The following is a 72,089-nucleotide window of genomic DNA, read 5'->3' as shown; positions in this document are numbered from 1 at the left end:
TGATTAAACGTGGTAAAGATAGTTTACATAATGATCAGAGAACTAATGTTGTATATAAATTAGATTGCAAAAACTGTAATGCGTTATATATCGGCCAAACAAAAAGGCGCTTACTCGAGTGAAAGAGCATTTTAACATTATAAAATTGCATGAAACCAATCATTCCGTTATAAGTAAACATAAGTTGGAATTCGGACATGAATTTGATTTGGACAAAACCTAATATATTACATAATGAGAAATATGTGAGAAAGAGAGAAATCGCGGAAATGTTGTATATTAAAAAATTCAATAATACAATCAACCTACAAAAGGACACAGATAGCTTAAATAAAATTTATGACAAAATAATAAAAGTCGTTTAGCTTGGTTTCCTATTTTTATATTTCAGTCACTGACAAAGTTTCATACTGATACAATGTTTCTCTCTCTTTAAAATTCAACAAGATGTTAATGATTTGTTTTAACTCAAATTTGTGAAGTGTTTCAATAAGAACGTATGTACTCAAAATTTTATAGCAAATCCATTTATGTATATTACTGTTTTTTGTATTCAAACCGTTTTTTTATAAATTAATTATTATTTCAGTTTATACTTGAAAAGGACTACAACCATATGGTCGAAGCGTTGTAACTTCTATTAAATAAACAAATTTTGGCTAGTTTGGTCGATTAATTTACAACTACCCCTTTGATTATTGTACTAGCGATATAAAAACAACTTAAAAATTTTAAATTTTTATTAATTATTTTATTATTTTAATAATTTTTAAAATTGAAAAGAGATACTCACTAGACCCATAATTCCTCCCTGACAGGTTCGGGAGGATATGATTCCTCGCCGAACAATTTTCTGAGGCAGAAGACGTCATCTAACCAGTAATCCTGTGCCCATTCCACGATCCCCTCCGCGTCGTCCCATAGCTCGGCCAATTCCCGCCGATCGCACCACCGATAATTTCGTACTTGTTCCATATGCCGAAGATTAAGGTATCCACCGATTTGGACGGATTCCTCGGTTATCTTCTGAAAATCGACAAATTTAGTAGATAATATCAATAAATTTATTATATAATAATAAAAACTTACCGGCATTATGAATATAAGGAACAGAGTCCTCAATAAATTTTCTAGCAGGTGGGTCTTCCAAGATATTATGTCTATTATTTCATGAAGTCCTAAGGACATTCTTGTTAAAAAAAATTTGGGCCCAAAATGTCTCCCGATCCAAAAGGCATTTTGCACTGCACTTAATAACTTAGCTCGACGACACTTAGCGATACTTAGCTCGGCGACTGCTTTAAACTTTGTGATGAACATCGCAGAGACAGACCCTCTCTCCATAAGCTTCAGCCCCATCCCTTCAGATAAATCATAGTAATAAATATCTGTTTATAAATTCGAGCGGTTGGACATCAGCGCTCACCGTAATGCTATACGCCATACGCTGTTTTGTTTATACCTCCGGAAAGGACCAGAACGCTTAGAAGAGAGAGAGCGTGAAGCGTTTACGAGAGATAACGCGAGGCGTTCATGAGAGAGCGTGAGGTATACGAAAGAGAGAGAGATAGCGCGAGGCTAGGGACCGTGAGAGAGATAGCGCGAGAGATAGCGCGAGAGAGATGTCGCACAGTGGTGCCATATACGTGAATCACGGAAAAAATTATATAATTTATTAACTTTTAAAGATCGGGCTTTTTTGATGATTTTAATAGTTTTCAATTGCACACATCAATATTGTTATATTAGAAGAAATAAAACATCAATATAGATCTGATAAAAATTAGTTATATAATATATTTTTATTTAATTATAGTGATGACCAATCTAAAACGCGTGTTCAAAACAAAAAAAAATATATTTTATAACAAAAGGTATTTTATAATATCTTTGAACTGAGCCTACTAGCCCCGGGTCTCCTCTAGTCTTCTCGTTATGCATTTATATTCAAATAAAACAAATATAAACATTTTTCCATTTTTATTATAAATATATATATAATAGCACTAAATCGCAGTTGTAATTAATTGCATACGATAATATAATATGATTTTAAATTTATATAAATTTCTGATTGAAGGGAAATGTAGATAAATGGTGAGATTTATTCAATGATCAAGATTAGTAAGGGAATTTACGATTTTATAATATTATTCTTTGCATAAAAAAAATCCGATTTAAGAACGAAATAAATACGCTTTTATAAAGTTATTATGTCAAATTTGTGAATTCCGTACAATAATTTTCAATGTAAGATCTTTAAAAATTGTAGGAATATAAGCATAAGAATTTCATATTCGATGATACTTTAAAATTTTCTTCGGAATGACTCTAATGATGTCCACAGTTTTATAAGCGTTGGACCGCTAACAATGCGAGTTCATACGATTAACAACGTCAAACTCATAAGTCTCGAATCTTCAAATGTATGCATGATGATGATCGAATCGACGTTACACCGTATGTTTGATCTCGATCCATGCATTGATGTATCTTTTGATCGATTGGTTAAAATTACCGAGACAGTCAATGTTAAATTTACACAATTTTCAAATATCGCGTCTAATGTAACGGATAATAAAAAAGTACCAAATATAATACGCGCTAGCGACGCCTTCACTAAGCATCAGCTCATCGATTGCGAGCTGGTAGCTTTAGTTTTTACTCCATAATATGCATGAAAAAAAAAAATGTAAAAGAGAGAAGAATAAAGAGATTTTAAGTTTAAATTATGATGTAATTTCTTTGCACGCATTTTCAATCCGCACTCTCTCCCACCCGTAAACAGTTCCCTAGCTCTCATACGAAGCTTGTAGAGGTCCTTGCTGGGATAACGTCATGCGGGGAAGGGGAACATGATGCTAGGGGCCGCGAGAGAGATAGCGTGAGAGAGAAGAAAGATATAGCGCATGTGAAGGAGAGAGATGTCGCGGTGAGGTACACGAAAGAGAGAGATAGCGCGAGGCTAGGGACCGTGAGAGAGGTAGCGCGAGGAGAGAAAAAGATAGCGTGGGGTTAGGAAGCGCGAGAGAGATGGCATGGCGAAGAAAGAAAAGATAGCGCGAGGCTAGGGACTGCTAGAGAGATAGCGCTTAGGAGAGAAAGAGAGAGCGCGAGGTGAACGTGAGAGACACAGATAGCGAGAGGCGCACGCGAGAGATGATGCAGCGAAGGGAGCGCAAGGTGTTCGCAAGAGAGAGAATTTTTTTTAAATAATGTTTTTTTCCATTATTAATAATAATAATTCTTTTATAATAATATTCTTAATATAAATGGGGGGAAAGAGAGGAATTATTCTAAAGTAAAATATGTATTTTTATATTTAAAATAATTTTTTTTTTATTCATAAAATAGGTATGTGTAATATTTATAATTTTATATTATTAAAATTAAAAATTAAAAATATATGATTATTAATAATATGATATAAAATATAAAACAATAATACAATGAAATATAAAAAGAATATAATATTAAGAAGGCAATATATGAAATAAAACAAAATAAAAGATAAAATGTGAAATTGGTTGTGGTGGCCGAGTGCGACGGTGGGCGGTGGTCCTGGGGCCATGAGGCTGGAGTGCCTTGATTTAATCCGATTGGCATGAATGGCGGGCAGCAGCCGGATAAATGTGGGAATCTTTTATAACACAGAAGAAAAAAAACATTAATAATCTTTAAATTTTTTCAATTATTATAAGTTTAAAGAGATACTTACAATTCCTACACATCGGACACCTAAAGATTCCACGTACGCATATACTTCCAATACATTTTATCATGGAAGCGTCGCTTCTCCTCAGGACACGCTTGTGGATTCCGGTCCGGCAAACAGCATTTTTTACAAACGCACTCTCCTAGTGCAACACATTCATGATTTCGTAGATGATAATGCAGAATCGCAGTTCGAGGATTTTGTCGACAATTTCGCGATTTTTTACAAACTCCACAACCGAATTCACTGGCGCAAGGAAATTCCATGGTTCAACTTTATACCCCCATGCATCTTCTTTCTTTAAAACAGCCAATGTATATGTTCTATATGTTTCTAACATGATTGTAGTACTTTTAGAATTCACGTAAATTATTGATTCACTTACTTTCAGTCACCACACTTAGTTCGGTGATAGTTCGAGACTTTGTGATGAACATCGTGGATAACAGACCCGCTCTCCGTAAGCTTCAGCCCTATTCCTCTCAAAATTATCGCAAAGGAATATTATAGTAATAAAATCGAGCACTATCTGTTTATAAAAATTCGAGCAGCCGAACGTTGGCGCCAATACGTCGCATTCTTCCTTAAAAAATATTAAGAAAAATGTTTCACTCTCGTTTTTATGGGAGATTTTCCGCGAGGGTACAAAGCTGCCGAACGTCAACGCTTTTACATTTGCACCTATAAATAACGTTTGACATGTTCGTTGCAGCGTCGGCCCTAAAATCTTCATTCCTTTCCATAATATCCTAATGATTTTATGGACATTTAATGGATATTTTGTCCATAAAATGAAAAAAAACATAGTTTTATGGATTCTAGAACGCTCCGTTGACAAGTTCAAGCAGCCGGACATCGGCGCTTCCGTAATAAAATTATACTAACGAAGGTACAAAATTGTCAATCATCGGCGCTTGTTCCATACCTTTTTGGGAAAATGTCTGTGGCGTCACACGCAGGCGCCACGTGATAACGAGCGCCCCTGCGGCATATCAACGCCACATACATATACAAGCGCCTCGGAGAAAGCACCTGAGGCACGACAACCCTCCGGAGTTTCCCGAGAGCGCTTCCTCCCGACACGCGCACGTTCGCGGTGTCGCCGCTACGCGGCTACGCTCTCCCGATGGTGAAATACCTCCGATAGGGTATATAAGAGCTCGCGCCGCGCCGATCGAGAGCAGGTTCGCAGTTCTCGCTGCACAGGCGACTTTTGGAAACAGCCTTTTTTGAAGCAGTTGAGAGTCTCGCGAATTCAGTGGGTAATAAGCCACTGTACATTTACGAAAGTTCTTCGCGCTGCAAAGCGACGAGAACAATAATCGGGGCTATCCACGTCCATTGCCGTCGCCAGCATCACCTGGGCAATATCTGCGGCCAGACCGACCCTGGACACCGCCAAGGCCAACCAAGCGAGTCCAGTGGAGTCTCCGAGAGTGGAAGCCATACCCGCTGGAGCTATCACCGCCTAGACTTACCAGGCCGACACGGAGTCTACTGACTACGTGGGACATCCGGATAAGACGACACACGTCACCGAACGGGCCGTGGCAGATACCGCTGTTGCTGTCGCCTTTGCCGCCATCTCCTCCCGTACATCGGAGGGCACATGCCGCTACCCAGACCTCGCGGATCAGCAGGGTTCGCAGGGCTATCCAGTGTCAGCCTACACTAGTCGACCAGGCAACGCAGTCAAGCAGTCACGACACCGTAGAGCGAGCCACGCAGTGTGACTACCATCTCACCACCGATCAGTCAACGCAATCCGATCTCTCCGACTGGGAGTCGACGACGACCTACAGCAGCAGAACGGCACAGACATCAACGCCTCCCGACGAGCGGAGCTATACTCCCCCAGGAACTCCGCCGGCGTTACGAAAGTGGGGGCCTATTCGCTATACAACCACGGAGCCGAGGATCGAGTGGCGAGAGAAGAAAATAGCCAGATAACACCCGAAAACCGACCCTTTTAGGGCCACATAAAGCACTTACAATCGGTCCTTTTCAGTACCACCAAAAAAGGCGACCTGTATATAGTTGTACATAGAACACAGAATAAACCTGACGGAAATCTTCAAGTTACTGGCTACACCTCACCAGCGAACCGCCTTTCCTCTGCGAAGCCATTGTGCCGCCAAATAAACAAACACGCGCCAAAAATATAACACAAGCGCTACAATGTCTAAGAACCCTCATAAAAAAGTCGTAAAGATACCATCTACAAATATTGCACTCAGAAAACTCCCCCTCCTTTGCCGAAACATCCCCTCCCCCCGCATGACGTCAGCCCCCGCGCCTACGAGATCCCCCCCGCCCCGCATGACGTCAGCCCCCGCGCCCCGCACCCCCCTCAGAGGACCAGGGTTAGAATTGGCCTAGTATATCTACTTATATGCTTGCACTTAATGGTATGTCCGCAACGAGTGTTGCTGTGCAGCTTCTCTTGTAGGTGGTAAAGAAGCGAGATTAAATTTACTTTTTGTAATTGATCTTGTGAAATGTTGATAGCGAAGAAAGTCCAGCGTAGCATTTTCTTTGGAAACGCCGTGCAATTAAGAAATTTTCTCCTAACGTAGTAATTGTCAAAGTTCGTTAAACGCAAAATAGCTGCCTCATGTATTATGTTTAAGTATTATGTATTTATCTCGTAGTCTCTTCGGTTAATATAAAAGAAACCTAAACACTCGACGTCCACAATCAAGGTCGACGTGAATATCTATTTTTCTCCTGTTTGTTATCGCGAAATAAAGCGTTACCGTTAAACTGATTCGCTTGAAAACAGGAGGCTCGCGCCAATTCGAATAATCCCCTTCCCAATTCTAAGAACGTTCGAGATCTTAGGGAAAAATAATATAAAAGGTCAGACTCGACAGCACAAGCTCTCTTTACAAGAATTCAGTGAATAACTAGGATATCTCAAATGTGTGAAGCGAAATAATATCAACCGGACTTGTGCATCGACATTTACTGTTCGCGCAAACCGCTATATAGCGAATATAAATTGAAGCGTACGGCATACGTGCTAGATTTGACATAATAAACGTGTTTATTTCAAGTGCAACAGACTCGAAATCAATACATTATTTCCTTTAGTCAGATATCTCACGCTCTCTCATTCAATCCATCTATCTATCATCCTCTCTTGCGATCAGTTGACGCTCCATAACATAATCCTCGCTTTCCTTCTCTCTCTCTCTCGCTCTATACGATACTGTCGTCTCTCCCGCTTTGGATACCTCTCGCTCTCTCTGAGCGATATTGGCGATTCTCATTCGCACGTGCCTATTCCAGACACAAACGCGAACAGTAATGATTTCGGGATCTGCATTTGGCTCTTTAAATATTTGTAGAGTTTGGTTCAAGTCTTCGTTCTTTTTAAGTGTATTTATAAACTTCAGTTTTCCTTGATTGAAAATTGCAGACGTGGTGTCACAGCCACTGAATGCATGTAGAAAGAGTATGTTGGCTGCTACATCTTCGCCAAACTGAAAACTTTGAGGGGAGTATATTTTCTCAGTACTTTTTCCTTTGCTTGGTTTTTTAAAGTAAACATTTGAATGCTCTCTTAATATACATATGTATGTGTGTGTGTGTGTGTGTGTGTGTGTGTGTGTGTGTGTGTGTGTGTGTGTGTGTGTGTGTGTATATATGTATATATATAATATATTACACGTAATATGAATAATATATAATGGTATAATAGTAATATAATAACGATAATAATTAATAATCTTTCAAATTTCCATAAAAATCCAGCATTTCTTACAAATTGCAAAAAAGTTTTCCGCTTTCCTCGTAAATTATTTATCTAAGAAAAAAGTTTTGAATACAAAAGTTGTAGGAAATGTTGTGCTCTACAACTTTGCAAAGAATACTTTTTCTCTAAATTGCAGTGGAAAACGAGATATTCGCAAAAAACCGATTTTTGGCGCCATTTTTTCAAGATGGCGGCGCGAGCTGCAGCTTGCCGAGGTCGCAAACTTTGAATTTTTATTAGGACCCCAAAATGAACAAAATTGCTAAGTATAAACTTTCCTTGACGTTTTGCAACCTCAAACCTTTTTTTTGTCTATATTGACTGGGCTATAATTGTTTTTCCCGATTTTTAAAAAATTGTCTAACGCTCAAGAAATCGAGTATAAGAATGTTTGTTGCTTCCCTAATAGATCACTCATTTTGAACATAGAAGAAAGTCAAGTCACACGACACTGTGTTTTAGAGTTCCGCACAGATGCACCTCGATCCGACTCGAAGGACCAGTTTTATGTTCACTTGCGGGTCTGGATTTTGTCATACGTGAATTAGAATCGCCGGTATCGCTCAGAGAGAGCGAGAGGTCTCGAGAGCGTGCGAGGAGATAGAGTATGATTGACTTTGAACGAGAGAGTGAGTAGGAATGTTGTGTTGCTTTGTGGAGCGACAGCTGATTGAAAGCAGGGAAAGAGACAGATAGATTCGACAAGAGAGCGCATGAGATATCGGAATCGAGGAAGCGAAATATAGGTTTAAAGTCTTATTTCACTTTTAATAAAATGGATTTATTTTTAAAGCGTCCAATAAAAGAGATTTTTAATTCGATCTCCGATCGTTGCTTTAACCAGTAATTAAGCGCTCGTTCGACGTTGTACTAATTAAATTGTTCGTAACTGCAGTCGGCGTGGAAAGTACATTCGCGATTTCTTCGATATTTCGACCGCACTCCCGATGCTGCGATACAACAGCTGGATCGAAATTCTCTTCGTTGCTGTATTTACAATCGAATTATCTTAACATTACTCGCTCTTCGCTGTTTATTCGTAACAAGAAAGTCACGGTTTCGAGTTCGACCTTTTATAAGATTTTCAAAGATGATCTCGAACTTTCTTAGAAGCGGGAAGGGATGACTCGAGTTTGCGCGAGCTTCCTGTTTTCGAGCGTATCGGTTAAATGGTAACGCTTCGCCAAACAAAACAGAAGCGAATAAATACTCATATAGATAATGATTTATGATATTGAGTGTTTAGAATTTCCTTTTTTGTTACCAGAAGAAAGGAAGAGATAAACTAAACACTCAAACCTAATACGGATAAAACTTAATAATAATGTTTAAGAAAATATTTTTATTCGACTCTCTATATTAATAAATAAATAAGATGTTTTTATAATCGACCAATAGAGCCAAGCGCGAAAATTAATTTTAATTTTTCGCAACAGTATCTCTTGGTTTTGAGATAACTGAGTTCCATTGATTAATTAACCTCGAAACTTACAACGGAAAAATAGGCGAGAAAAATATTGGTCCGAAAAGTCGCTGAAGCAGGAATTGAATCCGCGTCTTTCGCTTGCCGGGCGACTGCTCTTACCACTAAGCTATTCAGACCCTTTCGATCCTATATTTTTCATTTGCCATTTAATAGATGTTAGTAAATAACGCCTTGATTAGGCCCAGGCGTGAATATATAACTTTAAGAAAATATTTTTATTCGGCTCTCTATATTAATAAATAAATAAGATGTTTTTATAATCGGCCAATTTTGGTTGTAAGTTTCGAGGTTAATTAATCAATGGAACTCAGTTATCTCAAAACCAAGAGATACTGTTGCGAAAAATTAAAATTAATTTTCGCGCTTGGCTCTATTGGCCGATTATAAAAACATCTTATTTATTTATTAATAATAATGCTTTGAATTTAAAGAACTTTGACACGTATTAATATTTGTCTTCAATATACTATTATCGTTTCAAATACAATATGTATATTCTATTACTTAAAAAGTTAGTATTAAAATTTGTATCCTAACTTATTTAAAAAATATATTTATCAGAATAGTAATTTATTTAAAAAATTTATATTTATCAAGAAAGTTATTTATTTTTGTTTGTCACATAATATGTGTGTATATTATATGTATACCGAGAATCTAGCGTGCGTTGTGTAATGTACAATAAAATAGTTTTAAAGAATGAAGATTACTTTTAAACTTTAAAAAAAGCGATTTTTTGAAAAGTTAAACTTTCTATAATATTTTTTTATACAATGCTTATATAAATATGATAGTAAAAATTTGAGACATTAAGCAAATTATAATATTTTATTACGTAAGAAATTTTAATTGTGTTAGTACTGTCTAAAACTAAAACTTTAATCGCATGTTTTCCGAAATGAAATTTATCGAATTGGTGTACAGCATATTCACTTTTAATCTAATTATCTTTAAACTTTTATCGATTTTTTAATAATATGCTCTATTGTCTTATATAGGTACGGAAAAAAGATATTAGTTACCATAGCTAAGGTGTGATAGCTAAATTTCAGATGTTTTATAGGACACCTAAAATTTTAATTGCAAGGTTTGTTTTAATTAGTTGAAAGTTTAGACTGTGACACACAAAGATTTAGGTACAGTCGACATGCACGTACATCTTGTGTAGAATTCTTGGCAATTTAACGCCGTCAATGTTCTTTTTTTTATATGGCGCATATATATGTACATATGTCAGTAAATGCAGAAACAAACGCTTATGTGTACTAAAATGTATAGTGTAAGGCCTATAACTTAGCCATCATGTATTACTTCTAAGTCACTCTGTATTAGCTATGCATGCTGTGTTCATGCGATAGGCCAGCGTGGTCCCTAGCAACGGGCATCTTTGCGATGGCGCTTGTTTTAAACAGTCTTTGAAAACGTCTCTGGCGGTGCAGACGTGCGCGTTATTAAAAGTATTTGTGATTCTTATTTCCATAATAAAACTCAACGATTTCCTTTGAGAACCGATTCCACGCTTATCCTTCTGCCTTCCTTATCCTGATCATTAAAATAACCATGCTCTTTCAGTTCAGAAGTGGGATGTTCTCTCGGTTCTCTCTGGTTTTCGGTCGTTGAATTTTTATCGGAGTTCGAGTCAGTGTACTTCAATCTATCCGTCTTGTGAGTCATACACGCGGTTAAATCGTCGTCGTTATTTCGCCGAATTGATTTTGTTGTGGTCGCGCTTACATTTTCGTCGTTTTTCGCTCTATCACGACTGTGTTTTCGGTATTGTGATTCGAGTTACGGAGTAATAATAATACCCCGGCACGTGGAGTATATGTGCACAAGGATAGCCATCTTGTTGGTCTCCTGTATAAAGAATTTAGCAGACATTTTATTGCGGCACGATATAGTGGTGTTCATCTGTTTTCAACACGAGCTTCATCTCGCCGTGGGAGTTAATTGTCTACATCCTAGCTGTCGTCAAGTCCTTACTGTGAGGATAATGGATCGCCAGCGGCTAGAGGTACTGTCGCTCCCCGAACTTCAAGAGGAAGCAATTAGTTATGGCCTCGTCCCACCATCAGATAGGAATCTATGTTTAGACATGATTATGTCACATCTAGAGAGGAATGGACCTCTCCGAGACCTGTTGGGGAATGCTGCTATACCTTCTAGTTGTCCAGTCACAACGGTATCTGACACGGCTTATACTGCTACGAGTTCTCAGGTAAATGCTACCTCTTCCAATAATGCATCTACGGTTTCTGCGGATTCGCTCTTGCAAATGTGCTCGCTGGTGATAGAACAGTCAAAACAGCAGCAATTATTCATGTAGCAGATGTTCGCGGCTATGAACTTAAATAATGCAAGGCCTTATACTTCAGCTACAGCTTCAGGTTCTCAAACCCTTTTTCCTGATTCATCCTTTCCTGGACAGAAGTCTTCTTTTTCGTCGACTGCATCCACGTCTCAAGCAGTAAAGCTTCTCTCAACACACCTTCCTGATTTTTCTGGCTCTGAAGATGAGGATGTTGAGTCTTGGGTTCATACCGTTGAGCGAGTTGCTCAAATACATGGAGTTACAAATGATGTTTTGCTCCTAGCGGCAACTGGAAAACTGAAGAAAACAGCTCGTAAGTGGTTAGATCTGAATATAACCAGTCTAATAGAGTCTTGGTCTTATTTTCGAGATGCAGTTATAAGGCGCTTTAGAAGAACAGTCCTGTTCCATGTGGCTATGCAGAAGGTAGAGGCACGTAAATCGGATTTTTATGAAGGAGTTTTTTCATGATTATGCCATGGACAAATTAGTTCTTATGAAGAATTTGGAACTACCAGACCGGGATTCCATTCATTTACTGATCAACGGAATTGGAAGCAGATCCTTGAGAGAGTTAGCTGTTGCTCTTCGGGTGTCTTCAATAGATGAGTTTCTTGAAGAGATGCATCGTATCACTATGGCTTCTGGTGATATTCAAAGGAAGTCTCCGACTTTTATTCCGAAGAATCAGGCGGCTAAGGCGGTTGCTACGCCATCTTCTAAGGAGGCGAATCAACTAAAGGACGTTTACTGTGTCTATTGTCGCTCTAAAGGACACACTCGGGATGAGTGTTACAAGCTGAAAAAGAAGGAAAAGTCCTTCTCCAGTCAATCCTCTACCAAGGTTTCATCTCCTGTGGCTGTTGTGGAGCAGCAAGAGGATGTCACATCTTTAACCTCATCACCGGTTATTGCTATGGTTTCGGAGTCCCATGAGCGTAAAATTGAAATCAATGACTCCAGATTAAAGGTTGTATCAATTAATGATAATGATTGTTGTATGTGGGCACTCCTGGATACGGGTTCGCCGATTTCTCTCATTCGTCCGTCTGTGTTTAAAAAGTTTTTTAATTCTAACTTTTCTTTTTCAAATGGTTCTTCTGATTGTTTCAATTTTTGTGTTTCTAATGATTCTATTTCTAAATTTCGTTTCAAAACAATTAATAATGTTCCAATTAAGATTTCTGGTTTGTTATCAACTACAATTGTCCTTCAGGATTTGCCTAACTTTACTGCTAATATTGATTTGCATGTTTTAAAAGATGACTCGTGTTCTTTAGATTTGATTATTGGACGTGATTTTATTAAAAATAATTCAATTTCAGTTTTATATAATCCTTCTGGTGAGAATCTTGAGAGTAGAGTTTTGCTTTTTCAAGAAATAGCTTCAATAGATGTTATTAAAGAACAGGCAAAAAACCTGAGGTCAATTTTGTCTAATATTGATACAGATTTTGATTTACATGTTAAGAATCAATTAATTTCAACTATTTTAGAGGTTGAGAATACTGAAGTACCTCCAATTAAAGATGAGTATTTAGTTAAAGTATCTCTAAAGGACGAGTCGGTTTTTGCTTATGCTCCTCGTCGTTTTGCATGGTCGGAACAGTTGCAAATGAGAGAAATTACGGACGATTTACTTAAAAGAGGTATCATTAAAGAAAGTTCCTCACCATATAGTGCGCGAGTAGTACCTGTTAGGAAGAAAAACGGTTTACTCCGTTTATGTGTGGATATGCGTCCACTTAATTCCAAAGTGATAAAACAAAAATATCCCTTTCCTCTCATTGAGGATTGTTTGGCTCGGTTGAGTAATAAGAGCATTTTTACTTTACTAGATTTGAAAGATGGATTCCATCAGATAAAGCTTCACCCTGATTTTACGAAATTTTTTGCTTTTTCTACTCCTGATGGGCATTTTGAATATAACCGTCTGCCTTTTGGGTTTTGCGAGACTCCCGCAGAATTCCAAAAGCGTTTAATTCAAATTTTGCAGCCCCTAATTAGAGAGGATAGGGTGTTAGTGTATATAGATGATATTCTAATTCCATCAGTTACAATTGAGGATAATTTGCCTGTTATTAAAGAAGTGCTCTTGTTACTCAAACAATTTAATTTCGAAATAAACTATAATAAATGTCTTTTCTTAAAAAAAGAGTTAGAGTACTTAGGGTATATTTTGTCCCCTTCAGGGATAACTTTTAGTAAACGACATACTGATGCGATTAATAGTTTTCCTAAACCTAAAAAATTGGTAGAGGTACAGCGATTTTTGGGTTTGACGAACTATTTTCGCAAATTTATAAAAGATTATGCAAAATTGGCTAAGCCTCTTCAGGATCTGTTGCGTAAATCTTCTGTTTATAAATTTGATCTGAATTGCTTAAATGCTTTCGAATCATTGAAAAGTGCTTTGACATCTTTTCCGGTACTTCGCTTGTATAATCCTCGTGCTGAAACTGAATTGCACACGGATGCAAGCTCGATTGCATTAGCTGCTATTCTTTTACAAAAACAAAATTCTGGTCAGTGGGCACCAATTTCATATTTCAGTCAGACGACTAATAAAGCAGAAGCTCAATATCACAGCTATGAGCTAGAAACGTTGGCTGTTGTTAAATCTGTGGAGAGATTTCATATTTATTTGTATGGTCTTCAATTTACTGTGGTAATAGATTGTCATGCACTTGTATACGCGGTAAAAAAAGCTCAATTTAACCCAAGAATCGCACGTTAGACTCTGCGTTTACAAAACTATTGTTTTAATGTAATTCATCGTGAGGGTAGGCGAATGTCACATGTAGATGCGTTAAGCAGGATAGTGGCTTATCATGAGCCTATGCCTCTCGAACAAGAATTGCAGTTTCGTCAGCTGCAAGATGATAGACTCAAAGGCATTGCCGAGGATCTTGAGTTTTCAAATAATGATAAATTTGATCTGATCGAAGGACTTGTGTATAAAAAGGGCCCTGACAAATCACGCTTTGTTGTGCCTGAGTCCATGGTTACCAACATCATCAGAGTTTATCATGATGAGATGGCTCATTGTGGCACTGAGAAAACGGTACAAGGCATAAATTCAAATTACTGATTTCCTTCCCTTCGTAAGAGAACTCAAGATTACATCGACAATTGCTTAACTTGTATTATAAATGTTTCTTTTAACGCGAGTGAAGGTGAACTTCAGTTGACGGATAAACCGACTGCTCCTTTCAGTGTCTTGCATACTGATCATTTCGGTCCTATTTCGGAATCAATTGAGGGTTTTAAGCACATTCTTTTAGTGGTAGACTCTTTTTCACGATTTACGTGGCTTTTTCCATGCAAATCAACCACATCGAAGGAGTCTATAAAACATTTTAATTGGCTTTTTCAAACCTTTGGTAATCCGGAAGTACTAGTTTCTGATCGGGGCACGTCGTTTACCTCTCAAAAGTTCTCTGATTTTGTTCGGTTTCGCGATATTAAACATGTTTTAGTTGCTGTTGCGGCCCCTTGGGCAAACGGGATAGTAGAGTGGATCAATCGTTTCCTTAAATCATCTTTAAGGAAATTGATTGAGGCTCCTTCTTCGTGGTGTTCATGGCTTGGTGCCACCCAATATTAAATAATACGTATCATTCGACTTTAAAGGTTTCGCCTTTGAAACTGTTTCTAGGATATGATCAACGTTGTAATTCAGATGTTAAACTAATTCGTTTTTTAAACAATCTAGCTAAAACTGAGTTAGATGCGGATATGGTACGCCTAGATGCGCAACGGTTAGCTTCAGAAACTATGGATAAAATTAAATCTTATAATAAAGATTATTATGATAAGCATCACAAGAAGCCTACCAAATATAACTCTGGGGATTATGTGATGATTCGGGATTCTAGCGCTAAACCGGGAGAGTGTAAAAAACTCAAGCCTAGTTATAAAGGTCCATTCATGGTCTCAAGGGTTTTGGATAAAAACCGTTATGTCATTCAAGACATACCTGGTTTCAATTTATCTGCCAAGCCTTATAATTCTATCTTGTCGCCAGATCGTTTAAAACCCTGGATAAATTGGCTAATCCGCCGATACCTATGTAAATAGTTATGTTATTTATATATATAATTTTAGATTATTTGCATCTTGCTAAACCCTGAGTCCAGCGCTGTTAAATCTTTTGTACATATTATATATATTTTTTCTTAGTTTTAAATTTTGCAGCAGGTATAAATCTAGGGTGCTCACCTACTTGGTCTGTTTATAAATAATGTAAAATTTTTAGAATTAAGCGTTTCTTGTGTAAATGTCTTATTATGTAGCGCAGTGTCTTTTAGGCATTTCTAAAATTTCTTTGGTTGATGTTTTCCTTTTACGTCTTATTTTGAAAGTGTTTTTCTTAAGGAATTTATAACTCTGTGATATGTATACTGCGAATTTTCTCTTACTGTAATTTGTATACTGCGTTATTTCACTTACTGTGTTTGTCTTTAATCTAATATTATTTAAGATTCTTAGTTTGTGGCGTAATTTTTATGTTTACTTTATATTCAATGTTCTGCTTTAAGTTCAATTTTTATTTCTTGATTAAGTTTTATGTTTCGATTAATTTAAATACAATTATTATTAATATTTCGTTTATACTTAACAGATTATTTTGTTATTGTTTTTATCATTCGAGACGAATGAAAGGTCAGAATGGCCGAACTGTAAGGCCTATAACTTAGCCATCATGTATTACTTCTAAGTCACTCTGTATTAGCTATGCATGCTGTGTTCATGCGATAGGCCAGCGTGGTCCCTAGCAACGGGGATCTTTGCGATGGCGCTTGTTTTAAACAGTCTTTGAAAACGTCTCTGGCGGTGCAGACGTGCGCGTTATTAAAAGTATTTGTGATTCTTATTTCCATAATAAAACTCAACGATTTCCTTTGAGAACCGATTCCACGCTTATCCTTCTGCCTTCCTTATCCTGATCATTAAAATAACCAGGCTCTTTCAATAGTAAGGTAGAAAATGGCTGCCGGAGTGGTGACAGGCAACTTTTGGTGCTCCGGTTTGGAGTAGTGAAAAAGGTGGTTTTAAGAGAGGTGTAGAGGAGGATTGCGGTATGGATAAAGGTTCAAAGGAGGAGGAGGGTGAAATGAAGGAGAGGCTGAGAGTGAAGTTATGAGGCGAAAATAAAAGGATAAAAATTGTGGAGCAGTCGGAAGGATGGAAGAGGAGACGTGGATGTGGCAGCAAAGATTCTTTCGGTGGAGTACATTTTTTCTACGTTATTAAAGTGAAACCACCAGTACGAACGGTTAACGCGACACTGATCGTATAAAGAAATTAATCGAGTATACATGACGCTTATTTTTAAATGTGGTGGGAGATTAATGCGCTATGAAATTTAGGAGAAGGGGAAACGGCGCTCGGATAAAAAGAATTCTTAGAAATGATTCGCGAGGAAAGGATTGGGGAAGGGGAATAAGAAATAAAACACATCAATGTTTAAATATTTTATTTTTCCAAATCTTGCAATTCTTTCTGACGTTGCGACCACCAGTTAAATATTTTGAATACATTTTGTAATGCATAATTCTTAACATGTTTTCCACATCGCATAGAGTGTTTTTACCATCTAGATTATTTAGAGACTCGATATCGTCGTAATCAGCATCCAAGGTCTCGATGATTAAGTTTTCTCTCGCATCGTCACCGAGCATATCAGCTAACCATTCATCTGTATAAAGGTAGCACCCCATTTTTGAAATTTTAAAATTCTAAAAGTTGTTCCAGGTTGTTCTAGACTTGTTCTAAATTGTTCCAGAAGATCAAATTTATATCATAAAAATTTTCGCGGAAAATTAAAAAAATCAATTTTTTGACCCGGCACCCCATTTTTCAAAAATCGAACTTTTTAAAGTTGCTCTAGGTTGTTCTAGTTGTTCTAAACATTGTTCCAAAGTATTAGTTTGATTGGTCAAAAATTTTAAGAGATATTTACAAAATACGAAAAATTAAAAAAAAGTTTTTAGCCATTTTTTATAAACAAAATAACTTACAACATTGTCGATTTAGATTATGTTTATAATCGTGTAGAACAACTCAGAACAAAATTTTTAAGACCGGAACAACAATATAAGGCCCACTTTACTCTTGATCGAAAACATTTTTTTCCATTTTTTGGAGGTAAAAGACTTGTTCCAGGCTTCCCGCTTTAAAACTATAGTATTCTCGACTAGAACAACTCAGTACAAAATTTTTAAGACCGGAACAACAGGGTAAGGCCCACTTTACTCTTGAGCTAGAAACTTTTTTCTATTTTCTTGGGGTAAAAAACTTGTTCCAGGCTTCCCGCTTTAAACCTATTGTATTCTCGACTAGAACAACTCAGAACAAAATTTTTAAGACCGGAACAACAGTGTAAGGCCCACTTTACTCTTGATCGAAAACACTTTTTTCTATTTTTTCGGAGTAGAAGACTTGTTCCAAGCGTCCCGCTTTTAAACTATTGTATTCTCGACTAGAACAACTGAGAACAAAATTTTTAAGACCGGAACAACAATATAAGGCCCACTTTACTCTTGATCGAAAAATTAATTTTTCGATTTTCTTGGGTAAAAAACTTGTTCCAGGCTTCTCGCTTTAAAACTGAAGTGTTCTCGACCAGAACAACTCAGAACAAAATTATTACGACGAGAACAACAATATAAGGCCCACTTTACTCTTGATCGGAAAATTTTATTTTTCTATTTTATTGGGTAAAAGACTTGTTCCAGGCTTCCCGCTCTAAAATTATAGTATTCTCGACTGGAACAACTCAGAACAAAAATTTGGAGATCAGAACACCAATATTAGACGTACTTTACTCTTGATTGAAAAATATTATTTTTCGATTTTAATGGGTTAAAGAGTTGTTCCAGGCTTTCCGCTCTAAAACTATAGCATTATCAACTAGAACAACTCAGAACAAAAATTTGGAGACCAGAACACCAATATTAGACGTACTTTACTCTTGATCAAAAAATATTATTTTTCGATTTTAATGGGTTAAAGAGTTGTTCCAGGCTTCCCGCTTTAAAACTATAGTATTCTCGATTGGAACAACTCAGAACAAAATTTATAAGATTAGAACAACAAGATAAGGCCCACTTTACTCTTGATCGGATAACTTATTTTGCATTGGTATTTTGTACTTTACTTATTGTTATAGCATTTGCATTTTTTTGTTCTTTTCTTGTTCTTTTGTTTTACGTAAAACATTTGTTTTTGGCAAATTTGATGCTTTAGAATCTCCAAAATCCATAATATTATCGGCTTCCTTACGTCACCATAATGATGATGATTTTAGTAAGTATATCACGAGAAATCTCGATGCGACGTTATCCTTTCAATTAATGATTTTTTTATACTTGATAGAATTATCAAAGTTTTCAAGGCAGCATTCCATGGGTACATCTTTTTGATGTAATGGCTTATTAATTATGCATTCTTTGAAAATGCAATTGCACTCTGTGCAATTGCCATGTAGAGTTAAAAAAACCAGTACCAGAGAAACTTCACAATTTTTGGAGACGGTAGTGGTGGAGATATGTGCGTGCGGCGCTTACGACTCGGCACACACTACACACACATTGGACGTATCCCCACTCCCCACCGTCTTCGACGATACTGCGCCGCCTGTCGGTGGATTCCTTTTTGTTCTGAGCATACTTATCGCGCTGTCCCGCTGTCGTATTCCAAACGAAACACGAAACGCGTAGCTATAGCTTTCGAATTGACGTATTCTTTTCTTCATTTTGCAGTTATATTGCTTGTACTTATCTCGTTAGAGATAATTCTAAAAGAATTTTATTTTCTATTTAATTCTATTATTATTTTTCCTAATTCCATTATTTCACCTGAGTGATTTTCATTAATTTTCCTTTTAAATTAATTTTTTCTGCACTTTTAATTATTCTTGCATACATTATATTTTTTTTAGATTAGTTTGTTTCTTGCGTATATTTCATAATTCTCGCGTATATTTTGTTCTTATGTAGATTTAATTCTTTTAGTCTATAATATTTTTTATGTATTAAGTTAAGCATTAAGTTAAGTAATAAGTTTTGTGTGTAGTTTTAGTTTTTTCTTCTTTACCTAATTTTAGTTTTTTTGATATATATAATATTTTTTTTCATTATTCCATTTTTTTCCATACATTTTTACTATTAATACTTTTTAATTAATATTATTTCTATCTATTAAAATGTCAAAGCACGTCAGTTATCTTTTAGACATTCTCTTGTCTAATAAATTTCGCGATATTATTGATGAATTTGGAAAGCCCGTTGTACCAAGTTTATCAATATATTCGACAATTAGTGAAATCACTAAAAATGATCCAGACAAAGCTCATTTAAAACCGAAGTACATTTATATTCTTTTAAAAAATAATCGATACAATTTATGGGATAAAATTTTAGAGTACCACAATGTTAAAGTCCAGTCGTCAATATCTGATGTTTCGTTAAATGACACCAAATTGTCAAGTGATATCATATCATTTAATATTAATTTATCTTATAAGACATATTTAAAAATATTACCAGAAGAGATATTTTATAAAGATAATTTACGTGTAAGAAGATACAATGTATTACTCAAAAAAGTCTGGACAGATGTCTTATATAAAAAAATTTATGACGAAATAAAATTGCCATGTGCCTTGGTATTCAAAAATTGTAAAGTTTCTGAGACTGGTTTTTTCTTAACTGTACATGGCAGTTGTAAAGAATGCAATTGCATTTTCAAGGGATGCATAATTAATAAGCCATTAAATCAAAAGAATGTACTCATGGAATGCTCCCTTGAAAATTTCGATGATTCCATAAAGCATAAAAAAAACGTCAATTAAAAGGACAACGTGGCATCGAAGTTTCTCGCGATATGCTTGACAAAAATATTTTACCATCGATATGGCGACGTAAGGAAGCCGATAATGTTATGGACTTTGGAGATCCTGAACCATATTTACCAAAAACAAATGTTTTACGCAAAGCGAAAGAACAAGAAAAGAACAAAAATCTCGGAATCAGCTTAATCGATCCGATCCAAAGCATAAGAAAAATGAAATATGAATGTCATGTTGGTCACATTCACAGTATTGGATTTGATCCATTTTTCGTCCATTACTGGACCCAAGAACAAATGACGATTTATTTTTAAAATCCTAATAACATATGCGTTGATGCTACGGGCTCATTAGTCAAAAAACTTCGAAAAGTAAATAATGAATTATCAGCGCATATTTATTTATATCAGATAGTTGCAGAAACACCTAATGCAAAAATGCCAGTATTTCAAATGCTAAGTGAAGTGCAAAATACCAATGCAATTTTATACTGGTTTAATGAAATTATAAGAATAGGAAGCATATACAAAACAAATTTTCCCATTCCTAAACAAATCGTAACAGATTTTGATAAGGCTCTGATGGGGGCTGTAGTACGATCTTTTGGAAACTGCAAAAATTTAAAAGATTACTTACAGCAATGTTTTAATTATGTCACAAATATGCCTTATTGTTTACCGTCATGTTGTTTACGACTGGATGTTGCACATTACATGCACTTAATAGCACGATGGAAAGAATTAAATCAACTGCATCCAAGAGTGAAAACATTTTATTTATTAATAATGGGTTATTTAACCAAAATAACTAATTTTAATGAATTTAAAAATACAATGCAAAACATCATTATTCTTTGTAATAGTGAAGGGTATGGTAAAGATGAAAATGGCCTGAATAGCCTAGGTCAGGACGCTTATGAATTTTTAAAACGAAGAATTCAAGATTCGAATTTATTAACTCTAACAGAAAATTTAACTGACAATAAATCCGAAAAAGAAATTAATATTGACGACGAGAATGATTTCATTAATGATGATACTAATATTGATACGTGGACAAAAGATTTTTTTCATGAAATCAGTCAAAAAATTTCTAAAACAGGCGATGACATTAATATCTATTACGTTCCTCTCTTGACCAAAAGAATTAAAAAATTAGTACCATACTTTCCATTGTACACTTCAGTAATGCTTGATGCATTTCAATGTTCCAAATTTAGTGCAACCTCTGCAGCTGTGGAAGGGGAATTTAATGATTTGAAAAACAGAGTTTTGAAAAATGATTGTAGACCTATGAGATTAGATAAATTTGTCAGTCTACATTTAAAATCATTTTCCGGGAAAGCAAAACTGGCTGCAGCAGTTTGTGAAAATGAATTCATGAAGGAAAATAAAAAAGAATCACAAGAACATAATAACTCTTCTTTGATTATGGAATGTACATTAAACACGGAAGAAAATTCTTCAAGGGATTTTCCAAGTTTCTCTCTTGAAAATGAAGAAGTACATGATCTATTGTTAGAACAAAATTTAAAAAATAAAAATATTCCGACAAAAATAAAAAGAACATATTTACAAGGAAGACCAGATTAGAATACAATTAGTATTGCAAAAAATGCAGTTGGAATCACGCTATTAAAAAATGATAATCTTTGTTCGGCGTTATCAGAAAAAAAATTGACATACATAGTTCAAAACACTTGCGGATTTAATAGTTTAGTTCATATATTTGCAAGTGCAACTATGTATCTTTCAACATTATTTTAAAAACACAAACCACCGAAATATTTTTATTTATTAAACAATATGTAGAAGAAGGACCGACGAAGAAAATTTACAAAAAAAGAGCAGAACTATTAAAAAATGTCGACATTTTTATTCGAAATGGAGCAACTCCAGATATAATAATTATTGATGCTCTTTCTAATATTAACAACTTATGTGAGCAAATATTTCATGAAAATCCTAGTTATAAAATTACCAGTACATGCAATAAATGTAAAAATACTAAATCTCGATCAGGAATTATTTTACCCATACAAATCAAAATAATAGAAGAATATGGATATGAGAAATTAGACATAGCCATTATAAAATATATGGAAGAAATATATAAAACTTGCAAAACGTGTAATGAAAACATTCAAACAGAAATAGAATACGGGTCACACTTATTCATTGAACACAGCATTAATCAACAAACATACAATTTGAATGATTTCATTGATAATATTACTCTTAATGACTCTGAATATAAATTATAGCAGGCATAGTTAATTTTTATGGTGGTACGTCATTAAGTTCAGTAGGACAGTATACAGCATTTATTAAATGTAATGAAAACTGGACACAATTTGACAATTTGAGTCGTAAGCCCAGTAAAATCAAAAGTAATGCTACAATAAATCCGCATTTAATAGTGTACATTAAAGTTTGAATAAGAAGTAAAAAAAAATCCAACACAAAAAATGACGGATAAAAGAAAATTATTATTTAAAACCAAAAAAACATTTTAAAAAATTAAGAAACATTTAAAAAAAATTATAAAATTAAAAAACTTTAAAAAAATTAAACAAAAAAAAATTAAGAAACAAAAATTAAAAAACAAAAAATACAAATATCAGATAAAAAGAAAAAAACATTCTAAACACATTGGCATAGAAAAAAAACTTATTTTACGAAAACAAAACTTTCTCTACAAAGAACCAAAAGTAGGTCCTCGTTGTTCTGGTCTTACAAATTTTACTCTCAATTGTTCCAGTAGAGAAAACGATAGTTTTAAAGCGGAAAACTTGGAACAAATCTTTTATCGAAAAAAATCAAAAAATAATATCATTCGATCAAGAGTAAAGTAGGCTTAATATTGGTGTTCTGGTCTCCAAATTTTTGTTCTGAGTTGTTCCAGTCGAGAATACTATAGTTTTAGAGTGGGAAGCCTGGAACAAGACTTTTACCCAATAGAATAGAAAAATAAAATTTTCCGATCAAGAGTAGTAGGAATAGTATGCCGGTTCTAACTCAGGTCCTCCGAGGGGGGCGCGGGGCGGGGGGGTTCTCCGGGGCGAGGGGGTATGACGTCACGCGGGGCGGGGGGGATCTTGTAGGCGGGGGGGATCTTGTAGGCGAGGGGGATGACGTCACGCGGGGCGGGGGCGCTTATCGCTGTGCGGGAGACGCTTATCGCGTATTGTTTTTCATAAACAAAACAGCGTATTGTATTACTTTGAATTATCTAACATGTTTTATTATAAACAAAACACCGCAAAGTGAGCGCCGATATTCGGCCGCCCTTGCGGTACTTCCTTCCCCCCTCCCCATAAGGGACGCGCTTTGGCGGTACTTCCGCCCTCCCACTCCCCTGCCCATATGCGACGTTTCTTCCTCATTGTTTAGGAAGAATTCTTTTGCGATAATTTTGCCGACATTCGGCCGCCCTCGCGGTACCTCCCCCTCCCCCTCCTCCAACTGAGGGGATCTTGGGAGGTCGCGCTTATCGCAATGAACACGTCGGGACACGTTTTTTTTTCGCGGTAAAAGACCGTGTTGCATTACGCGCCGATATTCGGCAGCCTTTGCGGAACCTTTCCCCTCCCCCTAAGCGGAATTTTTTCTCATTGTTTAGGGAGCGCCGATGTCCGGCCGCTTGAATTTTTATAAACAAAAATGAGCGCCGATGTCCGGCAGCTCTACTGTTTTGAACAGCTTACAAGAAAAACTAGAAAGTATTAGTATTACAAATAAGTTGACGGATTACCAGCCATTAGTTACAACCATGCAGGAAGGTTTAAATCAAAGGTAAATCAAATTTGTTAATCTATTTATAAATTAAAGACTAAAAAAATACATACAGTATTTACAATTTACATTGTATAAAAAACAATAAAAATATAAAAATTTTAGTATCTATATGTTATTTTAAATTTTAGATTTTGTACAACATTCGAAAAGAAGGAATTAATAATCGCAAGTTGTCTACATCCTAAATTTAAAACAAACTGGTTAAGTGGAGAAAAAAAAAGTAGCTGAAAGCTATTTAGAAGATTTGTTAGGCATTCGCTCAAGTGAAAATTCTCCAAATTTAAATAATGACGATTACGACGATTTTTTTATTTTTTATCGGCAATCAACAACTCCGGAGTCAAAAGAAGAACTGCAACGATTTTTAAAATCAAAAAGATCTGATGTTAAATTATTACAAGATTTTCCGACATTAAAAAAGTTATTTATTAAGTTTAATACGGCTTTACCAAGCAGTGTATCAGTTGAAAGATTATTTCGTATCGGTAATTCTGTATTGTCACCGTTTAGAGGTCGCCTAAATGATGATCTAATGGAATATCAACTTTTATTAAAGGTTAATAAAAAATATCGATAAAATTAACATAATTTTGTGAGTTAGATAATCCTATATCTTAATCCAAACAATTCTATAATCAAAATAATCCTTGTAGTTGCATTTTAAGAATAAATTTATTTTTTATTTAGTCTTATCTCGATTTAGCATTAAAAGTAACGGAAAGAGGAACGAATCGTTATTTTTTAAATAACGGTAACGGTAACTAGTTACTTTTTTTATTCGGTAACGAGTAACGGTAACTAGTTACTTTTTTTACTCTGTAACGAGTAACGGTAACTAGTTATTTTTAAAAAGTAACTTTCCTATCCTTGGTTTTTAATAATTTTTTTAATGATAAAGATATTTTAGTGATTAAGCTATTTTTAGTGATTAGGATATTTTAGTGATTAAACTATTTTAGTGATTAAGATATTTTTAAAACATGCCTTGAAATGTGTACAAATTGTACTTTTTATATCGGAAGTTCAATTAATTATGTCGACAATAATAATTTATTCGTTTTATGAAGGTTCACAATTAAACTTACAATGTTGTTTTTCAAACTATTCTTCCGTGTTCAAAACTTATTCAAAATTTAGAAAACATTTAGCTAAATGTAAGTTAAATATTGAAAAAGTCAATGCTATAGATAATTCAAATAATTCGACAGAGATTCTTCCTAATAATTGTATTTATAACATTGATAAAGATTTAAATACCAATAATAATATTGAGTCGAATATATAAACACTAATAAGGATTTTAATATAAATTATTGTGCAGATCATATAAATCTTTCTGATACTTCTGAAGATGAATTTAATAATAGTTTGTTGATTTTTATACAAAATTCATATTCTTTTAGGATACCTGATTCAACAATTGATAAAATATTGCAATGTATATCAGTATATCTCAACTTGTCAATCCTGTATTTTAAAAATTTGGATAATGTAGATGAGTCGAACGTTATTTGTTGGCACACAAACTATCAACATTTTTTAATTCTCACAATTAAGAATTTAAAACGGTTCCTTCAACTTGTACGTTCACTTATGTACCAATTATTGAAACATTAAAATTTTTATTTTAAAACAATTCTTTTGAAAAAATGTTTGACTTTAAAATTTATTAAACTGAGACATTTATATATTTCAGTGCAATAAATTCTAGATATGTATGATAAATTGTAATAAAATTAGATCATCAGAAGATTCATCAAAAAAAGATAATTTTATATACATTAAATTTTGGGAACAATTTTATGTCGTTTATTATTTTTCTTTCCTCTTTTTAAACATGTTACTTTTATAACTTAAATCTGTTCTCTGTCTGTAAAGTTTATAAACACCACATAATTTGCTATAAATATGATTGTGTATAAAACGGTTTCTTAAAAAAAATGTTTTAATATTCAGTTAAAACATGTAATCACACATATTTAAATACTAATTTCCACTTTGACGAGAACATAAATATTAAAACCAGATGCATGAAAATAAAAATGAAACCAACGTTCTTTTATAAAAGCCTTGAATATCAAAGCATCAATTTAACAGTTTGATCGCCTTATATACTCTCTTCACCTGTTTTCTTACTACGGAAAGACTATTCGCCGCGGAGCCATCTCGCGGTAATAGCAGTACTAACTGTGCCAGTGTAAAGCACTCGCGAGAAACTCATTCTAAATACTTGACAAATAATTGCCGTGGGTTCAGACAGATTTACTTAAATAGTAAGCTTTTTCAACAATTTTTAAGAAAGACAATCTAATATATTAAACATAAATTAAAATACAAAATAAATCTAATATTAAATTTTTAAACAAAATATTGAAGATTAACTTTAAAAAGGATTGATTAAATATTGAATTGAAAATAATTATTTATAACTCTAAACGAACTTATTAAAGTTATAAATTTTTCTAATAAAAATAAATAAAAAAAGACAAACTTAGAAGATTCAATAAATTCATTACACATTTAATTCCAAAATAGTTGGATGCTCTGCTCTAATGTATTTTACAAAGACACAAGACATTTTTAACATGCTTCAAATATTAAAATCATTAAGTCTATATTAAAAGTATACAAAAATAATATAAAAATAAAATGTTGAATTTGTTAAAATATTAGAAATATTAGAAATATTAGAATATATGAATTGCAATATAGCCTAAAGCTATTATTTTTGAATATTATTTTATTTTCGAAGATTCGAAGCTTTAAATATTTAAAAAGTTCAAGATGTTTTTAAAATTTTTTAAAATATATTTGTGTGAATGACAAGTGTGACAAATTGTTTGAGTGTGAATTCATTCAGAGAGTACTAAAAATTTGTAAATAAAAAGAATTAACTGATATATATATATATATATATATATATATATATATATATATGTATATTCATATACACTCGGCCAAAAAAAACGGTACATTTGCAAAGTAGTAAAAAATTGCAAAAGTTTAAGAATTTATAACTCAGCAAATAATTATGATATCGAGATGTTTAAAAAACGAAAATGAAGCTTGAAGTCTGTAGTTTGAGAAAATTTTAATGCCGATTACGTGGAATGATCAGTTTTGCAATGACAAATGATAGAATGTGAACCTGCAAAACTGATGAGCAGAAGGTCCACTTTCCTGAATTGCACGGCGTAAATCAGTTGACGTAGCTCAATGGGATAAAAAGCACGTGAAAATTTGAACTTTTCTCTTTAAAATGCACTTTGGCGGAACTCGATACGATAATTTTTCGGTTAATTATCGCAATTTGAAAAAAGTCGCTTTTTAAGGACAAATTGTGATTTAAAATGTGTATCTGCTATCTTTATCAATTCGAACCGTTGCAATTCTATTCAAGAATGTTGCATTGAATGCGGAAATGTCCCGAAGCAAGCAAATTGTGCCGGGCATCTCGCGCAAACAAAGTCCGAGTAGGACATTCGCGGGGTTTTCGCCGGTAAGAGTTCGGCACTACTTCCTCGTGGATTAAAGGGTATCCATAAGGATTTCCCCGCGTAGAAAAAAGAAACACGCGCCCATTTTACATTTTCCGGAAAAATGATTATTTCCGCGCAGACAATTTGTGCACAGCTTGCGTTTCCGTATTTCCGCGATTCGTTGAGTCACCGGCAATTTAATAAAGTCCTGACAATAATAAATGAGATGCCCTCCTTGACAATATCCGCACAAAGACAAAGAAGTAGTGGCAACGTGAGTTACCAGTCGTTTTCCGGCGGATTGAGCCACAGAATTTCCGCGATTCAATGATTCCAGCAAATGACATCTATGCTCCAAAAGTTCCACGATTTATTTTTAAACGTGGGCAACTCTGTCCCGGTTAACTATGCTTGCCATTCTCTGACAGTGATTGAATCGAATTTAGACGAAATCAAGTATAGTATCCCAATGTTCGGTAGGACAACACAGGGCATTCAGCGCTTGTATATGTTTTTAGCATTGTCCGCCACTCTACGCAACTCAATGGCATTCTCCTTCGCGATATTCGGCATCTCGAACAAAGCGCGTAGATGCGTTTGCACTATAGCGCGCTTATTATCGTATCGCTGTTTTAATAAATTCCAAGCTACTTGATAATTTTGATCCGACAATTCCAGCGATTGAATTATATTTGCTTCCTTGCCAGTTATAGATGCTCTCAAATATTGAAATTTTTGAAAGCCACTTAACGACTGATTATTATTTATTATAGAGTCGAACATTTCATAAAATGGGAACCATTCCTCGTATTTCCCTGCAAATTTTGGTAAATCTAATTTCGGCAATCGTACACCGCACGTGGAGGTGCCCACTCCGACCGGGGACGCGGCGGGTAATATCGCGCCGCGGTTAGCTGCAGGCGCGCGGTCAAAATCCGAAATCATGCAGCGCAGTGCAGCCGTCAATCCATAAAACATCTCCTCAAACGCGACGCGATCTTCTCCTTCATTGTCACAAAGAGCTTCTATCTCGAATTACAAACCATTATAGTCCGTCCAATAATTAGATAACTTTTCTTTTCTCTCTTCTAAATTCGCGATCAATTCCGGCGTCAGTTGCGATACTGATTCTACGTACGTTTTTATGAGGAAGCATGCCGCCTTTATCGACGCACGCTTTCTCCTTAGCGTTGAGATCTGAGCCGAATGAGCCATAACTTATGTAATATCTGCATGTACCGCGCACAATGTATGCGATAATATTCGATAATTCACGCAACAGTGAAATAGTAAATGAATAATTTTGATTGGCAAATGAGTGACCTTCCTACCTTGACCGCCGATTCGACCGCTCCATTGTTGCCTTCTTGCTCGTTCACGGTTGGTAGTCCGCCGCCTCCTCTTCTTCTGGGAGCGTCGGCTGACCTCCTTACGGCTGGCAGTCCTTTTCCTTGTCCGGTTCTGTGACCGTCAATTGACTGCTTCAAGGATACCTCCTCAACCGACGATAACCAGCAATTGTTGGTTCCCTCGCCTCAATCCAAATCAGCTCGCACCGTTAAAATGTTGATGCGGATCTGAGTAGCCTTTCACGATCCGGCTCGAAGGACCAAAATGTATTGTAATTCCTTGCGTGGAAGTCCCGGGTATTCCGCGGTCGACGCAAGCCGAAGCACAAGCCTCTAATTTTCTTGCTGCAGTACGGCTGAGATGGTAGGCGAATGAATCGAGACGTCTTGTTCACTTCTTAAATACTCGATACTTCATTTTTCAAGTGAAAATCTCGCGCCTTATAAGTTCGAGGCGGCGGCAGGATTAGCAGTGTTCGTTCATCCGTTTTCGCGAGAATTATATAAACCGGCTCTCAGGAGCGATCCCGAAGGCTCCGAGAAAACCCGAAATTTTACGATCGAAGTCATCGAGTCTCAACCAATTTGACTTTAGTAACGATCTACACGTCACGAACTAAGATAAATACAATACGTGACATTCAATAGAGCATGTATGTATATAAGAAAAATAAAAACAATATCGCTCGTCTCGAACAGTACCTTACAATATTAACTTGACAGGTCAAATAAATACATGACGAATAATATATATTAATAATGTAGAAGAAGTTAGTGTCAATACGAAACACCAAAGTTTGTTAATTTTTGCCATTTAGAGCTTTTACTTTCTCGGGTGGACTGTCTTTTATTGTAGAAATTTAATCCGAAGGTGTTTCTATTTGAGGAGTATAAAGTATTGTTTAGGAATGACCGTACTTCTTGCTTCTTGATTGTATAATTGTGTACTTATCAGCAACTCGTTTAGATGAAATTACTTTAGTAGCATTAATTCTTGCACTTTGAGATGTGCCTGAAACATGTACAATCTGATTCAACAAGTATGATAATTGCGCTGTTTCCAATGCTTACTTTCTTCCATTTTTTTTTCTTCATAGCCTGTAAATAAAATGATTATAAAGTTGTAATTATTTCTTGAACTTTAGTACTTACATTTGGCATATTTTCTTTATTCATGTCAATATGTACTTAAGATAGTGATGGGATTGTTGTAAGTTTTAGTTGATTATATTTTGATATCCAAAATTAGAAATTATATTGATACTTGAGAAATGCAAGTTACATATTTTGTTTGTTGCTAATGGTCTCCACGTTTTCCTTCTTCTACTAATATTTATACTGATACCCATAGCTGCACGTTGCTCATTCTTCAATGAAAATTTGTAAACATATGATATATTATAAATTATAGATTATTAGAAATAAATGATGTAATTATAATTTACGTACATATATGTATATGTATATATTGAATATAACTTTATTCTATAATTTAGTAATTGTGACACATAACTTAGCTAAAAAAAACTTATTCTGCATCATGCTTTCCACGTGCTTTTGTAATTTTTTACATAGCACAAAATTGACACGGGCGAGAGATGCTCCCTCGAAGATAGGAATCTCTACATGATAAAAGGAAATCAAGGAGGAAATGAAATAAAATATCGGATGTCAAAATGAGTCGTCTCCTTAAATCTATATCATTTTTCTATTTATGATGTTATATTTCAGTTTGTTCAAGTTTCTTAATGTGTTTTCATTGTTTCTTGTCAATTCTTAATAAAAGCAATATGTCGAAAAATGACTCTTTCATGTAGCTATTTTATATATAATTATTATATAATATATTAAGATATATAAAATCAATTATACTAAAAATCAAATAATCAATAAAGATGTCAAATGCCAATAACATTAATAATATAATAAATTTTAAGTTATTATTGTTAATTATTTTATTGCATTTTTGTTTTTAACAAAACAATAAAAAAAATATTAATTTTACATTTTATTGTACATTTGAATATCACAGCCATATATTTTTTCATCCCTGATGATTCGACGCGTTTGCTGTTTTGAACGTGACAAATATATGTGTTTGCAGTGATTTATGATATATACATTGTGATATAATACCGCCGTTGCTTTCTATAGTTGACTTCAGAATCTTTCTTATCCTCAATTTATTAGAAATGTATTTGTTCGCTTTAGTCTGTCGCAGTAGTCTTCTATGTTTAAATTCGTATACACATAATGTCTCCAGCTATGGCTAACCATTTTAGCAGATTGAAGAGATTTGTAGATAAGATTAGATTAGATTAGAAACGTTTATTGCTGCCCCACTTGAGGATTACAAGGCGCTTTTTCACTTAAGGAGCGGTCCCAAACCTTTACACCATCTTTACTTCCACTTATAATCTATCCTTAACCTATGACTTAGCCTATACAATATACAAAAAAAACAAAACGCCACGCAACTCCGCCATTACTCTCGCCCTATCTCTTCGCACAATTTACCTCTCTTTCATCTCTCTCTTTACGCTCTAACTACCCCTCCACACACACTCTCACCCTCCCCCTCCTATCTTACGCAATCTTATTACTAGCTTACTCTAATGTTGGACCTCCGCTTCCGGCTACTTCCGCCTTCCCTCCTCCACTTTCTCTCTCTCTCTCTCTCTCTCTCTCTCCCTCCCTCTCTCTCTCCCTCCCTCTCTCTCTCTCTCTCTCTCTCTCTCTCTCACTCTCTCCCTCTCCCCCTCTCCCCCTCTCCCCTCACCGCCTTCCCCGCCCCCTCTCGCTTCCTCCAACAGTCTTACCCACACTTCCCCTTCCCCTTCCTCCCCCAGTACCTCCCTCACCATTTCCTGCCAGCTTTCCCCCCTTCCCCATTCCATACATTCCTCCCATACATGTTCCCATGTCTCCACCCCTCCCCCACATATCCTACACCTCCTTTCCTCCTCCTTCTCCCAATATCTGTTTCCCCTCATCCCATTCCCCAATCTGTACTTCGCCATCTTCTGCCACCTTCCTTCCGTCCATCCTTTCCTCAGATACTTCGGTACTCCCTCCCCCTTTACCTGCTTGTACCATTTATTATATACCGAATTCTCTATCTTTTCCCCTCTCTCCTCCCTCTGTCCTTTCTTTTCCCATTCCTCAACCTCCTCCCATCTAAATTCCCCTCTTTCCCTTCTTTCCTCCACCTCCCTTAAATTCATCCCTTTACCCTCAAAAAACTCCTTTCTTTCTTTCTCCCACTCTGACATTTCCCCTCCCTTTTTAGCCCTCTCCTTAATTTCCTCTAAACATATTCTCGCCAACCCCCCTCCCTTACCCTCCTCCAACCTCTTCTCATATCCCCACGCTCTTCTTCCCATCCTTGATCTTAACTTTTCCCTTTGGAACTCCTCCCTTATCATATACCCCGGCGTTCCCCAATCCGCTCCTAACAACCATCTCATATATCTTTCCTGCACCCTTTCCAATCCCTCTCTCTCCTTCCACCCCCATATCTCAACCCCATACCCTAAAACCGTCCACACTAACGCATCGAAAAGCCATATTCTCCTCCCCCAATTACCCCCAAATCTCCTCTTTCCTATCCCCCATACTTGCCCCAATACTGCTGCCCCCCTCCTCCTCCTCTCCCTCACCTGTCCATCCTGCCCCCCATTCCTTTGTACTACATAGCCTAAATACTTGTACTCCTTTACCTCCTCCAACTTCTTTCTCTTCCAATACCAACTAGCTTTCTTCAGCCTCCCTCCCCCCTTCCTGCACCTCATCACCTTCGACTTGCTCTCATTCAACTCCAACCCCTTCCCCTCCAAATATCTACCTAATCTTTCCATCATACACCTCATTCCCCCCTCATCCTCTGCCATCATCACCACATCATCCGCGTACGCTAGCGTGTATATCCTATCCTCTCCCAACCTCACTCCTCCCCATCTTCCTTTCCTCATCTCCTCCTCCAAGTCCGCCATCATCATATTAAACAGCAGCGGACTCAGAGGACACCCCTGTCTCACTCCCCTCCCTGTCCAGAACTTTTCTCCCCTCTCTTCCCCTATTCTAACCCTGAATCCTATCTCCCCTACTAACTCCTCACATCTCCTTACCATCCCTTCCTTCACCCCCCTCCCTCTCAACGCCGCTATTAATTTCACCCTGTCCACCGAATCAAACGCCGCCCTCAGGTCCACAAAAAATAGTACCATTTGTCTTCCTTTCCTGCTTATCTGTCTATTTATCAAATAGTTTAAAACGTAAATATTATCTACTGTCCCCATCCCTCTCCTGAACCCCGTTTGATTCGGTGGCACCATCCCTCCTTCCTCCACTTCGCCCCTCAGCCTCTCTGCTAACACCGTCGCATACACTTTGTATAACGACGGCGCCAGTGTTACTCCCCTGTAATCTGAGACCTCCCTTCCATCTCCTCTTTTCAAAATTGGTATCACCAACCCCTCACACCATTCTCTAATCCACCCTTCCCCCTTCCATATCCTATTACATAATTCCCACACCCACTCTTCTAGCCCCTCTCCGCCATATTTCCACACTTCTCCTGGTATTCCATCCACCCCCACCGCCTTCCCATCTTTTATCCTTCCTATCGCCCTCCTAATTTCTCCCCTCTCTATCTGATCTTCCTGATCTTCCACCTTCTCCCTTATCCTCCTGCTTCCTCCCAACACCACTCTTGACTCCACCCCCCCTAATAAATCCCTAAAATAACTGTTCCATTCTTCCATCTCAATCCCTTCTCCCCCCCCTCCTTACCCCCTTCTCCTCTCTTTCCTAATTACCTCCCATACCTGCCCCTCCGTCCTCGCTTCCACTGCCCTCCTAGTCCATTCTTCATTCTCCTCCTCTTTCTTCTTCCTACATAATCCCTTGTACTCCTTCTTTCTTCTCTTATATTCCTTTCCCTCCCCCCTTTTCTCTTCCATCTTTTCAACTCCTTTGCCACCTCCCTTATCTTTTCTGCACTCCTCATCAAACCACCCTCCCCTTTTTCTTCTCTCCTCCCTACTTTCCCCCCCATTTCCCTTACTTAGCACTTCCTGTATTTTTCTTTCCATCCTCCCCCACTCCACCTCTACCCCACTCTCTTCTTGTTCATCTCCCTGCCTCTCCCCTATCACTCCTAACCTCTCCCTGAATTCCTTCTTCCCCTCTCCCGACCAGTTCCACCTCTTTTCCCTCTTTTTTACCTTCTTCTCCAATCCTCCTCTTTCCCCTCTGATCCTTACCACTACCGGCATGTGGTCCGAGTCTATCCTATCTCCTATCTCTACCCTCTTAATTTCCTCCCTCACCTCCTCCTTCACAATCACATAATCAATGACTGATCTCCCATTCGGCCCCATGTACGTCCAGCTCCCCTCCTCATCTCCTGCTACCCCTCCATTCACAATTGCCCACCCTATCTCCTCTAATCTTCTCACTAACAATTTCCCTTCCCCATTCACCTTTGCATCCTTCGACCTTCTTTCCTTTCCCTCCTCTTCTCTCTCCTCCCCTAACCTTACCCTTCCCCCCAATTCTCCTGTTCTAGCATTAAAATCCCCCCCTATTATCGTTCTAATCCCACCTCCCTCCTCCTCCGTCCACTCACTCATCTCTCCTAATTTCTCTTCTAAATCCCCATTTACGTACACACCCACCAATCTCCATCTCTCCCCCTTTTTCCTTATCATCACCTCCATCATTCCTTCCTTATCCGCCCCACCCTTTTCTTCTATTCCTAACCCTTTTCTTTCCCCTACTACTATTCCCCCCATTGCCCTTCCTTTCCTATTTTTCTTCCTCGCATATTGCACCTCCCACTTAAATCCCACAGGTAACCTCCCTCTTATCTTCTCCCACCCTTTTTCATCTACCCATGTTTCTAACAAGAACATTACGTCCCATTCCCTTGTCGCTTCCCAGAATTCCGCATCCTTATTCTTTAGCCCCGCTACATTCCAGAATGCCACTTTCCATCCTTCCTCCCTTCCCTCTTCTTCGCTCTTACTTTCTTCCCCTACTCTCCCCACCTCTCCATCTCTCCCTACCCCTCTCTCTCTACCTTTTCCCCTTTCCATCTTCCTTCTCCTACTCATTCTTTCCCTTCCTTTTTTGCCTCCTGCCCTATTTCAACCTCCCTTTCCCCCATGTCCCCTCCCCTCCTTTCTACCCCCTTCCCTTCTTCTCCCCCTTCCTCCTTCAGCTCCTCTCTCACCTCATTCCACCTCCACCACTTACCCCTCATCCATATTCTTCCATATCGTACCCACGCCCTCCCTCCCTCTCTTTCTTCCCCCCTAGCGATCTCTCCTAATCTCCACATCATCCTTCTTTCCTTCCACGTAAGATCTTCCTCAATCCTCTCCTCTCTCCCCCTCAATCTTCTTTTCTTCTCCATTATTTCCCTCTTAACCTCCATATTTCCTACCCTTACCAACGCCATACTAGTCCCATCTCTTCTTCCTTCCCCTATTTTCCTCACCTCCCCCACCGGCCCCTCTACCCCTATCTCTTTTAATATTCTCTCCACTTCCCCTTTTACTCCTCCTTCCCCACCCTTTATACCTTTTACTATAATGTTCCCTCTCCTTTCCTCCCTTTCCTTCCTCTCCCACCTCCATTCCATCATATTAATCCTACCTTTCATCTCACCCATCTCCTCTCCATTTCCCTCCCCCCTCCTCTCCCCCTCTTCCTCAGCTCCAATTCCTCCACTTTCATCCCTAATTCTAAAATCCTCCCCTCCAACCCCTCCTTCTCTCTCCCCCACCTTCTCTCCTTCTCCTCCATTTCTTTCTTCAGCTCCCTTATCTCCTCTCTTATTTCTTCCTGTCCTCTTATTCCCTCCTTAATCTCCTCTTTAATTTCTCTTCTTATCTCTCCCATCTCTCTGATTATTTCCTCCTTCCATTCCCTCCCCATCACTCTTATGCTCTCCCCCATCACTCCTGCCTCCTCTCTCCTTCCTGTCTCTGGCGATCTTATCACCTTTTTACTTTTCCTAAATAACCACTGTATGTCCCCTTTCTCCTCCATCTCTTTTCTCAATCCTATATCCTCTAATTCATCCCTTTTCCTTTTTAAAACCTCTTCCGGCGTCCCCGTGCTACCCCTTCTCTCCCTCTTCTCAACATTCTTTATTCTTTGCACCTCATCCATTTCCCTTCTATACTTCTCTTACTCTATGTCTAGTGCCTTTTCTAGTGACTTTTCTCGCGCCACCTACCTTTTTCTCTTTCCCTATACCTACTACACCTGCTCCAATCTCTCTACACCTGTTCTCACCTATCTCCCTAATTGCTGACTCACTCCACCTGCACCACTTTACTCTCTTCTCACCGCTCTTTTCCCTTCTCTACCAACTCGCCTGCAATCCCCCTGCATGCACTCACTCCAGACTCTCACTGACTCACTCTCTCTCACCTCTTCTCCTCCTCCTACCTCTAATAACCACTCAAAAAACACACTCTCTGACAGCACTCCAACCTTCTATCACGCAACCGGAAACGGAAGTCAAGAGATTTGTAGTCTAACATAGCCATTATCATGCTTGATATTTCGAGAGGCAATTCCCTTATAAAATCGGTTTTACTTTCGTTGTATAAACCGATATAGTTCAACAGTTTCTTCAACGTCTCCATTGTTAATAATATAATCGAAGCGGTTTGCTTGCTTTATATAAAACAAGAAAGTGGTTTTTCACTATCGGATAAGTTTGTCGCTATGGAGCCATCTAGCGGCGCGGTTGCGTATTAGTCGAATGAATACATGTTTACTGCGTGTACTTATAGATGGATAGAAATATGCCTCTTGTTCTTGCTGCTCCTATTTAAGTATTTAAATAAATATGATTTAGTGTGTATTACTGAGACTTATTTAAAAAATAGAGATAAGTTTAATGTTGCAGTATATGATAATAATATGTGTATATTACAATTGTGCTTAGTTAATTATAAAAAATAACTCTATTTTAATTATATTAACTATATACCCTACTTTAATTATATTATAATTTATAATAATAATAAAGATTTTATAACATAAATTTATATTTATTTGACGCAATTTTTTTATATCATTATTTTGTTTAGAAATATTTAATTATTTTGTACAATTAAATTATATTGTATAAAATTAAAATGACATTATTTTTTAGAGCAGTTTTTTTTACAGTAATTAAAAACGCTGTTTTTTGTATAACACTTTTTCATATGGCGCGTAAACTTGACGCCCTTTTTTTACTTTTTTTTTAAAAAAAGGTAAGTTTTTTTATGGTAAAAAGAGATAGCGGAGCAACTGCGAGGTATACGAAATAAAAACTTTTTTTTCTAAACTGCATTGTTTATGAGATATTCGACACACACATATGTATATATATAATTTGAATATTTTGTTTTCAGATTAATGTGCTGTGTACTACAACTCCGGCTATTGTACGTATCGGTGAGTGAGAAATTGTTTATTTTAAAACATTCCTATAGCGGTAATGGGGGTGTATATAATATGTTTGAAAATATTAAAATATTAATATGTTTTATATAATATGTTATAATATCTTATTCGCGATTATAATATTTTTTGACAAAAATCAGTTGATAATTATCAAAAATATTTATTTCGAATTTAAAATATTATAACATCTCTTTCTAAAAAAGACATGTTAAGTCGATTCTCGCGAGTATTGTTGCATCTTTTCCGCGATGCTGATTCACTGTTTCGATTCGCATTGTGCGTTATATTCGTAGCATCGAGAGGCAAATTAAATAAAATAATGTTTGAAATAATATATTATGATACTTTGTCCGCGATTAATATTTTTTGACAGAAATCAGCTGATAACTGTCAAAAATATTAATCGAGTTTAAAGTATTATAACAATCTTTAGAATAAGTAACAATGTAGGCTCCCTGCATTGAGAAATTACAAATTCAAAAGGAGGCTATGGAGCCACGCGTAGGGTGTAGGTACGCAAATATTAAAAACAAACTTGTTGGAATAACACATTTATTGAATCTAAACGTTTCGGTCCTTTCTTTGGACCTTCTTCAGTAAGTTTAATACAATAAATTATAATGGGGAATCTACATACTACCGCACGCAGCGCAAAAGCCGTGAGCTCCCCTATCGATATCCCATTAAATAGACAAAGTGAGATAATATGTCATGAGGTACTCAAAAGTGGACTCTAATGAAGAGTATAGTGAGGAATTTCCGAAAGGGGGCTCACTCTTACTCACACACTCATCCATCGCACGTTCACACGACCGTACGCGGACGCGCCCGACGAACGAGTGAAGAAGATATTCGTTTTGATGCTATTTATAAGGCGCCCTACCACGGCTCATAGCCTGTTATCGAAGTCAATGTCAAACACAATGTGTGGAATTTATTTCTCTTCTTCTCTCTCTCTCCCTCTCCCACTCCACTCTCTCTCTCTCCCTCTCTCTCCCTCCTCTCTCGCCCTTCCCCCCCCTCTGTCACTCTCCTTCTAACCCTGTCCCCCTTCCTCTCGCTTCCCCCCCCTTTCACTATCTCCCTCTCTCAAACATACAATGTATGGAAATTAATGTTACAAATGATTTATGGCTCTCTAAAGGAATTCGATAACAACTAAACGAAGACCGTCTTTCAGGAAATTTGAGGCATATTTGTCACAACAGATATATATGCTTGACTTAGACACTCTGTGTCTTCTTGTCGGTTTAGGCCATTTATCTGGCGCCTGATAAACAGCATCTCTGAAACAAGTCTCTTTCTTAGAAACGGTTCCTCATCCAAGATCTCAACGTTATCCCAATCGAATTCGTGGTTATTCAGCCTGTGGTCCGTGATCACGGACTTTTGCGCGGTGTTTCTTTTTATGTGATTTCTATGCTCTCTAATGCGTGTTCTCAACTGTCTGCTGGTCTGACCGACATAAAAGGCATTACAATTTTGACATGAGATTTTGTATAGAACGTTATTATGCCAGTCTTTCTGCAGTGTGTCTTTATGCGGATAAACGAGCGTAACTTATTCAAACTTGTGTAGGACATTTTTACATCTAGATCACGGACCACATGGCTAAACCGCTCGGAAAATTTGGGTATGTATGGGACATTAAAATATGCAACGCGAGCCGAATTAGTATCAGGTGTTCTGTTAGCGTCACCTGAATTACTATTTATATTTCTCGCAAACAAAGTCCTAAGCCTTTCGTGAAGTGTTTCAAAAATCAGTTGCAATGGATACCCATTATCACGTAACACCCCAATGACCAATTTGAGGTTCTTTTGGTGATATCTTGGGTGTGATAACCAGAAAGCCCTATCTATTAGGCTAAATATTGTGCCTCTCTTGTGGTAGAGAGAGTGACAGGAGTAATAATTCAAATATCTTCCCGAAAATGTTGGTTTATGGTACCAGTCGAATTCAACATATCCCCGGTTTAGAATGAATGTAACATCCAAAAAATCGAGTCTATTACCCCCCCTTTCCAAAGTGAACTGTAATCTATTATGACACGCGTTAAACTGTCTTAGTATCTCCCGGCTCGTCCCGGGAGGGACGGCCAACGCGATATCATCAACATAGCGTACGTAGATCGGGAGTTCAAAAGGAAGATCTCCTATCACCCTGCTCTCCAAATCGCGCATGGTTAAATCGGCTACTATGGGAGACAGCGGAGAGCCCATGGGCGCTCCGAAGGTTTGTTGATAGATTATGCCATCAAAGGTGAAAAAAGTTGAGTGAAGAATAAGCTGGATTGCCCCCAAAAATTCCACGCGCGGTATCGTATAGTTATTCTCTATGAAATTCCACCTCGCGGCTATGCCGTCGACTGCCAAATCTAATGGGATGTTAGTGAATAGAGAGACCACATCCAGTGAAATAAGTTCACAATTGTCACCAATGTAAGTTCCATCGAGTTTGTTGACCAGTCGAAAGCTATTCTCCACATGACTGTCCGCCGCCGGGACCGACTTGTATATGATTTTGTGGAGAAACGTCGCAAGACGGTGCAGCGGCGTGTTGAGTGAGGAGACGATGATTCGCAGGGGGCAGCCCGACTTGTGAATCTTAGGGAGCCCATAGGCTCTCGGCAGTACTCCCTCCGAATAATTCAACGACCTGTATGTCGTATCGGATATGTAATCTAAGTTTTTCCACTTGTAAGCAATTCATGCAAACTGTTGATAATTCTTCTGGTGAGATCCTTCTTTACTCTAATGTAAGTATTTGTATCACCAAGGAGGACCTTCATTTTGTCCAAATAAGATGTCTTTTCTAAAGCGACTGTTATATTGCCCTTATCGGCTCGCGTAAAAATGATATTAGGATTATCGCGTATAAACGTTCTCGCTGCTAGGGACGCGCCCGAGAGCTCCTTATCAAACAAAGATTCTTCAGGGTTGCAACTGGCCAACTTGTTAACAATTGCCGACGACCTCTGGCGAACCAGGGCCGCTGCTCTGGGAGATCTGCGTCTTCCGCGAGTCGACGTCCGACGGCCAGGCCTCCGGACTCTCGGTGAGGAAGCGCGGTCCCTCCCACCAGAGCCGGTGGTCCAGCAGTTCTCTCGGGGACACTCCTCGAGAAGCGCAGTCTGCAGGATTCTCTCGGCCAGGTACGTGATGCCACCTCGCATCCTGATTTTCCCGTTGAATCTCTGCAACCCGGTTCGCCACATATATGGTCCATCTCGCAGGATGACCACGCACCCAGCCAAGGACGACCGTGGAGTCGGTCCACATGTGGACAACCGATGACCTGAGGTCCAGGGTAAGCCGCACTTACTCTATCAGCTTGGCCAGCAAGACGGCAGCGCACAGTTCCAGTCGCGGCAGCGAGACTCGCTTCAACGGTGCGACCTTGGATTTCGCGGTGACCAGAGAGATGGCTGGCTGCTCGTTTACCGTCGAGCGCAGATAGACTACGGCGGCGTATGCGCGTTCCGATGCGTCGGAGAACCCGTGAAGCTCCATGACGCTTGCTGGGGCGTCGCAGCGCAGCCAACGCGGCAATCGAATCTTTTCTAGTAAGGGGAGTTACTGTGCAAGGCTCTTCCATGCTGTAGCTTCCTCCTTGGCTAAGGGAGCGTCCCAGTCCAGCTGTTGCAGCCACGCTGTTTGGACGAGGAGATTCGCTCGAACGATCATTGGCGCTAACCAGACAAGCGGGTCGAATAGTCGCGCCGTCTGCGAAAGTACCGTTCTCTTCGTTGGAATGCTATAAGGGACCCTACGGACCGAGAGCGCGAAGACACTGTCTCCGGGCTCCAACGTAAGCCAAGCACAGAGTGTTCGTCCGACGGTAGTCGAGCGCCCGCCGACGTCCTCAGGCGATGCTCAGGCGGGATCTCCTCCAGGAGGGTCTTGTGACTGGCGGCCCATTTCCGCAGCGGGAAGCCGCCCGCCATACAGAGCGCCGATACTTGCGCCAGAAGCCGACGGCTCGCCTCCAGGTTGTCCGCTCCGCTGAGTACATCGTCCATGTAGACGTCGTGTCTAAGTACCTCAGCTCCGAGCGGAAAGCGGTCCTGCTCGTCCGTCGCGAGCTGTCGTAGCACGCGTATGGCAAGGTACAGCGCGCTTGCAAGGCCGTAGGTCACCGTATTTAACTGGTACTCTCTGACTTTCTCCTCTTCTCCCCACAGGATTCGCTGAAGATCCCGGTCTTCAGGGTGTACCAGAATTTGGCGGTACATCTTTTCCACATCGGCGATGAAGACGTAGCGGTGTCTCCGCCAACGAGTTAAGATGTCCACCAGCGCCGGCAGCAAGTTGGGACCGACGTGTAACGAGGCGTTGAGTGACGCGCCCGCAGCGCGCTGAGCCGTTGAATACGACGCGGATCTTTGCATCGGCGCCGGAACCCCGCAACACTCCATGATGCGGGAGGTAGCACATCCCTGGAGCGGATGGCCTCTCAGCGACCGGCGACATGTGCCCTAGCGAGATGTAGTCTCGCATAAAGTCGCGGTACAGGGTGCCGAAATCGCGGTCTTGGCTGAATCGCCGCACCATGACACCCAGCAAGCGCGATGCAGCGCGGCGTGTAAAGCTGAGGTCCAGCAGCTCCGGACGGATAGGCAATCGGACCTGATATCGACCGTCGGCCAGTCTCTCATGAGTGCTCCGGAAATGCTCCTCACATGCTTGCTCGTAGACAGTCAGTGGCCAGGCCTCGCGCGGCGGCTCCTCGGTCTCCCAGAATCGTCGCACTTTATCGGCGAGCTCTTCCACAGCGGAGCACTGAAGTGATAGTACTGGAGTCGCAGCGTGACCGTCTCCCACCGCGCCCAAGAGTACCCAGCCGAGACTGGTTTGTTGCGCGATTGGCTCCAGTGTGCCTCTACGACGAATGCCCGGCAGGGCGATACTGCTATAAGCGTCGGCTCCGAGTAATAACTCCACTGGATCCTGACGATGAAATTCGGGATCCGCTAGCTCGAGTCCTTCGATGTGTGGCCACGAGCGGGGTCCTCCAGCCAACGCACCACTATAGATCGAAAGGCGCGGCAACACGAGTAAAGACACGGACAGCGAGAACGATCCGGCACGCGCGATCACTTCGACGGTGATTCCTCGCGAATAGCCTGTCTGTACACCGCCGATGCCAAAGATGGCCACCGACGTTGGAGTTCGCGGCAGACGGAGTCGTTGCGCTAGCGACTCGGCGATCAGCGATGTTTCGGACCCTGGGTCGACCAGGACACGAACCGCATGGCGGGTGCCCGCGAGATCCACAACCATGACGCGAGCGGTCGCGAGAAGAACCGGCCCGCACTCGACTGCCGGTCGCTTGGCGACTGTCGGTGATGAGGTACTCCCGGCGGCTGGCAACGCGACGACCGCGAACGCGTCGTGCAGCGTCGTGTGATGTCGAAACACTTGGCGCAAACCTTTGCTGACGTGGAATCGTAGAGCTGGTGGCGACCCAGGCAGTTCCAGCACCGCTGGTGAGTACCCACCGCTTCGCGCTTTTCCTGAGGCGACTTCCTTTTGTACTGATCGCAGTACGCAATAAAATGCTCCTTCTTGCAGAGGGGGCAGTTGCGGCTGAGTTCCGACCCTCCATGTCCTATGTGGTTGGCACGCGTTAAACGGCTGGACTTCTCGCTGGTTTCTTCCGTGGACTTCCCGGACGCCTCCCCACTGACGGTCTGCATAACGTCCTGCGTCATGAGCTGCTCCTGCAGGAACTCGCGAAGGTCCTCGTAGGAAGGAGGCTCGGAAGATTTACCCAACGATTTCTCCCAGTCGCGTCGCGTCTTGAAGTCCAGGAGCTCGACCACAAAGTACACGAAGATGTCCGTGGATGCGGTGATCGGGCGATCGATGCCCGCCAGGCGGCCGACGGTGGATAGCACGCCGTGGAAGATCCGACGGAGCCCGGCGGCGGATGGCGCCTTCATCCGCGGAAGCGCCGTAAAGGCGGCCAGGTAAGCTCTCACGAGCAGTCGTTTGTTTTCGAAGTGTGCCAGCATGGTCCAGGCACTTTCGAAGTTGTCCACCGTCGCGGGCAGGTCACGAATCAACTGCTCGGCATCGCCTTTTACACTCCACTTTAAGTACTGCATTTTTTTTATCTTTGATAAGGCAACCTCCTCGATGACCATCGACTTAAACAAATCCCGCCAGGCAGGCCAGTCTTCGAACTTGCCCGAGAATTGCGGCAATTGGAGCCTGGGCAGGTCGCTGCGTGATGATGAGACCTCCTTCGGTGCGGTCTTGGTTTCCGCCGACGGGCCAGCAAATTGTCGCTCGATTTCGAGGAACTTTGCCTGCTGTTGGATGAAGGCGGCCTCGACAGTGCTAAAGAGGTCCGAGGTGACGTATTCCGTTCCCGCGAGTTTATCGCCATACTCGCGTTGCAGACTTTCGTGCTGCTCCTCGAATTTATCCCACTTCTTTTCCAGGACCGACATCCAGGCCGACTGGACCAGAAAAACTGATATCTTAGCAGTTCCGGCCTTCCTCAGATTGTCGTAGGATCGGGCAATGCGCCCGAGAAGATCCTTTTGAGACGCTATTAATCCCTCCATTTTTGCAAGACACTCACACTTCACCACGGCGGCACTAGTTCACCCAGGGTGCGACGGTCCCCCCAGTCTGGGAGAGGGCCAATGTGGTCTTCACCCCAAAAGGGGGCAGACCGGCGGGCACTCCCTCTGCGTACAGGCCCATATATTTGCTGGACGAGATCGGGAAGCTATTGGAACGCATAATAGCGACCCGACTCGTCCGGCATCTTAAGGAGGTAGGACCGAACCTCCACGAGGAACAGTTCGGATTCGGCGAGGGGCGATCAACAACGGATTCGATTCTTCGTGTCCGCTCCCTCGCGGAATCCGGTATGGAAGAGAGCAGGGTGTTGGCGGCAGTGTCGTTAGACATAACCAACGCTTTCAACAACCTGCCCTGGGGAAAGGTAAGGGACGCCCTGATATACCATGGCGTCCCTCAATATCTCGTGGAGGTTGTCAAGTCCTATTTCCAGAATAGGGGCCTGGGGTACCGTGACAAGAGCGGTACCCAACGGGAGAGGGAGATGCATTGCGATGTCCCGCAGGGGTCCGTTCTGGGACCCCTCCTGTGGGACATCGCATATGACCGCATATTACGGACTACCCTCCCCCCCGGCTGCAATGTCGTCTGCTACGCAGACGACACGCTATTGCTAGCTGGGGGAGAAGACTGGGGGGAAGCTATCAGGATGGCGAACCTCGCGATGGCGCAAGTCGTGCGATCCATACGGAACATGGGCCTAAGGGTGGCTCCCAAGAAGACGGAGGCCATCTTCTTTCACGATGGCCTCCATGGGAGACCACCAATGACTCATATCAGGGTGGATGACATCCCCGTCCGACTGGAGAACAGTATGAAGTACTTGGGTGTCCAGTTGGACGGGAAATGGAGCTTCATCGACCACACTGATCGTCTGGCCGTGAAACTGGATAGGGTGGCAGCGGCCCTTAATCGGTTGCTGCCAAACTTAGGAGGACCAGACGATCGTGTGCGCCGCCTTTACGCAAACACCGTCAATGCGGTGGCCCTTTACGGGGCACCGGTGTGGGCGGGCGAGGCGGTGGCCACGAGGCGCATAAGAGATACCCTGCGAAGGGTCCAGCGCCGAGTGGCCATTCGCGTCGTCCGCGGCTACCGGACGGTGTCGCATGCGGCGGCCTCGGTGATGGCGGGTCTTCCGCCCATGGAGCTTGTAGCTCGTGCACACCAAAGGGTGCACGAGCGAGTTAAGGGGATCCTAGTCGGATGGTCGAACTCCGACGGATTTGCGCCCTCATCTGTGCGGAACTAAAATTGTCGATAATTATCGATAATTGTAGTTCTGCCATTACCGACAGCGTTATACATGTTACAGGGCAATAAAAAAGCGAATAAAAATTGTGTTCAATATATTGAAAAGACAACATCATATATTTCTATTATTCTATCGCTTTGCACGCGTATCAAAAAGTATCGAAGCGAAGTGTATAGATAACAATATATCATATGTGTGTCTGCCTTTATTACATGTTTCAACACAATTGTTCATATGTGTGAGCGTATTGCGCTTATAAATATCTATTACATATATGTAATTATATTTATATAAATATACTTATTTAGATAATCAAACATATATGTATATACTTATAATGTTTATATAAATAATACATTATTATTCCCAGCAAACACACATGTAACTGATATTTCCCGTTATATAACCAGAAAGTATCTGGAAAATATCATTGATATGTAACTAATTTATGTATATAATACATAAATGTGCTTTTGCTTTACATTTCATATATGTAAAAATAGCATAAAAGATACATAATTATATTATTATCTGATACGTATCATAGTTATACATAGTTACATAATAAGTAACATACATGTATGTTACATGTACTGCTAAAAATGTCAGCAACAAAAGTACTTCTCTGATATATCAGAGATATATCTATATAATGTAAATATATTTATGTTACATAATCATGCTACTATACTACATAATATCGTTTCACAGATAATGATACGTATCGGATAGTAGTATAATTATGTATCTTTTATATGCTATTTTTACATATATGAAATAAGCAAAAGCACATTTATGTATTATATACATAAATTAGTTACATATCAATGATACTTTCCAGATACTTTCTGGTTATATAACGGGAAATATCAGTTATATATGTGTATTTGCTGGGTATGATACATCATGTTATAACTCTGAGAGATATATGTTACATCTCCTATACTTGCTGGGTTATATAATCGTCGATTATATCAATTGGAAAAAATTGAACTGTATTAGATTGTAATTTACTAGAAAGTTACATTATAATATGCAGTTATATATATATATATATATGTATATATATATGGAGCATTCTATGTTAAGTGAGCAACTTTTATTGCAAGAAAGTCGACCTTTTTATTTTTATTGTTAACAACTAAATTTTATCCTTAACATCCCTACATTAAAACCAAGAAGTTACAGAATGTTATCTTTTACGGTTTAAAAATAGCATCTTATTCTATCTCGATATGTCAGATATGTGCTTAACCCCATACGAAGTGTTTGGGACTTTGCACGCATACATTGCATATAACTCAAAGAGTTTTTGTTCGGAATCTAAGCTCAGATGTTCAAAATTCCAAATGACAGATCAATTTTGCATGATTTTAATTCCACCATATTGTTAAGCGCACATCTAATATGGAGATAGAATAAGGTGTCATTTTTAAATTGTAATAAATAACATTTTAGTAAATAACATTTTTTTTGCGTTTTGGTTACTTTTCGCTACAGTGCACAAAATTTAAACGCAACAATGCATGATATGTTATTGTTAGATACGAGTAATCATCCGGTGCTTAAATATCATTAATAGCAATTTTTTCGCAATTATATAAAGAGTGTATATACCTTCTTAAAACTTATATAGATTTATATTTATATAAGCATCTATTTATATCATGTACCTCATCATATATTTTGTTATCGATGGTTTCGTCATCGGTTTTGTCATCGGTTTCGTCATTGATGGTTTCATCAGAACTTGATTCTTCGAAAATTAACTCTCTTAAAGATTCTAAATGAAGTTGAAGCTCCCCATAACTTGATCGATTGTTTTACTGCAATATATAAAATTGATAATATATTAATTATATATGATTTTTAATAAGGATCAAACATGTTTTTAAATTTTTTATGATGGATTCACTGATTATGTTTTATATGTATCATTAAAAATTGCACATTTATCATAGATACTGCAAATTATATAGGTCATCTTTTCCTGGTTGGTTTTCTGGAGAGCTAATTGCACTTATTAGAGCCAAGAAGAAAGCTCATTGCAATTATAAAGTCTGGCTCACTTACAAATTACCTCGAGTTTTCAAATGCTAGATCGAAATGCAGGGCTCTCTCCAGAAAGACTTGGAGCGACTACGTGCGGAGTATTGAATCTGCTATCTCTAGAGACGCAAGGGTTTTCTGGAGCTTTGTCAATAACATTCGGAACAAAAATTCGTCTCCCTCATGCATTCGAGCTGGTAATGATCTTGTTGAGAATGATCTGGCTATTGCGAACTCTTTTGCTGATTACTTTGAATCGGTGCACGCTCGGGATAGCTCCACATGCGTGGATTTTGTGTATGAGTCTGACTTGAGCTTAACAAATATTGATATGGGTATTGGAGAGGTCTTTGCGTATGTGAACGGGCTGGATACAGGTGCTAGCCCGGGTATCGACGGCATCCCACCGATGTTTTTTAAATCATGTAACTTCATTATGGCCAGAATACTATGGTTGATTTTTTGTAAATCGTTGTCATGCGGCACATTTCCATCTGCTTGGAAAACATGTATCGTAACCCCGATTTTTAAGGGTGGCGATGAGACCTTGACCTCCAACTACAGACCGATTAGCAAACAATGCATCATGCCAAAGATATTTGAAAATATTATAACCATGAAATTGTCACAGTTGCTAAAAAATATTATCATAAATGAGCAGCATGGTTTTATGAACTCGCGTTCAACAACTACCAATCTAATTCTCTATCACGACTACATTGTCACGGCTCTGGAAGAGGGCCTACAGGTGGATGCCGTTTATACCGATTTCAGTAAGGCGTTTGATAGCGTGAATCATGCGATCTTGGTTAGTAAACTGCGTGCTCTCGGTGTGGGTGGAAGTCTCTTGGAATGGTTGGCAAGTTTTATTTCGGACAGATCCCAGATCGTTAAACTCAATAACACCTATTCTCGCAACATATTGGTTGCATCGGGAGTCCCCCAAGGGTCACACTTGGCCTCTACTGTTTAATATTTTTATTAATGATATAAAGCAGGTATTTGCTCATTCCAGATTTCTGCTTTATACCGACGATCTTAAGGTCTTCAGAAGGGTCTCTAACCTGAGCGATGCTCTTCTGTTGCAGCGGGATCTGCGTGGTCTAGACTCTTGGAGTAAAAGAAATGGATTGGATTTTAATGTCGCAAAATGTCATGTCGTTCACATCAGTCGGAGAAGGGTTGGCTGCATTCATGAATATGATTTAAGCGGTACCCATCTCACTGCCGTTGACTCCATACGTGATCTCGGAGTAATTTTTAGCAGCGATCTATCTTTCGACAAACATATCTCTCATATTACAACGTCTGCTTTTAAAAAACTTGGCTTCATAAACCGTTCGTGTAAACTGTTTTGCGACGTGAAAACGCTTAGGCTTTTGTACTGCTCCATTGTTAAGCCGCAACTGGAATATGCCTCAATTATCTGGTCTCCCTTTTACTCGAGCCGGAGCGCCTTATTGGAGAAAATTCAACATTGTTTTCTTCGTAGGATTAGCTATAAGCTGGGGAAACCGATGAGCATCCTTGATCACGATTACGACCATGTGATGAAAGAAATGCATTTTATAACCTTAAAAGATCGTAGGGTTTTGTTGGACCTGGTCTTTATTTCTAGGATAGTGAATGGATCTATTGACTGTTCGGAATTGCTAGAGCGCATCGGGCTTCATGTGCCTGGTAGAACGCTTCGATCCAGTCAATTGTTTTCAGTGGAGGCTCATCGCACATCCTATGGTATGCATAAGCCGCTGAATCGCCTTTGCTCATTGGCTAACGATTTTGCGCCTCACATGGACTTCTTTAGTATGGATCCAGTTGCGATAAAAAGGGCCTTTACTCGTTGTGTTGCTTAATCAGACTCTTTATTGCGTTATTGTCTAGGCGTATTTAATTTAATTCATATCTCGCTATTTAATTTAATTGTATCTCGCTATTTTCGTGTTCTCTTGCGACTGTGCTTTCTTTTTATGTACTTTTTTTATGTATTTTTTTGTATACTAGAGGGATCTTTTCCCGTTAATGGAATTAAATTAAATAAATAAATAAATTATTAGACGTTGCGACGTCTTTTTCTCCCGACTCGATTAAAAGCCGGAAGAACGGAGCTTGGCCGTCGTCAAAACACAGGGGTTTTAATGTTTCCCGCGGCGGAACTAAGCTCGGGGTCGTCCCGCGCGTGCCGCAGCAGAACGCCAGCCGTGCTATTCGCGAGAGACTAGTTTTGGGCGCCAGATGCGGTCTTTCACCGCGTCAAACCACAAATCGCGAACCCAACGCAAAGTTTTGGCCGGGAATCCCGCTACGGGCTAACTAGCTCGCCTAACGGCAGAGGGGCAGGGTGGGGTTGCCGAAATTGCTCTAACGGAAGGAAATTACACTCTTTTCGCGATGTGATGAACACAGAAATGACGACACAGACATTTAAGTTCACAGTACTAAAGAAAAGCAGTACGCGATTTAGTTAAGCAAAGCAAAATAATGAAGTTTATTATAAACCAATGTAATAGAAATAAATATAAAAGAAAAACATAATAGCGGATGATAATCAGAGAATAAATTTAATATAACAAAAGATAATAAATAGAAGTTGAAGATAACAAAATATAACTGGAACCGATATTAATAATGAAGTATAATGGAAAACTATGAAAGTAATAAAGAAATGACTATAAAGACGGAAGATAATATACAAGACACAGTAAATCCAAAATTCTATACAAAAGAAAATATTTCGACGATTGAACACAGAGTTATATCCGCGACAAGCTTAAGTCCGAGATACGCGCATCGATAGCATAGAAGAATACGAAAGAATAACCGCGACCATACAAATAGACATTATCGAACTGACTTAGATCGCGAACAATCGGAAGTTCGGATCGGCGACGAGACTGGAGAGTGATACAATATCTGGATTAATCTATTTTTCGCGATCCGATGGGCGAAATTCACCGGTGAATCGAGGGCGCCGGAATTTGTCCGCGCGCTGTCTCTCTCACTCGCGCGCGTTCTCTCTCACTCGCGCGCGTTCTCTCTCACTCGCGCGCTCGACTGCGCTCGCTCTCTCGCTCGTAATCTCTCTCTAACGCGCTCGCCGGTGGTCGCGAACTGCGCTATCACTCTATTTCTGTCGAATTCCTCCGCGATGAGATTAACACAAGGTGACGTCCGGACACAGCCGGCTAACGCATACAACAACGAGATCCGACAAACATACGCACTAACAGAAGTAATATTAGAGAAAGACGCGACAACCGCGTAATATGAGACGCGACATATATGATCGAATCCCAGAGAGACGAAGATTTCGCGTTTATATTATTCACTTGCCCGAAGGTGCGAAAGTACTCGCCGCTTGACGTCGATCGCTCTTACACCAAATAGTTTCCCGAATAAGGCAGAGCCCACGCGACAAAACTTCACTAAATAAGACAATCGCGTCAGAACGGACGAGACTCGGATTAACACCGTGACAGACGTGATAATTATTCGATACGATTACGAAAGGGTAGCCTCACCGGTACTTCTCCCTTCGACTTGGTCCCTCTTGAGCTCGTCTCTATCGCCAGAATCGATCTCAGGTCGTCACACGTCTCGCCAAGTTGAGCGGTCGCACCAATCTGCCGGATCTATCGGCCCGAAAATCGACAGCTCGGTCAATGCTGCGCACGCGGGGTGCGTACGCGATAACCAATTACGGCGCCGTGCCGTCTATCGTCGTCGCGCGAGATTAGCAAGGCCGTACGGGGGTTCACAGCACCCCTCGTGATGGTGACAAAATATATTTATTCGCGCGGTATTTGCATGGGGTTTTGAGGCCCTCGCGACCTCGCGCCGCGGGCCTCCCCGCGGTGGCCTTGTGTCCAGTATCCGACGGAGCGGTAACCCGCGGGAGGAAAGTTATCCTCCCGGTCTGGGGCCCTTCCGGCGCCTGTTGTCGGGCGCCTCACTGGATTTCCTGTCAGTAGATTGTCAAGGCCGAATTCCTACGTGACGCTCTGTATTTGCTTCCTTCTTTGTTGTTAGGAAGGGCAGTTCTTACGGTTCTCGGCGGTATGTTTATCTTGCTAATCTCTCCAACCGCGGCTGTCTCTTTCCTGCGACGACAACACCTCTCTCTCTCTTTCTCCAGCGACAATATTCTCTCTCGGTCAGGCTCCCAAAAATAAAGTAAAATACACGCGAATTAGTAACAATTGATACTGTGTTGCTCAGTCTCTCTGGGATTTTCGGTTTCGCTCTCTCTCTCTCGCTCTCTCGCGATTAGCGCGACCGCTTGGCTTTTTTTGCCCCGCGATTAGGCTGGGGCGGACGCGCGTCGTGACGACCACGTCACAACGTATACACAAATATAAAAAAGATTAACAGAAAAATATAGTAGTGATACTAGGCGGGTTCTAACCCATGGGGTAATGAGGGGGGTGAGGAACGAAGGGAACCCGTGGCGCGGGGGAATGACGTCAAGCGGGAGAGGGGGAATGACGTCACACGAGGAGGAGAAAGCGTCCGCGATTTAGGTGCCGGTCCGCGAGGGGCCCGCGGGTAGGGGGAGGCGTCCGCGAGGTTACGGTCTGCGAGGGGTCCGCGGGGAGAGGGGAATCCGCGAATCACGCGGTCTTTCGTTCGTGTGGCTTTGTTGGCGAAAGGTCCGCGGGGATAGAGAAACGCGAAGGAGAGCGCGAGGCGCACGCGAGAGAGATATCGCAAGAGAATGATGACGCACGCGAAGGAGAGAGATAGCGTCCGCGAGATAGTGCGAGATGGAGAGGTAGCGCAAGAGAGGTGTTGCAGCGAGGCGCATGCGAGCGCAAGGAAGATAACGCCTGCGAGATAGTGCGAGATGGAGAGAGAGGTAACGCAAGGCGCACGCGAGCGAGATATCGCAAGAGAGGCGTATATGCAAGAGCGAGAGATGTTGCGAGTGATGATGCAGCGAAGGAGAGCGCTAGGCGCACGCGAGAGAGAGATGACGCACGCGAAGGAGAGAGATAGCGGTCGCGAAATAGTGCGAGATGGAGAGGTAGCGCAAAAGAGGTGTTGCAGCGAGGCGCATGCGAGCGCAAGGAAGATAGCGTCTGCGAGATAGTGCGAGATGGAGAGAGAGGAAACGCGAGGCGCACGCCAGCGAGATATCGCAAGAGAGGCGTATATGCAAGAGCGAGAGATGTTGCGAGTGATGATGCAGCGAAGGAGAGCGCGAGGTGTTCGCGAGAGATTTAAAAAATTTTTTATACTTATAATAATATTTTTAACAATAATTTAATATTTTTTATGCTATTCTTAATATTAGGGATGCAAGGAGAGGAATTATTCTAAAATAAACTATTAATTTTTTAATATTTAAAATAATATTAAAGTCAACGTCTGTTCATATAACGAATTATAACATGCAAATTTCGATCGAACCTCAATCAACCACCTTCGAACCACTTTCGAACCACGTTCGTACCTCGATCAACCACCTTCAAACCACGTTCGTACCTCGATCAGCACCTTCGAACCACTTTCGAACCACATTCATACCTCGATTAACCACTTCAAACCACCTTCGAACCATGATCGAACCACCTTCGAACCACATTCGAACCATGTTCGTACCTCGATCAACCACCTTCAAACCACTTTCGAACCTCAATTAACCACCTTCGAACCTCGATCAACCACCTTCGAACATCGATCGAACATCAATCAACCACCTTCGAACCTCGATCGAACATCAATCAACCACATTCAAACCTCGATTGACTACATTTAAAAATTATAACATAAGAATGCTGTCGCATACTGAAATTAATACGAGCACGTGCGGACATATAATACTTGTATGCGTATGAGGAAAACGAGAGAACAAACAGAATATTATTTCAATAATAAAAATTTATTTAATAAAAGGGTGTGGTGATTCATTGCGGTGATTCGACCACGAATTAAATGTTTTAAATACATTTTGCAAAGCACAATTTTTTACATGCTTTTCACAACGTAGGCTATATGTAGGATCTAATTCGCTCAAGGCAGGAATATCTTCATAGTTTGCATCCAAGGTCTCAATAGTGAAACCGTTTCTCGCGTCGTCCAATATATCGGTCAACCATTCTTGCTTTTCAAGTTTATGTACACGAGAGATGATGATTCTTCTTCTTCTTGTATCGCGCCAGCGATAGCTGATGTAATCAAACGCTGAACCATGCTATATTGAACGTTTCCATCTTCCCATTGCAATCCATGGTGATTTCTGATCAACCATGAGGCTTGACGTCTTTCAGATTGCGTGAGTACACCCCATGGTACGGAGCATGCGAAAAAATAATGTGAAACAATGAATCCTCTTCTCAGAATCGCCGCTTCCTTCACGATAAATCGTTTATTGAGAATAAATCCTTGTAGATCCACAAACGTCAGTACAACCATTTTGTTGCAAGAATGTTGGACCACTGACGTCGATTGTTAAAAATCTCAATCATTTATATTACATCGGAGGAGGGGATAATTGCTGATTAAGTAATTTTACGAACTACGTTGGTCAACGGACAATATTCGACAACACGATCGTGCAAGATGAGACAATTGGCTGTAGTATTTGCCGGTACATCTTCCTTACATTCAAACTCTATTCTCACGTCCACGGTAGAATTTTTGACAGATTCATTTTGTCACGAGCAATCAATAACTGCTAGAGGACCGCAATGTAGAAATTTTGCGACAGTTAACACATTTTCAATATCACACCCATAATAAGATTTGCGAAAACGAGAATACATGTCAAACAAGAGGGCAAATCTATTTTTTTCAAAATCTAAATTTAAATCATCGTAGGGATAAGATTCCGAATTTAGATAGAGCTTAACGTTGGTTAATTTACAATGATCGAATACAGTAACATCTTTTGCCATGACATTTTTTCTACTAGTCTGCAGTGCAAAGATCACATATCGCGTCTTTTCCAGCTGAGAGGCGGTTTTCACAGTCCACGAATGCTTGGTTGTACTATGTAGCAGAGGAAATTCGTATAGATCCCAAGCGCGAAAACTCATGTTTAAGAATCGCCCGCTTTCCAATGCTTATAGCAAGGACAGTTTATTGACCTCATTCAATAGTACATGGGGCATACGCCATTGTATCTTGAGTAATTCAATAGCAGCTTCCGCAGGTCCATACAGACAATTGTTGTCGTTGTGCGAACGTATCAAAATTAATTCGTGGCGGGCATTAATCACAACTCGCTTGTAATCTTCGCAAAATCCCAATAGCATGTTGAGCGGCACGCAAAAGTTGAACATACAACTTTCGTTACATGACCCATTATGTGTCATATCCCATCCAGCATTTTTCAAGATTTTACTTCTCTCGGTTGTTAAAGAGACATAATTTTTCATCGTGGAAGTTATTCCAACATTTCTATTGCGATCAATCTCCACACCATCGAGTTCATATCGAATTTCATCAAACATGAACGCAACACAATTATTTGTTAATATCATCATTTCATTTGTATCTATTTTGGATATCATCAACTTTCCCTCAACATACAAAAAGCTTTCGCACGGTAACGTGTACAAATCCTGGTGGTATATAGGTATCCGTATCTCGTTGCTATGTCCAAGCGATGTGTTGGCGTATGGATTGTACGTATGTGTCTCAACCTTGACGATACGATCATCAAAGACTGGCTCACCACCAATATTCAAAATGTCAATCATTTTTTCGTACGATGAATCCCAATGATTTTAAAAATTCGCGATTCAATGCGCTGAGTTTCTTTTTAATGTAACGAGATCTCTGATTAGTGTCACTTGATACCGCAGTCGTCGCAGTCACTGCAGCTGCTCTCGCAAAAGTATTGTCCCTCGTAAAATTATTGTCTCTCACGTGCTCCGTATCATTTAGCACAAGCATCACACACTAATTTTGTCGACGCCGTACGTGCAATCTTACAGTAATTTCCTCCTCGAAAATCCAGCAATCGTCCTTCTTGATCAACAATACGTATCGTTAAATCAGTAATGCTCCGTACGACGATCGGGAGATAAATGATCTGTGCAGGCGTTTCCGATATCTTATATCCTGGCGGCACGCTCGGTGAAAATTCATGTATCGTGTGTACGCGCTTGTCATTACTGTACGCACCAGTGGTGACGCTACATTCTATACGAATAATATTCACACTAATAATATTTATAGGTAAATCCGAATCATGCCATTTTTGAGGTTGCAATATACGATTTGACGAGAATCCCATTAGCGATCCTATATTGTATGGTTTATTAAAGTTTATTCTATATATGCATTTGATTTCGCTCTTTAGAGTATTATGATTGGCGCGAAGCACTATTGCATCTTCATTCTGCTCTTTATTGGAAGAATATTGTGAAATTGCACGTCTCAGATACTCATCTATAGCTTGTAATTCGTATGATCCCTCGGGTATCGTAATTTCCTTGTCATTGTTATCAAAGTAAAATTTATTATTCTTAGAATTCACATTCGGTATCGTATGATAAGTTTCAAAGTCTGTTAAACCGAGCTCGTAATCACCATTCGATAAATCTATAGTTGGAAAGTAGCTTACAGCGAGAACACTACTTTTGCCAGTCAACGTTAGTGTTAGGGACATGTTGTCAAACTGAATCGCGATGGCAGATTGTCAGGTTTTATATCAATGTTTGAAGTAATTTTAGACACAATTGTCCACAATTATTCTGATTATAATTTTGATAGGATGTGTGATTGTATTCTATTTTCGTAACATTTAAATATTGCACCAATTCTTTGGGTGGTTGAAGATTACCAAAACTATCGAAATATATTGCTCGATTTCCTCTCTTTACATATGCTACCCGATGGGTACCGGAACCATCAACGTCATCCAAATTTACAATACCGCTTTCATTTTGTCGTATTCCGCTTATCGGTAAATTATTGCGCATGAAAACACCTCTAAAGAATGGTATACGCATACGTCTTGCCAGTTGATGCAATTGTACATGTTACACCCACAGGCATTTTTAATGTTTTTTTTTACGTTTTTTTTTCTTAGTTGAGAATCCCTGTCCACGCTTGTATGGAGCGAGATAAACTCCACGACCTTCCATAGCGCGATTATGATGTTGCATTTCTTCAAGCTGACGTTGCGCAGCCTTGCTATCATTCACAGCCTTTGCGACTCCCGCTACTCCACCGGCCAACGAATCGAGAACTCCCAACAATGGTAAAATTGGCAAGATACCACCACGCTTCGCCACAAGCAGTATTCGTTTCTTCTTCTTTTTCGAAGATTTTTGCACCTTTATACCCATACCGAATTTTGTCTTTGCTTTCATAGCTGCCCAAACAGTCGTAGCGGCTGCTCTTTCACCAAGAGTCGAATCTCTCGCAGTAATACGTTTTCGCGCTTTCGCAGCGAGTATATTATCAGCAACGTGTCGTTCTCTGAGGGCGTTGCTTCGAGAATACGCAATGTCGTGCTCGCGACACGCGGCATCCAATGGATTAATACCTCGATCACCTCTAGCCAATCGCTTTTTCAAATGAGTCCCCGGACCGCAAAACTGATAACCGGGAATATGTAATTCGATAGGAAGTGCGTTTATAGCACGATTAAACAGACCACTACCCTTTACAATTCTCGCCGACATTCGCCACAATTTTTTATCAACGGCGCTGGACCGTCGATATGTGTTCGTTGCCACGGCAAATTATAATGTCACATGCATCGACGATATTGTTGAACCTCCGAATTAGCTTTTATATATTCGGAAAACTTGTCCCACAATAGTTCCACGTAATCGCCAAAGTTTTGCAGTAAAACAATCTTGGGAATAAACTTCAACTGTTCGGCAGTAAGCTCGAGAATATCAGTCTTAACCGACAGATAGAGCAACATTTTCAATACTGAGCTGTTTTCACCCGATGCATCGCTATAAATAGACCCTCCACGACTCATTCGTCTGATTCGAGAGCAAACATGCGGTTCGTTCGGCAAGCGACGATAATCAAAGTTACAAATTTCGATGACAAAACGCGGTTAATGTCGGATAAAGAAATACGCAGACATGGAAACATGCTACCAAATACTATACGTGGTATCATCTGCGGTCCTTTAAATTGTGGTAAAACTAACGCGTTGATTAGTTTGATAGAAAGCCCGCACGGCGTTTGCTTCGAGAACGTGTACGTATACTCGAAATCGCTTCAACAACCGAAATATCAATATTTGGAAAATTTGCTATCACCGATAGAAGAAATTGGTTATTTTACATTCTCTAAAGGCTCATCTACACGACAAGGCGTACAGGCGCGGCGCAAGTGCGCAGGCACAGGCACGAACGTAGGCGCAAGATATATGCGCCATGTTCGTCTACACGGAATCGCACAACGCAGGCGCGAAGCAAGCGCAAAACGCGGAATTTAAACGTGTAGTCGTGAATGTCGTGATCAGTGCTGTTGTGTAAACATAAATGCAGTTAATATGGAATCTGATGAGAAGAAGTTTTTTATTCTCATCGCGTGCGGAGTATATATTGTGCTTTATCATCAACTTCTGCTACACAATACTCAGAGATATCGCGGACGTGGCAGGGGACGTAGGAGATGGTGGATTCGACCAGTAAATCGACGAAGAGAACAGCAAGGATTCTACCATAATCTTGTATCAGAAACCCAGCTGGCAGATCATGAAGAATTTTTTGCTAACCTTCGAATGTGGCCAGAGCAATTTGAATTTCTACATAACATCGTATGTCCATTGCTTGAAAGGCAGACAACTGTGATGAGAGAGCCTCTACCATCGAAACTGAGGCTAGGAATGACATTGATGTGAGTATAGATTATCTTCATGGTCATTGTTTGTAACATCGTATATCCGAAATTATTTTATTGTTGTGCTTTCATATGTATGTTCAAATATTGCGTAAATCTCTTTTTAGGTTTCTTGCTCAAGGTGGAACAGTTCAAAGCTTGCATAATATGTTCCGTGTTGGTAAGAGCACAGTACATCAGATCATTAAAGAGACCTGCAAGGCAATATGGGAGAAGCTGCAGCCTATTTACCTGCCTCAGCTAACCAGAAACGATTTTGAAAGAATTACTGCAGAATTTTTTGATGTGTGGCAACTTCCTAATTGCGTGGGTGCTATTGATGGAAGGCATATGCGCATTAAAGCACCACCTATGTCAGGCAGTGAATTTTACAATTATAAGGGATTTTTTAGTGTTGTTCTTTTAGCAGCAGTAGATGCCCATTACAAATTCACTTGGGTGGATATTGGACAGTATGGTAGGTGTGCTTGCTACTATTGGCACTATTTAAAATGTCAAATTTAAAGGATCTGATTGCAATTGTATCTGTGTCATTATGTTTTAGGATCCATAAGTGATGGTGGAGTTTGGTCAAACTCTGACTTTGGACAAGCTTTGTATTATGACGAAGTTGACCTACCACTGGACAATCCTCTTCCTGGAACTGACATCCCCTTTCCACACTTTTTTGTGGGTGATGAAGCTTTCCCCTTAAAGAAGTATCTTATGCGTCCCTTTTCTGGAAGGATGCACCACGTACTGCCAGATGAGCAGCGAATTTTTAATTACCGTCTATCTCGAGCACGGCGTGTATCAGAAAATGCTTTTGGTATACTGACAATGCGGTGGCAGGTTTTGAATTCACCTTTAGTGTGTTCTGTGGAAAAAGCCGAAGACATTATCAAAGCCTTGGTGTGTCTGCACAATATGTTAATGGACAATGAAGATAATGGTTACGTAAACCCTGTAGAACTGGAATTGGAGTTACCAGATGGCAACATTCAGGCAGGAGCTTGGAGAACTGCTCAAGTGACTGAAAATTACTTTCAAAGACTTGGTAGAGTAGGAGCAAATAGGGCAGCTTCAATAGTGTATGGTATGAGAGAATACCTTGCTAAATACCTAGTTTCAGACATAGGCACTGCTCAGGCACCCTGGCAATTTGAGCGAGCATTTCGAGGTACCCATTTAAATTTACCACAATAAATTCAAGTTTTTTAAATTTTATTTTTATTTTTTTGTTTTATTTTATTTTAATATAAAATATTTAAATTAATTTACATTAATATTAATATTAATAATAATATTAATATTAATATTATTTTTAATATTTATATTTCAATGTAGCTTTCAAGAGAAAATGTTTTATTATTTATTATTACGTTCAACTTGTCAGTCGTCGCAAATATCCTGAAAAAAAACTTAATGTATACTTAATCAATTAATGTATACAAGTGTGCAATTATTCGACACAATGTGTGATAATTAAAAAATAACTCTTCGAGAGAGGTCTGATTATCATTTCTACTTAAAATAGGAAGAGATTTAATGCGAAGAGATTTTTGATGTGGCTTCCAATTCTTCCATCTTTCTGTACTTAGTAAATGTAAACGATGTTTCTTGTAAACATTTATTGTGCGCGAACTCATGTATTGTAAAATTCTATTTGTATTAATAATGCCCATCGAAATGACTCTGTATGTACGATTGTACAAATCTCTACACGAATCCGAGAATCCATAGATATAAGTATTCGAAAAACTGAAACGAGTTAAAAATATTATATAAAATCCATGAATCTACTCACATTCGAAAAAATGCTAATAGATATTAGAGTTGCAATCGAGTATTCTAAAATTCGAGACTAAGAATGTAAAAATCAATTAATGTATACAAGTGTGCAATTATTCGACACAATGTATGATAATTAAAAAATTTTATAGTATAGTAATCTATGATGTAGAGAGGAGTCATAGATAGAACAATTTAAAGATTTTAAGTTTTAGTCTTTAGAATTTTAATGTTAAATGGAATATCCGATCAAAAGAATTAAGAGACCCTACCAAAGAAAAAATTGGAAAAATTAATTGTAAGAAATCAAAAATATCCAGAGATGTGAGGATTGAAAACTATAAGATTGAAAAGTTTAGGGATTTGAAAATTGGATAGATTAGGATTTTAAAGAGCAAAAGATCCAAGGGGTGAAGCTACGTAAATGAAGAATGCAGATACACAGATCAAAATAACAAAGAAAAATCTAAGGATTCAAGGATCTAAAAATGTATTTTTTAGCTATATTATATGTATTAATTATTACGTTATTGCGAATGAAAAGTCTGTTTTAGTTACCTTTACATGTCTAAAAATTGATTGGCAAAATTACATAAGTCCCATTCTAGAGCAGTTAATAAATGCGCAAAAGTAATTAGTTATGTTTACACTTAAATAAATGTAAAATCAAAATCTATATGTATTATAAATAATTATTTATGAAACACACAAAGATTGCTTTTCATCGAAATTACTTTCATATATTTAATCTAAAATAAGATCATTTCGTAATTTAATATACATGTCATCTATTATGTATCTCATTACTGCAAATAAATTACAAAAATTTAGACAATGTAAAACGAGCAAATTGGTTAAGATAATTACACATTATTAATTTCACATAATTTATTCAATATAAAAGTCATACAAAACAAATTCAATTTAATAAGTGTTAATACTAATACTAAAGAAATGTTGTTCTGCTTCGCAAAACGAGATATAAATATATATCTCTATATTCAACAAAATGTAAAGTGTTTACACTTTTTAACATTTTTAAACTTAAAATTGAGTCCTCAATTAACATAAGTAAAGGAACATATTATTTGGTATTTATCACAGCAGATAAAACTAGAGGAACCAGTCTTTTCTTTGTTAAACAAGTTAAAATAAAGAGAAATCCTCAATTAACATAAAAGTAAATATTTTAGTATTTGTACTAAATAAAAAAATTAAATTAAATTAAAATTAAATAAAATTAAATAAAATTAAATAATAATTTTAATAATAAATTTTTTTAGGCACCCTGGCAATTTGAGCGAGCATTTCGAGGTATCCGTTTAAATTTACCACAGTAAATTCAAGTTCTTAAAAAAAAGTATTAAAAGTATTTAGTACTAAAAGTACTAAATTTTGTACTTGGCTATCACAGCTGCATTAAATCAATTTAATGCAGCTGTGATAACCAAGTACAAAATTAATGTAATGCTAATATATTTAATTATCAACACGAGGAGTTTCAGATTCATAATCCTCTGAATGTTTTTTAGTGTATTCTTTCACAACTGCCATCATATCCATGACACATGACACCCGTTCTTCCTCAGGTACTCTGTTAAGTGCAACGGCTAGAAAACCTAACATTGCTTTCATATCTGATGACATATTAGGGCAATCAGGATGGGATGCTGGCTGCATTGGCTGTAATGGTGTAAACCTTTCAAGGGCTGCACCCAGAGATGCAGCCAAAAATGAAACATCTTTTGATGACTGAGAAAGTACGTCATTTGTCTTCTCAGAATTCCGCTTCCTCTTCTTGATAGGATCCTTTGGAGGCACTGTCTTGGCTGGATGAATAGAGGCCGCCATAGTTTTCAGAATTGCTACTGAGGCGGTATCTTCTGATGATTCCTGAATTGCACATTCCTTTCCATCTATTTCATAGGATATGTTGGTTCCAGTTGTATTACTTATTTCTGATTCCAAACCTATAAAACAAAAATAACTACCTTCAATGAAATTTCATTATGTTGAATTAAAAGTAATATTTAGTTGAAAATAAATTTAGAAAGACTTACTGGATGAAGGAGATGAGCACAAGTAATTGAGGTCTGAGTTCCATATAGGCGAAAGTGAAGATTGTTTACCTAAGGAACAACGCAAATTCAAAGAGGAGAATTTAGTTGATTTGCAGATAATACAATATTTTATACAAGTTAAAAACAGGGGATTATTGCCCACCTTGAACAGCAGGTGATTGAGATCGATTAGTTGAGAACTCAGGTCGAACAGCCAACCGTTGAAAATTTGAACTTGTTCTGTGAAAAGTCATATCATTCTTTAACTTCTAATTAGGTTCAGTTAACATGAATGATACGTACTGTCGAGCTATAATATGATCCACAAGAAATAGAAGGTCATTGTAAAAGATCCAAGTAGACTGATAGATAGGCGTGCCAGCCCCTGCTCCTGATCTTGGCATTGACATTGCAACCTTTTTTCTTTCCTTTCCAAACTTTTCACGGAGACGATGGAAAAGTTTTTCTGCTTGCAAACCTGAAAACAGAATGAAGTCAGATCATATAATTGTTTAACCTATACACATGTCTCAAATGTACTTACTAGTGAGTGCTGGCATCATCGCTGCCCCAATAGTTGCCCAAGTGAGGGATTTATCTTGGCACTTGCTATAGCCCTTGCTTCTTTTTACGTACAGTTGTGTATTGGGGCGTACAAAGTGAATGAATGTACGGATATATATCGCACGTTCTTCTGACACATTGTTCCCTATTGCATTACCTTCGTCCTCATTATTATTATAATAATCTTCTTCATTCATGTTTTACAATGTTCACAGTTCACACTCTGATAAAGCCGGAGACGATACGTGAGCGACCTAAACCGACTTAACCCTTGAAAACAGTCGGCGTGACGCGGGCGCAGGCGTTGGAAATAAAATTAATTTATTTCCCTTGCGTCGCTGCGCCGCGCCGCTACGATCGGGAACAATTCTCTTGCGCCTGCGCCTGTGCCTGCGCTCTTACGCTATCTTACGCCTTGTCGTGTAGATGAGCCTTAATAATAGCGATGTCATTCCACCGAGTGAGGCGCTTCCGAATTCCATTTTTATCTTTGATGACGTGGCGTGCGACAAGCAAGATACGATAAGAGAGTACTTTGCAATGGGACGACACTCGAACGTCGACTGTTTCTATCTTTGTCAAACGTACGCCAAAATACCCAAGCATCTTATACGCGACAATGTAAATTTATTAATTTTATTTAAACAAGACGGGACAAACTTGAAACATGTATACAATGATCATGTAAATACAAACATGTCTTATCATAATTTTCGCGCTTTTTGTCAGAAATGTTGGCAACACAAATATGGATTCGCGGTGATTGACAAGGACAGTCCACTGACTAATGGACGATACAGAAAGAGATTTAATGAATTTGCAATACCGCAAAACAATTAGTCGCTATCAACACATCGAGCAACGTCTTTATTGAACGTAACATGATGAATAACGATCGTGAAAAGATTGTGAGAGAGATTGTGAAAACGAGCGACTCAATCCGTAAAAAATATCGTTCCTTGAAAACTGGTAAAATGGAGGAGAACGATGCATTGGAGAGGCATTTTAAACCAATCTCCGAACCTCTGAAACAGCTTGTCGAAAATACAGTCGATGTTGAGTCTGATGAAGAAAAGATTGAATCATTGAGTATGCTTGGAGAGAAAAAAGAGGCTAAAACAAAGCGATTAAATACATCATTGAGCGATATAACTTCTACTCCGAAGCGATTCAAACACAGGCGAATGCAACAATTATCAGATGCAGCTACTTCTACTCCGATACAAGATGTACAGCCGAGGCAAATATTGCCCGATAAGAGGTCTACCGAGGAAATTTTTGAGACTACACCAGAATCGCTTGTGACATCAGTTCGACATTTATTACAAACGTCCGATGGTCAAAATTCATTGCAAAGTCGCTTGGGTCCACTTGCCCAAAAATATGCGGCCGCTATATTGACTCAAGATAAACATTCCAAGACGGATTACGTATACGGTGTTAAATTTACCGAAAAAGGAATGATGCTCGGTGATAAAAATTTCGATGTCGATAAAAATGATAATATAATTGTTAATGGAACAAAATACATGGGAACAGCAGGTCTTTATGAGTTAATTTTCAAGAGAATTCCCGACGATGAAATATACACCGAGAATGTGTGTGAGACTTGCAGAAATACAAAAGTATGTTAATAACAACAAATGCACATAGACGAAATTGCAATGTGAAACAACCTGTATTAGGTAACAAGGGACACAAGTATAAATACATAATCGCCCCATTATTTGCTGGTAAAAAATTTGGAAAAGGTATACCGCGTGCTATGACCTTAAACAATAATAAGATTGATTACGTGCATTGGAATGATCCCAATGAGTTGGTAGATCGTTTGCGGTTGCTCGAAGCTTCGCGTCAAGCCGGCAACAATGCCCACGGCAATGAAATATTGTCGATTATCGAGGAACTTTACGAGGCTGGTATTATTATAAAATAAGCTATACATCCACGATACGAGTCATTCTATCATTATTGTTGGTGTTGGTGAAATGTCGATTAATAAATTTGGACTATCGTTGGGAACGCCGGATAATTCATACTATCGATGTAATACATTACTGAGAAATTACGTGCGTGATAACGCTCTGTGTCGGACAGCCTCAGGTTTTGACGCAAGGTCGCGCAAGATACAACGTGTAGCGCAACCGGAAGCAGATAATGATGCCGCCAACAAAGTATATGTGGACATTGTTATCAAGCAATTGAGAGATCAACAGAAAGAAATTGAGAAAAAAATAATCAGGCTCGAAAGGAATATGCTGGCGCTATTATTAACGCTGGACGAGAGAATGCTTCGTAATACAACACGCTCTACTGAGTCAGCAAAAGATGCATAAAGGTGGATGAATCATGTCAAACACCTCTGAAAAGCAGCTTCTCGTGGATGAATTGCATGCTTCAGTAAGAAAAAATTTCCCACGTAGACGCGTCATAGTACGCGGATATGATGACCTGTGGCAGGCTGACGTGGTCGAGATGCGTCCTTATGCGCGATCCAATAAAGGCTACAATTATATACTCACTGTTATCGATGTGTTGAGCAAGTATGCGTGGGCTGTACCGCTCAAGAGTAAAGGCGGAAGCGAGATGTCGGAAACGATTTCAAAGATAATTCGAGACGGTGGAAGATGTCCGGAAAATTTTCAAACCGATAGAGGAAAAGAATTTTACAACGCAAATGTGCAAAAACTCTTGAAGAAACATAACATTAATCATTATTCGACGTACTCTGTCATGAAGACCGGTCGTGGAAAGATTTAACCGTACTTTAAAGAACAATATGTGGAAAATGTTTACGCTTAATGGAAATTACAAATGGGTCTACGCGTTACCTCAGCTCGTTGCGGAATATAATGCGCGAAAACATCGCACTATCGGTATGAAACCTATCGATGTTACGCCTGCGATTGCCGAAAAACTTTTAAATACGGTGTATAGCAACATAAAGATTGCAGCTTCGGCGAAATTTAAGATATGCGATCAGGTACGCGTGAGTAAATATAAGACTATTTTTGAAAAAGATTACACACCAAATTGGACGACTGAGGTGTTTAAAATTATCAAAGTGCAGAAAACTTATCCTGTAACATATCTATTCGAAGATGCGCGCGTCCATAGTAGATTTTACATCTAATATTTCATCTGAGGATGATGTCATAGCAGCCATACATTGGCGCTTGAAATTTTGGATATGTTGCATTATTTTACATCTAATATTTCGTTGAGGATGATGTCATAGCAGCCGTGCATCGGCGCTTGAAATTTTGGATATGTTGCATTATTTTACATCTAATATTTCGTTGAGGATGATGTCATAGCAGCCATACATTGGCACTTGAAATTTTGGATATGTTGCATTATTTTACATCTAATTTTTCGTTGAGGATGATGTCATCGCGGCCTTGCAGCGGCGCTTTGATGATTGGTTAAAAATAATATTGCGTCAGCAATAATCCCCACCCCATTGCATTGTATCAATAAAAACTTGTAATAATGATTTAGTATTGTATCAGTCACTTATGTGAAAGGTTCTTTTAAAATGTACTCTGCCGGAAGCATGAATTATTACGCTTCGAGAATTCAGGAGAGTGATGTTTTGTGCAAGAAGAAATGTGACAAGTAAGTTTCGATTCTTTTTTGTCAAATAATGATTTTTTAAATAATGATTTTTAAATAATCACAATTTTTATAGCGCTTCCTCTCATCGTGCGGTCCGTATACTTGGAAGAAGACACGCCCTGACTGCTGCGTCATACAAGTATTTGGAAATAGGAATCAGCGTTGGAGTCATATCTTATGTGGAATTGGCTATTGGCGATAATCGAGGCAATCAAATAATATTGCCTATTGAAACATTGAAATCGCTAATGCAGAAACGAGCTGATATTGAGCAGTTAACTGAAACTCCGCTATGGATTTGTGATCTGACACTTGAATTGGTTAACATGTCTACTTCAAAAATTATAAAGATTACATCATCTAATAATACTTTATACATGAAACCATCAACTTTATTACGTTTATTTAATTTTAAAAAATGTATAGATTATATGTATTCCTGGTTGTGTGAAAATCTGCATATTGTTACTGAAAAATTTAATCAATTTGTAAATATTTTACAACGTGATAATATCCGCGATGCGAGCAATGCTGCAAAGGCGATACGTGAAAGCCCTATGTTTGACAACGAATCACTTATTGATTGTGAATTATTAACATGTGCTGTAAATGATATTCTTCACGATGCTTGTAACAAATAAAGATTTTTTTTTTACTGTTAATCTATGTTTAATTATTTCTTTTCCAATAAGATATAGCTGGCAAAACTATTTCTTCGTTCTCTGGAGATTTAAAAAGTGATGAGCTAGCCGAGACATGATACTCCAGTTACAACAAGAGAGATGTAGAATTAAAAATCAAGAGGGGAGCAACATTATAATATATGTGTCGTGTTATAGAGTAGCAGACTTGTACTCAAGTGCTGTGTGAAAGCATTAAACGTAAAATATATAATTCTACAAGTGCTGTAAAGATGTTAACTCTGGTGGAATACATTGACTTACTGGAACAACTTGCGTTGGAGAAGGTTGCTGAATGAGCTGAAAGAACAAGATTTAATCGAAGGAATGCATCCACATGAAATTGATAAAAAGTTTTACTGTATTTGGGAGCCAGATTGCGATGGATGTATCGACTTGTTAGAAGGACAATGCCCACAAGAACTAATGAGAATTTTCGGAATGAAAATCAACCCCAAGAAATTATTAATTGGAAATTTGCAATCGCGGAAAGCTCGAATCATGCGACATGAAAAAATAAGAAAGGCGCTACGCAAACGTTTCTTAAGCGTAGATATGAATGTTCCGGCAGTATCGACAAACACTCCGGTTAATTCAATCGTGCAGATGATACATGGGTGCAGATGATACATGGGTGCGAAATAGGTTTGAAAAAACCTCATACTGGTGCTCTAAATTATCAACTATGGGCTATGAAATTTGATGCTGATCCGAAAAATCGTTATCACCAATTCAAGTCGAGCGTTTGTAGATTTTACTATGCTGAGCATAGAGAATCCTCTGAGGAGGAATAATTGTTGTAAGTATTTCTTTTCAATTATAAATTATTAAAATAATAAATTGATTAATAAAATAAATAATAATATATTTAATATATAATTTGTTGTAGAAGAAGCCCCACCCGGCTGCCCTCACCGCTGCCACCATCGCGCCGCTACATATATATCTTATATTTTATATCATTTTTTTATATTATATTTTTTATTATATATTTTAAATTTAAATTTTTAATTTTAATAACACACACACACACACACCCTCACCCACACACACACACACCCACACACACACAAATGTACAATACACATGATACTTATTAAATTATTATTATTATTAAAAATGTATATATTATTTTAGATTAAGATGTGCTATCTCGCCTCGCGACATCTCTCTCCTTCTCGCGATCGCCTCGCGCTCTCCTTCGCGTCATCTCCTCGCTCCGCTACCTCTTTCGCGCTACCTCTCGTCATCTCACACTATCTCGCGAACGCTCTCTCTCTTTCGCGTGCGTCATCACTCTCTTGCGATATCTCTCTCGCGTGCGCCTCGCGCTCTCCTTCGCGTTCCTCTCTCCCCGCGGACCCTTCGCCAACAAAGCCTCACGCGGTCTTTCGCGGATTCCCCTCTCCCCGCGGACCCCTCGCGGACCGTAACCTCGCGGACGCCTCCCCCTCCCCGCGGACCCGGCACCTAAATCGCGGACGCTTCCCCTTCCCCGCGGACCCTAGCGAACGCTTCCCCCTCCCCGCGGACCCCTCTCGGTACATCGCGGACGCTTCCCCCTCCCCGCGTGACGTCATTCCCCCGCGCCAAGGGTTCCCTTCGTCCCTCACCCCCCTCATTGCCCCATGGGTTAGAACCCGCCTAGTATCACTACTAAATACTAACTTTATTTTCTTCTCATATTCTGTTATAAAATCTTTGGCCAGTTTTTGCTCTGCTTCTTTTATATCCTCATCTTGACTTGAACTAATTCGAAAACAGAAAAAGATTTTTAAACTGAAACCAGATTCTTGATTTTTCTCATTATTATTGATATATCAAACCTTTTAAATTGTTCTGGTTCTGATACTAACCGATATGTAATTTTTTTTCATTGTGTTTTGCATCATCGATTTTTTGTTTCTCTAAAAAAATCCTATAAAAATAAATAATAAAGTATATATATATAATGATAATGAAGAAGTTTAAACTTGCAATGTGTACTGTTTTCAGGATACATACAGCACAATCATTATCCTTGTCAAGAACATATAACTCATCCATGTGTGAATAATTTTTAATTTTCCTTTTGGAAATAGCAGGTGCTTTTTTAGGTATTGTACCAGTATATTTCTGGACATGCAAAATATAATAATTCAAATATAAAATCGTAAACATATCTGTTTACATATGTGTATAAATTTTCATGCTAAGCATATTATCATACTTAATATATATGAATATAATACATTTTGCTGTATTTTTTCGAGATCTTCTCTTAATTCTTGTATAATTTTATTTGTTTGCTCAAGGCTCTGATCAATTATTTTTAAGATATCCTGCTGTTTCCTTTCCTGGTTATAATGCTGAAATTTGAATATATATATATATATATATATATATATATATATATATAATATATATAATTTATATGTGTATGTGAGATCTTTTTTTTTTATAAAACAAAACATAAGATATAAGCAGATATTTTACTCACCTCCTTATATTTAAACACATTCCGTTCTTTATCATAATATTTTTTTAACTCTAAGAAAGTTGACGCCTGCTCTTTTATTTTATTTTCTTTTTGTTTTAATTTAAGATTCATTACATAAGTATGCACTATTCCTTTAATCTCGGTATTTTTTTTGTTTCTTCATATTATTATTTTCTTTATTTGCTGCAGTAGGCTGATCGACCAATTTGTACTACAAATAATTAAAAAATAATTAAAATAACATTACCGATTCAGCGGCTTCGGCTCGATATTTTTCTCGTCCATTTCTCTTAAGAGGGGGGGGGGGGTCATAGGGGAATATATATAGGAATTAAAATTCTCGAATTGAGAATTAATTTCGCAATAAGTTTTGGCAAGGTACCAAGCAAAATTTTCGTGCCCCGTGCACATTGTCAAAGTTCTAGCGAAAAAATAAATTTTCGCTATAACGCACCAATATCCGCGTACGGCTCTCATAGCCATAGCCAATTTATTTCTTAAAATGTAATTTTTTGTTGTGCATTTTGAAATTTTTCTGTTACTTGTACAAATAAAATAGTATATAACTATCTATAAAAATAATATAATAGTTTGCAAGGGTTCGGGCCGGTTGTTCCATCTTCAGATAAACTGTGAGATAATTTATTTCATGGTTAAAAATCTGACTTGCGTTGTTCCACGTTTCGATAAAATTTATCTCGCTGGTAAGTGACCAATATCAAGAGATAAATTACACGGCACTCTCGGTACCATGTAAACCATTTATTTGACAGATAAATATGTGATGGGAATAGAGAGCACATACAACATACTGCATAGTGTGCTGGCTAGATTATCTGAAATTTTATTGATTTGTATATATCTTTTGCGATAAAGAAATAATTTTAATATTACGGTATCGAAAATGGAACCGGAATTGTGCGAAAATCAACTTTTGTATGAAGAAAATGATGACGAAAATGATGACGAAGAATCTGATGAAGAAATAATAGTGGTGGTCCGCAAACGATATACAGTTCGTCCGCGTCCAGATTTATTCAATGAATATGATAATATAGAATTCCTAAGACGGTTTCGGTTTCGCAAACGCAGTGTCCAGATAATTTTAGCTCTTATTGAAGAGAGAATAAAAAGCAGGACTGACAGGTAGATATTAAATATTTTATTTAAAAGTAATATATAATGTGTATGCTATATATATGTGTATAAGCGAAGATCCTCACATGCAGCTAATTTATGATATTTATATTAATAAATATATATGTTTTTTTAATTCAGAAATCATCCTGTATCGCCATTACATCAGCTATTACTGACTTTAAGATTCTATGCAACTGGAACCTTTCAAGTTGTAATTGGTGATTTTGGTGGTATTCACAAATCCACCATGTGCAGAATTATAAGAAAAGTTACAGAAGCAATAGCGTCTTTACGTCCGCAATATATTCATTGTCCTAATTCAAATCAGAGTCTAAGATATACAAAAGAAAGATTTTACAATATTGCTCGTTTCCCTAGAGTCATAGGAGCTATTGATTGTACTCATGTTAAATTACTATCGCCAGGTATATATTAGGTTGTAAAAATAATAAATACTAAATCTATAGTATATATTTCCATATTGCTTTTATTTATAGGTGGAGAAGAGGCTGAAGTATACAGAAACAGAAAAGGGATATTTACTATAAATGTGCAGGCTGTTTGTGACAGTACTTTCAAATTTTTAGACATTGTAGCACGGTGGCCGGGTTCAACCCATGATTCTACCATTTTTAATGCTAGCAGAATACGTGCAAGATTTATTAATGGCGAAATGGGAGATGCACTATTACTTGGTGACAGTGGTTATGCTTGCTCCAATTTTTTATTGACCACTGCTTGAAACGCATTCTCAAGCTGAACAATTATATAATGAGTCTCAAATACGAACACGAAATGTCATTGAACGAAGCTTTGTGTGTGGAAACGAAGATTTGGTGCATTGGGATTTGGTTTAAGAATAAAACCCTTAAATGCACAATCTGTAATAGTAGCTACTACGGTATTACATAATATTGCACAAGACGAAGCAGAACCTGATCCTCCACTCGATTTCGATGTTGAAGTTGCATTAGAGGAATTAGAAATTCAAGAAGGACAACATAATAACGGCATTGATAATGTTAATGTACGGCGATCATTAATTGAAACATATTTTGCACGGTAATGTATTATTTATTATTAATGTATTATTTAATGTATTATTTTTATGTTTTATTTTATGTATTATTTCTTTCTGACTAACACACTTTTTATTTACAGTCTTGCCCGTTGACGTGCACACAATTAGTTCACATTGGATAACATTCAAGAATGAAAAAAATATATAATTATACATAACATTATTAATTAAATTAATTATTAGTAACATAAATAAATGTATTAAATGTATTAAATTAAATTATTGTAATTATTTTTTTTTTTTTATTTTTTAAAGCATTTTTTCTAATTTTGCGTCCTTTATATGTTTTTCCAAAACCATCATTTCGCTTTCAATTTTAGCAATTTTGAGTCGTTCTGCATTTATTTCGTGTTCTGCCAAGAGTTGATTTTCTTTAATCTCAAATTCTTTTTTTAATATCTTCATTCTCATTTCATGAATTTCTTCCTTCATGTCTCGGTCTCGTTCTGCAATTTTTGGAATTTGCTGGTACGTTTTCTTCGACTTTTTAATACATAATTCTGGTGCTACTGTTTTTCTCAATATAGAAACACCAGTTTCCTTAGTATTTCTTTTTCTTTTATATCCTTCATTACTTATTTCATTGTCTGATGTTTTAGTTTGTTCATTATTTTCTTGGTTTTCATCATTTATTAAGAAGTCCATATCTATTATTTCTGTGTCAAGTGATCTTGTAGAACTATTCTATTAGATAAAGAATATGTTGTTAATTATTTTATTCCTGTCTTAAAATATGCGTATCGATATACATTTACA

At 38.6% G+C, this 72,089-nt stretch overlaps 1 protein-coding gene and 2 pseudogenes across 1 annotated transcript; 2 read left to right on the top strand and 1 right to left on the bottom strand.

Annotated features, from left to right (window-relative positions):
- Positions 1-23,795: 23,795 nt before the first annotated feature.
- LOC145938705 (uncharacterized) lies at positions 23,796-24,497 on the top strand (annotated as a pseudogene).
- A 16,298-nt stretch (positions 24,498-40,795) lies between these two features.
- Positions 40,796-43,794, bottom strand: LOC145938704 (uncharacterized). The gene is made up of 4 exons (XM_083042465.1): positions 42,855-43,794; positions 41,437-42,756; positions 41,031-41,390; positions 40,796-40,911 (listed from the first exon to the last, which is right to left on the bottom strand). Exons 1-4 carry the CDS (start codon positions 43,792-43,794, stop codon positions 40,796-40,798), a joined length of 2,736 nt encoding a protein of 911 aa, XP_082898591.1.
- A 19,422-nt stretch (positions 43,795-63,216) lies between these two features.
- Positions 63,217-64,671, top strand: LOC145938703 (uncharacterized; annotated as a pseudogene).
- The last annotated feature ends 7,418 nt before the right edge of the window (positions 64,672-72,089 follow it).

This window comes from Prenolepis imparis, unplaced genomic scaffold (assembly GCF_030444845.1).
Source record: "Prenolepis imparis isolate NDT839.2.m4 unplaced genomic scaffold, iyPreImpa1.0 SCAF_7, whole genome shotgun sequence".
NCBI lineage: Eukaryota > Metazoa > Arthropoda > Insecta > Hymenoptera > Formicidae > Prenolepis > Prenolepis imparis.
This window is presented reverse-complemented; position numbering and strand designations above follow the sequence as displayed.

Excerpts from the sequence above, each read along its gene's own strand:
- LOC145938704 (XM_083042465.1), bottom strand. The coding sequence starts at position 43,794 with ATGGAGGGATTAATAGCGTCTCAAAAGGATCTTCTCGGGCGCATTGCC. Across the intron at positions 42,757-42,854 it reads AACCAGCGAGAAGTCCAGCC|TACAAAAGGAAGTCGCCTCA; the intron begins GTTTAACGCGTG and ends TACTGCGATCAG. Across the intron at positions 41,391-41,436 it reads AGATGTACCGCCAAATTCTG|AGGAGAAAGTCAGAGAGTAC; the intron begins GTACACCCTGAA and ends TGTGGGGAGAAG.